This window comes from Bombus vancouverensis, chromosome 5, assembly GCF_051014615.1.
Source record: "Bombus vancouverensis nearcticus chromosome 5, iyBomVanc1_principal, whole genome shotgun sequence".
Classification (NCBI taxonomy): domain Eukaryota; kingdom Metazoa; phylum Arthropoda; class Insecta; order Hymenoptera; family Apidae; genus Bombus; species Bombus vancouverensis.
The window spans coordinates 5,609,970-5,673,150 of record NC_134915.1 but is presented as its reverse complement, the minus strand read 5'-3'; the positions used below and the strand labels follow the sequence as shown (position 1 = coordinate 5,673,150).

Below are 63,181 nucleotides of genomic sequence, written 5' to 3'. Positions count from 1 at the left end.
AACGGGCCACCAGTCTTCTCCATCTTTGCCAGTGTAGCAGACCCATCTGTCGTTCAGGCAAGCCCGTATGACACGAATGATGTACGGAGGTACCTCGAAAAATTCAAGGACCTCTAATATCCTGTCCCAGGGTATGGTGTTGAATGCATTGACTATGTCTAAAGAGACTGCCAGCGCTACCCCACCCCGGGAAACCATAGCCTGTGACATCTCTCGTATCCGGTTCACCGCATCCATCGTCGAGCGGCCTCGCCGGAAGCTGTACTGGCTTTCGTGCCAACCGAACACTTGCCCTGACATGTGGGCCTCCAGACGGGCGGCAAGAACTCTTTCGAAGAGCTTGCCCACTTCATCCAGTAGGCATACCGGGCAATATGCGGACGGCGAGTCTGTCGGTCGTCCCTCCTTGCGAAGCAGGACTAACCCCGCCATGCGCCATATCCGAGGGTATACCCCCTCCGTCAGACACCTTGTAAATAGATGACGTTGTCTGGAGGCCATGATCGTCATCGTTTCCGCCCATATCCGTCCCGGGACTCCGGCCGGGCCATTCTTCTTCGTCGCATCCAGCATCTCCTCCTCCGCAAACCCTAGTTCCTCTCTTCATTCCACTATCCAAGTCGAGGTGGTGCGCGGCTGTCCTGGGCTGTCCTCCAGTGGCGGCAACAGTGTACGAATGACCTCTTCCAACACTGCCGGATCCATCTCTGCCGTCAGTGGTGAGGCCCTTGGACGCAGCTTCTTCATCACCATCCTGTAGGGCCACCCCCACGGGTGGGATTCGACTGACTGGACTAGTGTCCATCCAGGCTTGAGCTTCAGCGCTCTTGATCCTCCGCTGTAAGATATGTGACTTTCTATATGTCGGGGCGGGCTCTCTCGCACCGCCTGCGGGCCCGAATGCACCTGGGCCGTAGTTCTGCGATCTCCGGGGTCCACCAGTACACATTTCCGTATTGTCTGGACTCAGGCATGGAGCTACGCATTGACACATCACATGCCGCTCTCATGTCTCGGCGAAGGTTCTCCACCTCCTCGTCCACGCTTGACTCTTCTGTGCGGGCGCCCCAGTTCCAGGCCAGGACAATGGCTGTTGCCTGAAGCATCTTATTGTCTCTATCCTTGAGGCGCCATCTCGATAGCTGGCGGGAGCGCTCCGTTCTCCCAATGCCGCGGGCCTCTCTCGCGGGCATTGTCTCCGGGTCGACCTCCACGAATATATAGAGGCGGTCTGAGAGAGTCTCAACCGCTTCGGCTACTCCCCAGCCTGAGACCCGCCGGAAGGCATTGGAGGTACCCCATGTAATATCGACGACGGAAGATCCTCTCCATGCCACGCATGTCGTCGAGCCTCTGTTAAGTAAGAGGAACCCGAGGCCCGCAGCCCAGTCTGACAACACCTGGGCCCGAGCATATGTCCTCGTGTTCCCCATTGCGAGGAGTGAGCGTTAAAGTCTTCCAGGACGAGGACCTGAGATGAAAGATATCGTCTCATGCAATCGCCAGTCCCGCCTAGGAACTCCTCAAACGCGACCAAACCACTGTTCATAAAGACATATACACCCACCACCACCATGCCAGCCCACTCGATCGCGGCATACACCTTGCCGTGCTCGAGCAGGTTCCTTGCGGCGGATGTGCCCGGTGCTGACGTCCACGTCATAGCGACTAATCCGTGCAGGTCTCCGACCCAATTAGGGGTGTCTGGTATACTGTAGGGCTCGGCTACCACTACCAGGGCAATCCTGCTCCCCCTTATCGTCTGGAAGAACAGGTCTTGTACCCGTTTCGATCGTCCCAAGTTGGTCCGGAGGAGCCGCACGAATCTACTTTACTAAGTCCATATCCATGGTCTCCCCCCGCCATCTGCCCTATTCGTGATTTCTTCCTCTTATTGCGGTAGACATCTCGCGTTGTCGCCCTGTCTTCTGTCTGTAGCAGGCTCCCGAATCCAGCTGGTCCCTTTAGTTTTCGGCGGAACGCATGCCGCCCCTCCCATTCTGTGTGTGGCGGGCGCATCAAGCGACTCACAGAGCGGGTACCTGGGCACGGAGGCAGAGCAATTCTTGGCCTGATGACCGATGCCTCCGCATTTGTAGCATAGCTACTACCCCCAGTCTACCGTAAATCCGCAGGTCTCTCTCACGTGTCCCAGATCTAAGCATTTATAGCGTCTTAGGGGCTTCTTCGGGATGGCTTCGACCCTAGCCATTGGTCAGCCCACAAGAACTCTCTCCACTTGGCTTCCACTTTCCGCGCTGTTGCTGTCGGGCATCTTATCCGTGCTGACACAAGACCACCTCTGGAAGTCCTGATGCCTTCTACTCGAACTTCCAATACCTTGCATCCTCCGGCCCTCGACAGGGTGCCCCGAAGTTCTTCCTTGCCAACCGAGATGTCGATCTTAGTCATCCTTAGCTCCGCCGTTTTTGTTGGGGCCGCAACTTTCACCGTGGTCGGATCCAGGGTGCTTTCTCCGTCTCTTCGTCCCCGGGAACTTCTAGGATGATGCTCCTAGTCATCCCCTTCCTGATTTTAACCTGTTCAATGCCGAATTCGGCTAGCGGGACTTTCTGTCTAGCCATCGCCAGCATTTCGACACATGTTGTTTTCGTCTCCTCGCTCAGCGTTAAAGTCACCAAAGATGGCCGCGGAGGGGGAGGGAGCACCATCTTCCTGGTCTCCTATTCGTTGTGAGGTCCTATGCGCCTTGGCAGTAGCTGGTCTCTTCGTATCCTTGCTTTTTCTCTTGCGTTCGACCACCATCCATTCACCATCCTCTTGTCCCTTCGAGGGCGATGATATTTGGGTGGCACTGCCCTCAACCGTGGTTATCTTTCCCTGTCCTTCTTCCGGGCTATGACGCCAGTCCTGTAGGCGTTCTTCCAGGGCCCTCATTAGTGAAAGCCCGAGGTCTTCGAATATCCTCTCGAGGGCAGAGAGACGATACTTCTGCCCCCCGTCATCCTTCTTAGGGTGTCCCAGCTCTGAAGTAGAGGCGTGACACCGTGCGTTCTCCTGACGGATACCCCCGACCTTACCTGCTTGCTCTTTCCGGAAGACCTCGATCTTCTTTTCTAATGCTTCTACCCGCATCTCCGCCATCCTGGCAGCTCCAGTGCCGTAGGCGGGCCCCGTTCTCATAGTCAGTTCCACCGTGCCAGCGGCAATGGTGTTTGCTGCCTCCTTTAAGGCCTTGATGTACGTATTCTTTAAATTCGACGATGTTGTGGCCACCTTTATTATCTCCTCTACTTGCCGAATTAGTTCGGCTCCTATGTCCGCTGTGGAGGATGTTCTCATCTCCAAGGTCAGTTCCATAGGTATGTCTGGAAATGTGGGCATCATTTTTCTTTTTCTTCCCTCTTTCTCCTTCTGCTGAGGATGAGGATGGGACCCCATAGGCCCTCAGCTTTTCGACGTCCGAACTCGCACTTCCCTGCGAGTTTCTTGCCGTGGTGTTTCCCGCATCTGATTCGGCGCCTGGAGCCATTACCAGATCCATGCCTAATCTCCCGTTTTATTACTCTTATTTGCAAGCCTCATGGATTTTCTGGTTACTTCTGATGCAGACTCCATTCCTTCCTCCATATGCTGCTTTCTACTGTTGGTATTCTCCTCGTCGGACGCGGGGGCTCGTCCGGTGTCCTTTAACGTGGAGGGGCCTTGCGCGCACGTGCTCTCGGGTAGATTCCGAGGTAGCCCGTGTGGCTGCTCTGCTGTTGCGCGTCGCAAAATATCTGCGTCTGCCCACGTGTGCCACGAGGCGTACCCGCAGGGCGGCGCTGCCGGCGCGCGTCCTAACCTGTCTTCCTTATTGCTTCGTCAACAGGGCTGAGTTTTATCTCTTGCTTTCCTGTCCCATCCTGTCCTCCTAATTTTCTCCAGTTCCTCGCTAATTTTCTTGCGCACTTCGCACTCACGCACTGGCACAACACTCTGGTCCACTTTTTTGTCGCCTTTCCTTGTTTTCGCTATGATTTAGTCTGCAGAGTACGGAGCGACGTAAATGCGTCCTCTCTGTATGCCGCCAGTTTTCCTTCCAAAACAGATATGACCTTAAATTCGATCAATACGACGTTAACCGATGCCCGTTGCCTTGAGGCCCCCGCTTACATCAGCCCCATCCGGAACTGTCGAGCTAGGTTAGCAGGTCGCCAACCGGCAGTAACGTGGCAGTACATTCACACGATAGTCCCACCAATGATTAAGGTTGGTACCACGGAGTTCGAGTATAACGCCCGGAGGGAGTTGCGACCCCTCAGCTCGGCTATTTTGGGTTGGACTCGTGGTGGCAGTGGCTGATGGCCAAGTGCTGGCCCGAATGGCCGTCCGCGGGTGAGCAGCGTACCACCTGCTCTGGAACCGTCCTGGAAAGACTGTAGGGCTTGAAAAGCGCCCCGTTCGACCTGAGACGAGTAACAGTCCCTGGGTACCTTGTGCGCTGGTTGGGCGCAACCGCAACTCCTATGGCTCTAGGAGCGTCCGAGGCCAGTATAGCGTCAACGCTCAGGAATGAACCCGTTACCAAAGGACACACTAGATGACTTTCTCGTTTCTCGAAAATGCTTGTATCACGTAAAAAAAGTATCGGGCATGAAAATAAGAAAAAGAATTTATTTACTAACACCTTTGTTACAACAATGATAGTTTAGTTCCGAGCTCCAGCTGTGATTTTTCAAGACTGATATTCTTACAACTCGACTTTCGATCGGATTCGATTTTTTTTGAAGAAGCGTAGGGATATCGATGACTCATTAAGCATGTCGGCCTTACGTTTCGGTGATGCTTTATGTCGCGAAGCCATCGGAAATTTTCGTCGTCGAATACCGCCACACAGCCGAGTAAACCAAGAAATGGAAAATTAAAATTAACGCAAAAATGTCGGTTTTGCAACCTATAAACTAGGTGACGATCAGTCAGGTTGCAACTGTCACGAAGTCATTGAGATCACGAACCTCAGACGATGGAGGTAGAGGCAGGTTAAGTCGGAGTAGGTTAAATTTCTAGTAAGCTTGTGTTCAGTGTGTTTATTTGGACTGCTTAGTATAAATGGAAGAATACGAGCTGTAAATGGCAGAGTTTAAACGTAGGCAAGTGCGTGATGAGTCTCTTTTCTCTTGCAGCGCTTGGTGCTTATATTCTAACTGTCCGTGTAGGGCGTATACTTTCGTCAACGTTTCCTGTGAAGTGGGAATCTGTTTCTGCCCAGTCCTATGACTGTCGAACTGTCGTGGTCGTCCCATATGTGGTGCGTCTTGTGTGTACCTGGTTGAAGGTCTATTGCCGAAACCCATCGGGCGTCAAGATTTATGACACGTGGTTTATTGTGGAGCAGACCCGTCGAGCGCTTAGAATGGTATTTAACTTCTCGATGTAGTTCGAGTTATAGATCCCACAATATGCACTGTGGGAAATTCCAGCTTTCCAAAAACTAGCAGATATGTTGTCCGTATCATAAACCTTAGGACAACTTAATATCCTGAGCAGTCAGTTCACATTCCTTTCACCACGAGACACGTAATGTACTTAGAAGTACTTAGAAGAGTGAACAAATAAAATTAAATCAGAAAGATCAATGTCAAATATCTTGGTATGCATCCAGATAAAAAAACTGACATGGAAAAATCACAGATAAACAACGAGGAGACAACTGGATCTAAAATTGACAAGTTTATAGTAGGTATTAGGACACAAGTGTCCGCTTACATTACAAAATAAGACTCTTGTACATATCGCAATCACATGTACAGTTGCAATCATTCCAATATGTACCTGTGCCATATAATTATGGTCATGTGCCAAAAAAAGTAATCTGAATGTAATATCGTGGAAAAAAGGCCTGTGGTGGCACTCGATAGCAAATACCACCACTCGACACTAACTAGTGTCGGATGACGGCAGCGCAGTGGTTAGCGCCTTAGGTTGCGAACGTTCGGAACCCGGGTTCGAATCCCGGCGACCGGAGTCCGATTTTTCTTCCACGATACAAAAAATGAGAAGAAGAGCTGCTGTACCCAGCAGCGACATCTGCAGCACTAAGCCCAGCTTACGATACTACAATTTGGGGGCTCGCCCGGGATTTAGAGTGCCAAGTGACAAGTGAAGGGTTTAAATGACTGTATTCGTGAAAGTGATATTTTAGAACAATTGCTGACTACAGTACACGATAATCAGGATTGCCCAACGAGCAGGTGGCTCAGATGCAAATACCTGAGCTGAAAGACGAACTGAGAAGACAGCAGCTGAGACTAGCGGGCAGAAAACGCGAGCTGGTGGCACGATTGCTTGCTGCGTTACGCGTAGAGCGGGAACACGGTGTGCGAGAAGATGATCCAGAGGATGACAACGACGACGATTTAGAAGAAGACGACGACGATGAGATTGGCGTTGTCGGGGACCGTTTAGACGTCAACGGTCCAGAAAATCGCGATCTCAATCATCAAGACGGCGGAGTTGGGATAACTCCTCCAGTGATAAGACGAGCGAGGCAAGACGAGCCTAGGTGCACGGTATTAACGCTCAGAGACGTAGAGGACTCGTTAGAGAAATTCAGCGGGGATGATCTGATGAGTATAAATCGGTGGATCGAGGACTTTGAAGAAATGGCAGGAGTGTGTGGTTCCACATCCACAGTTTTCGTGAAGAAACTGCTCACAGGCTCCGCTCAATCTTTCGTACGACATGAACAAATAAAAGGAACAAATAGAAAGATTTGCGGTAAAGCATAAAAGCATGAAAAAATGGTTCGAACGAATTGACTAACAATTTAAGGCATATACATATATACCGACAATTAGAAGACTAAAGAGATCAAAACCAACCAACTTACAGAATATAAAATAAAATACAATGAATACGTTACTGAGTGTTATTTACTCTCACAACACAATTTCATTGTTCGACCGTTTCGCGGGGAGACGCAATCGCGAAGAAGCGAGCCAACGAGAGTCGTAAATTCTCGTTACGATTTGATAATCGACGTCACGAGTCGATCGATCCCCTATTTCGGTTAGGATAATAGAGGTGGTTGAACAACTTTGTAGCAACAAATTAAGTTAATGTCTGGTCAATAAACAGAGAACCAGTCAAGAGGTAGTGACTGATCTAAGGATGAAAAACCAGTGAAGTTCGGTGACGACGCTGTCGCAGAGGAAACTCGATATCTTGTGATGAAACCGACCGTAAGACTTTGTCGATAACCAGAAATGTTAGTTCTGCGGTATAGTCACTAATTCGTGACTGAACCTTCGCTCGAGTCAGTTGACTGATTTGAAATTTCATTTGATTGGCGCCACATAATGGTATGTCTACACATTGTCAGGTTAGCCCTAGAGGCTCACGTTTTCTCGGTTAAAAGATGTGCTGGAACTCCTTTCGTATATGCTTGCGTGTCATGCATGCATCCTCCGTGCAATCACAAACATATCTGGCTACGTTAGTGTTGAGATATGTATAATTTTCTGTGCTGGACTAGGTTAAATACGTAGTAGAGATACTTGTATGTGAATATCAGTGTGTGAAAGTATGTGTGTCCGAAGCGTCTCGAACACAAATGAATGTAAACTCTTCAGTCGGTTAAGATCCGTCGAAGAGTCGGTTAAGAGTCGTCGAAGAGTGGGTTTACAGTCGGATATAGAAGAAAGTGCTGAGACGCGTGCAAGTGTGTATCGATGAATATATAAGGAATCGTTCACGAATTAAATATATCATTGTTTTAATATTAATCCTCAGTATAAATTTAGTGTTCCTATAACATTATTTCGGCCTCAAAGATCCACAATTCTCAACAGTTAGAAATGACGATAATCGCAAAGCACTACACATCCTCTATATCCTTGACGAAATCAAACGATTTTCTAACAAATACAAAAGCAGAGTAAAAAATCTCATGTAACTCCGGTAGTGATAAATTGTTACCCCTGTACAATTACAAAAATGAAACGAAAACATTCTTTAGATTTCATACACTTTCTACAATATAATTTTACTCTCATCATATAAACAATACTACTGTAAGTATCAACATTCATATGACTTTTGGAGTACTTGTCGCTTAAGGTACCTAAAACACACGACACTATAACTATTTGTAAATATTATGTAAATAATAAATACATATAAATATTAAATTAGTAAAAAAATTAAATAGCATATTGGATATATTGCAATCTTTTTGAAGGCAAAGCAAAATTTAAAATTCGACACTGACATGAAAAATAACGCCGCTTATGATTTGATATCAGTAAAGTAAACCTGGCTATCAATGGGTTGTAAGGAAAAATATGAAACTTTAAAGTTATCACACTCTATGTTTACTTACAATTGCATCACACCCGTAATTGCAACGACTGTATCAGGAGTTAGCCACAAAATTGACGTGTCACATACGTAACTGCACGAATCTGTACATTATTAATACTTAAGCACTAATAGAAGAATTAAAAGAATTAGACCTTTTAACAGAAGAAAATTTTTATTTTTTCATCGCCTCGGAAAAGGTTGCAATATGCTTAATATGCTATTTAATAAAGAAATATGTTTTCTTAAGCGTTGTTACGTATTTGTATAAATGAAATGCACAGTCTTTTGCACAGTGGAAATGCGATGACTAAGAGCAGTTTCAAAGTAATGCCGAATAGGATTTATGCCTACTCGCAAATTCTATAAGGTTAACGGTTTGATCGAAAGAGAACTTAAATATATCTTACTATACGAGTTCTTAATGAATGCGACCTGAGGTTACAAAGTTACACATTCAGTGTTCAGTTGAAATAAAATCCCAAAATTTTACGATAAGGATAGATTAAGAATTTATTTTATGTATATGGAAAAATTCATCCTTCAAGATTTCCGAGGAGGAGATGTCTATCACGAGCAATCGCAGATATGCCACTTTATTGCTTAGATAAATGTTTAGAATAAAGATGTTTCTATTTCTTATATGCTCTTCAAGGAATGTAAAGGGTGTAGGTGAAGACCGGATGTTCTCAGTTCACTTCCAAAATTTTTATATACCTTGCCGATACAATCTTCGTTTTCATCAATATTAATGCGTGTAACCCATCTTACGATTTAGTGTTAGAAATTCTTCCCTTAAGTGCATCCTTACCCTGTGGAAAGGCCACAGTATAAAAGGGTTCTCATATGTGACCTAAAACACAATTAGTTCCTCATTTTTTGCGTATACACGGACTGTTATGTAAAATCGACTTAGTAAACTCTCTAACGCTGTCAAAATCCAGTATAATTTTAACTGACTGTTTTAATAAAATATTATGAAAGAAAATGTCAGTGTTATCTCAATGACAAGATAAATAAAGCATGGCGATTATTTTAAAGAACGAACCTTGATTTGCGATCTGTTTATCTCATTAATTCTTTTCAACAGCGTGAAATCATTACCGTACAGCGACCTCCATAAAACTATTTAACTTTCATGGATCGTTTTTCTTTTTTTAATTTTAGGTAATCAAAAATGTTGAAGTTAAGTAAAGCGATAATACATAATTTAATCTCACTTGTGGTGACTATAGTGTTGCAATGTTTTAGTGCTTGTTTTAAAGTTGTTGACTAATTCTTCAACATATGCTGTAAATAAAAATTTCCAAATATAATATATTAACATTTTAGTCTTTTGGATAGATTTTTTCTCATTATAAATGTATTTCCAACACGATTTGCACGTGATGATTTCAATGATCTGTATGAATACGATTGCAATACCCTTTTTGGAAAATTTAATCATTTGTGGGTTCGATGTACTAATATTTAAATGATGACACTAATTTGTTCGGTACAATGTATGTAGTTCATAATGTGTAAAGCAAATGCACATTATTACACATAAAATATTATATCGCGCACTTTTGAAAGGACTTTAAATAGGTGTTTTATATTTCATTTAATTTATAGTAAACCGACCAAACATATTTAGAGGAAAACAGAAAAAATGATTCGTCGTTACATAATATGTGACCTTATCATATCAACCATGACTCGAGAAATCAATAAATTTTATTTGTTGTATCACTGTACTTACTTCTGATCGAGTACATATATCTCAATTTCGTCTGCAACAAGCTTTCTTTAAATGACGACATAGGAAAAGGCCGCCTCGTATCTCTTCACGTACTTAAATGACATCAATGAGACCTGCCATAAAAGAAATTTTGCTGCATTTATAAAAATTTGACGCATTTAAACTGACACATTTTTCTTATGTAACTAAATAGGTAACCTAATGTACATACGTAACATTGCAACATTCCTTTTTGAAGTTATTACGTTTATAATCTAATCCTACGGCGAGTTCTACTGACTATTGTCCATCTAACAAGACGAGGTAGCAAATAACAAAACGTTCACGTGTGGCTACCAATCGATTTTCACTTGTCGATATTCAGGGACGAACTGGTACCTTCATTCTATAGTTCTTTCTAGTAGGTAATTAACTCACATAAAAATATTTGCGAATAATTCTGATTCTGAAGGGAAAAATATTACAAAATCATCAAGTAAAGCACGTATGAAAAAAACATAAATAGCTTCAACAAAAGTACCTTCTTATTTTCTAATACACAAGGGTCTGGAACCTGTGAACCGATAGTATTCTACTCATGCGTCAACCACGTGCACTTATTTATATTTACTGCATCGTTTCGTTGGATCGACTATAGTTCTATTGCGTGATAACTTCCCTTTGCATCCGTCCAATACTATATGTCAGGTCAATATATAATGCAACCAATAATTGCTATCTGCAAGTCAGCTAACAACGCAATAATTACATCGAGGGAAGTTATTAACCGACACATTGGCACGAAGTACTACGCTGGCTAAGTATAATTTATTAAACTTCTCGTGGATACAAAACAATTGTATGCAGCTAACCTCTGTGATTATATAGATGCTTTTAAAGCAGTGTAATTGACTTCCAAGAATCTACTGTATATCGTTCTATCAGTTAAATTCCATGTATTTTATTCAATTCATAAAGCAAAGGAATGACACCAGAGAAAGTCATCTACATTACTTGGCTTAGCGTAGCCTTGTGTTTCTCTTGGCCACTTCCTGTCGGTAGCAGCAGGAATAAAGTCTTTGGTTTCAAAATTCTACAGGTAGCTACCGTTATTAGTGCCATTATGATGCTTCTACCTTTGATGTATTCGATTTATTTACATTTGGACGATATGGTCATTGTCTCTAAATCTTTCTCCGCGGTAACGAGTGTGAGTCAAATTGCTGTTCACACTTTCATATGTTTCATCAAGCACGACTCTTTTCAAGTAAGTTCTTATTCATTTTCTCTTAATATTCAATGTAAAAGAATACAACAACGCAGATACAGTTGCTCACAAGCGTATTCACACATTTGTACAAACTTTTTATGAATATATTATGTCTGTTATACAAAACATTTTGTGTATTGTGATTATATTGGTACAGTTCGAAACAAACTTAAAACAATAATATTACAATTACAAGATATTTAGTGCGGTTATTTCACAAAGATCTTAAACGCATTTAACCGTTATGTTAATAAAGTTCACTATTCAATAGGATTATATTGAATACTAACTATACTGTTATAATGAATATTCATGCTGTATATTAATTTATTGCTTAATATACATTTATGATAAATACGTTGTAATATCTATATCTATTTCCAGATTAGTTTCAAATTTTATCTATATAATCATGATAGTAGAAGCTAATAGTACCGGATGGTAGTGCTAATTAAATTACAAAATGTTTTATATAACATAGATAGTACATAAATATTATACACATACATAAAACGTGACCATAAAAAGTGAAATAACTTTTTACCTACTTCACACAAAAAAGTTATAAATAGAGTAAATTTAATTATTGAATTATTAGAAGGAAATTAATGTATTAGATCTTCTTTGACTATTTGCATTGTTTTTCCAATATTGACTTTTGTATGCATTGTTATTCGACGAACAACAATGTTTTTATAAAACAACTTTTTAATTTTTAAATTATCACCAAAAGATTTCCTTCGTAACAGCAAATAATCTCTCAAAGCAATAGCACTGGAAACCTGTTAAAAAGATATACAGATTTAAAACGCTCACTCCTTTCTGATGTATTCTGTAGGTTACGAATATACGTATTTTCATTATTTTTCTTAAGATATTAACAATTATAACTTAATCTTTATTACATTTTATTCTACATCATTATAGTCTGATTTGTCACAGTTTTTATATTTCAAAAGTATTATTCATATAACTTTTACTCCTATATTATAGACACTGATGCGCCCTAAAATCCTTCGAAACGCTCCGAACGCAAAGCGAAAAATTCGAATCACTTCGAATATGATTCGACATCAGTTTAAAACACTTTGATATCTGATAAATGTAAATCTTGAGCTTTCATAAGCCTTGAGTTTCCAAAATTTCATAAATTTTGGAAATTTCGAAGCACTTTATAAAATGTAAAACTATAAACAATAAGCGGTGCTAAACAATAATCTAACTATTAATTTTAAACAATCCAACTATTATAATATAACTATAAACAATAATCAATACTTTTATATACTATAAAGTATACAAGGTTATCCACTCAACTCGGAATCTGCGCTCGTGCAACCATTAAGAACGGCAACAGTGTAATATATACTCTTGGTATTACAATCAAATGTCGCTCTTCATTTATAAACTATTGTTCGAAATATAATTAGGTGGGATCACACAACGGCTTGATTGACGCCGAAAAACTTCAAATTTGATATCACAATAAGGAAAAAACGATCACTGAGAAAGCGAGGTCCTCGTGTTTATCCGACGAATTTTGTGCGCTCCCGAGAATCGAAGTAAGGAAGCGCACCTGATTCTATTCTCACATATAGGTCGATTTTTTCTTTTTAATTCCAATCATTTTTAAAATTTGTTATTAAAAATTGCATTCAACTGCCGGAGTTATTAACAAAGTACAATGAAATTATTCGCACTCCTACAAACATTAAGGCCCTTTTCCTATCTCGTTCAGTAATTTCCATTTTCAACGTATTAACATATTCACGCCGGCACTGCTATTTATGTTTCTCGTCGTGGAGCGGCGCTCATATTCATGCTTTACTTCCTCTGGCGGCGCTACTATTGTTTATTCAAACATTGTACTTATTTTGTTAAGATAAGACTCGCAAAATAAAACGCCGTGTTTTTTCTTCAATTAATATGCGTTAAATTTCCATTATTTAAATTTTCAACTGTATGGAAATTTTGTCTAGTTACTGAATAAACTATATTTTTCGTGGTATGCAGCGTCTGATGGAACATTCAGGTGTGAGCCACCGGTGGTATGCGCCGGCGTGATTTTTTTGTAGAAATTCGCTGTTACTACCTCATTTATTTACCAAATGTCCAGCTGGACAAATTGTAAAGTACAAATTAAATAATAAAAAAAACTACCTGATTTTGGATCGTTCTGCTGTGAATACATGGAATGAAAGAATAAGGAACGAGGAAACTAATTAAGGTACGATAAGGCACTTCACAGAATTCATATTTAGACAAATCAATTTTAAAAAGTAAAAATACACAACTCTCGCACTACAATGGTTGTTTATGTTAGAAGTGAAACTGATCGCTCGAAGCAGTTGCCGATGTAACTTGCCTGGCGGTGACGCAATTATCCATAAATCGCCAAAATAAAGAGAATAAAGTTTTTACATTGTTTATTTTATTGTTATAAGATTGTTTTAGTTAAATTGTTGAAATTCTTACAATCTAGATGATATTGAACATGGCACACCCTCGAAAGACGGACGGTTCGATCAACAGCACGGGAGACGATATTTATGTTCGTTCGGACACAATATTTTGAGATTACATTGAATACTGATGTTGATGAACTGATGAGTTCTATCATTTGCCGACAAGTCCGAACACAGTTCTGCCCGAGCAGTCGAGCTAGGCGGACGTAAAATATAGTGCCTCCGACATTGTGCGACAAAAGTAGAGCAACAGAACCAATCAAGGATGGAAAAAATACCATCAATAAGAATACTAAACAAAGGAGAAACATACACTATAAACAGGGCAGTAGACCAACAGAGCCCAATTAAAACAACAAGTGAAGTACAGGACTGCTCAAATACAAAAGAAATAGAAATGGAAATAATACAAGAAGACGACGTAAAGAGCAATACCAACAAGGATCTACCACAACATAACGAAAGCTGGAAGACTATAACTCCCAGAAAAAAAGGAAAAATAAACTCAAACACAAACGATAGGAGGACCACAGAAACAGAAAGACAACAATGGCTACAAGAAATTCCTACACAAAGCTCCTTCAGCTCACTGACAGAAGAGATGGACACAGACCCTACAGAAAAACCAAGAACACACACTCCTAAGCCACCGCCAATCCACATAGACGCAAAAATAATAGACTCCCTCATTGACCTGCTAAACAGCACGGCAGGAAAAGAAAACTACACTATCAAACAGCTCAAACTGGAACAGGTAAAAGTACAAACTAATACCCCAGAAACCTACAGAAAAGTAACTAAAGCGCTAAAGGAAAGAAACGCTGGGTATCACACTTACCAACCCAAATCCGACAAGAGCTACGAAGCAGTAATCAGAGGTCTACACCCAAAAACAAATACAAACAAAATATGCGAGGAATTGGCCAAGATCGGACACCAGGTAAGAACGATCAACAATATAACCAGATTTGACACTAAGCAACCACTACCGCTATTCCTAATAGAGCTAGAACCGAAAAGCAACAACAACGAAATATTTGAAATTAAAAAAATCTCAAACACAATAATCACAGTCGAACCACGCAGACATAAAAGAGACATACTACAATGCATGCGGTGTCAACAATACGGACACACAAAAAACTACTGCAACAGAAACCCGGCGTGCGTCAAATGCGCAGGGAAGCACCTAACAGTGAACTGCCCACACACGGGAAAAATAAACGACGTAAAATGACACAATTGCGGTGGAAATCACCCAGCCAGCTACAAAGGCTGCGTAGTCAGAAAACAACTACAAAGCAAACTTTTCCCGCCGATTCGAAACAGGACACACAACAATTTCCGCACGCAATATGACAACGCAGAATCTACGTCAACACCAAAAACGCAGCACGCAAGGAACAATAACCACACTAACACCAACACCGCTAGAAACCGAAGCTACGCGCAAGTAGTCAACCGGTCGTCACCCTTGGATAATCAAGAACAGAACAACCACAGCAACGACGCTATAGAAATCAAAGAGTTAATAAAACATTCCATAAAAAACAACGAAATACTCACAAAAATGATAAGCGACCAAAACGAACTCCTCAGACAGCAAACACAATAAATAACAGTCAAATACAATTACTTACTAACATGATGAGCAAAAAATAAAAATAGACACGCTTAAAATAGCAGCCTGAAACTCTAACGGCCTACAACAAAGGACCCTAGAAACTAAAACATTCCTGTATAGCAATAATATCGATATACTACTCGTCTCAGAAACACACCTCACAATAAAAAGCTACATAAAAATATCGCACTACACCATATATGACACCAAACATCCTTCAGGAAAAGCACACGGAGGGACCGCAGTAGTAATAAAAAACGACATTAAACATCACCTACACAGCCAGGTCAGTAAGGAACATATACAAGCAACCACCGTTACCGTACAGACTAACAGCAACCAACTGCAGTTGTCAGCAGTATACGTACCGCCGCGACACAAAATCACAACGTAAATGTGGGAAGACTACTTCCGACACTTTGGTGACAAATAGGGTATATTGCAGCGGGAGACTATAACTCAAAGCACACATTATGGGGATCAAGAATCACCACACCTCGAGGCATAACATTGGAAAAATACATTAGAAATAATAAGCTCAATATATTATCCACAGGAAGACGGACATACTGGCCGACAGACCCGAGCAAAATGCCTGACCTGCTAGACTTTGCAGTTACAAAGGGACTAAACGCAAATAAACTAAACATAGCACCCAGCCTCGAGCTTACCTCCGACCATACGCCGTTAATAACTACATACAGAAACAAACCAATACTTTACAGCAACACAGAGAAGCTACGCAATAGAACCACCAAATGGCAAATATTCAAAGAAATAGTAGAGAGCAAAATCAGCTGCAACATTCCACTGAAAACACCTGAACTGTTAGAATTTAATCTTAGAATTAGGATTAATATTCTGTGGAAGACGCAATGTTTATGTTGAAATAATATAATGTGATATTTATTAAACAATTATTTCGAGAGTTATAAATGTGCGTTCTGGAATGTAGACAGTTGGCTAGTTATTCACAGACTAACTGCCTTAGTGACCTGTGGCGCTTGTAAAGATTTTGAACCCCCGCTATCTATAATGAGTGTGACCTGAGTAGATGTCTGTGTAACGTCACGTGCCATGCAACTTTTTAGCAGCTTCTCGATACAAAGCGTTACGCTGTCAAGGCGCGACACCGACGTGCCCAATGTTCCATCCATATCCTTATGTTTCTTCCGCCGAGTTCTCGGAAGAGCATGCACGTGTCACAGACGAAATTCGAGCAACTGTATATAACAAACCGAAATTCCGAACGCCTTATCGCGTGTGACCGTCCGGTCAGCACCCGTTCTCAGCCGCCTGAGTGGCATTCGATCACTCCAGCCGTTCTCCGAATATTACACTAAGTATAAACAAAACCTTCTCCCACTCCAACGAATGGAAGAATATAAATGCTCCCTTCAAAATCATCCAGTCAGTCTAATAAAAAAATTCTTAACTAATCCAAGTATCGAAAGTGTATCATCGCGAACCGAAAAAATTGTATAAATTGAGTAAAAAATAAAAAGAACTTAATCTCCTCTTCGGAAATTAACAAGTTCCTTATTTTTACCTTAATTTTACACGACATTTTTGGCGATCCGTGCCAGGATCTATTCACTTCAGTGCAAACGAAATTACGATTTCGGCGTACGTGCATCATTGAAGATCGAAGGATCAACGGACCCAGTGCGAATCTTTGCTACTACGAGGCCCTGCAGCAACTTTCAACGTTCCATTACGGTGAAACTAGACGAGAGGACTACGGTCAGCGCAGAGCAAGCCTACGAATAAGATTCGGAATCTAAAACCAACCAGAGAGGAAACATCCCTGAGACTCCTCAACGGTCATAGCTACTACGGTAAGCTGAAAAATCTGGATTCATTTTCACGATACCGTGTGAGAAAACCCAGTTTCTCAAGCGCTTCGAGTCCAAATAGCAACAGTAGTTCAGACTCAATAAGCTCAATTAGAATCATGCCCTCATCACGAAAAGACAAAGTCGAAACTATTGAAACCGTTTCTACAAACGGAGGTACGGACAATTCGATTCGTGCCATACTCGACGTAATTCAAAAACAAATTGAAATTCTTGCGCAACGTGTAGAAGAGACACAACGGACGGCCGACAGTGAAAATAAGAAGCGTGCAGCGGAAATAGAACTATTAGGCAAAAATATCTCTAAAATAAAAATAGGACGCGACGCTACTACAGAACTAGGCTCCCTTATTACTATGGACGAATCTGTTGCCGCGAGAGATAGAACTTCCCCACCATGCGTTCCAATTCGAACAGAAGAAGACAACCATCCCTCTTACGAAGACCGTCCACCGCAATTCGCCTCTCCGAGCTTACGGGCCAAAGACGCGATAGTATGTATTCCGCAATTAAACGGCGAAGACAATATCGGAGTAGAAGAATTCATACGCGAAGTACGCGAATTACGAGCCATGTGTAGCGAACCCACGCTACCATTAAAAATGATCAAAATCGGGAAAATCACGGGTAAAGCCGCAATGGCCATCTGCAATATACCGATATACGAATACGGACACCTGTACGATGCCCTAAGACGAAACGTAGCCACCCAAGACTCTGTTAGAGAACATCAAGACCAGCTACGCGAAACGAGACAGCGTCACGACGAAAGTGTGCAAAGTTATATCATCAGGTTCCGCAGAGGGCTCAATAAGTTACAATACAGTATAACGAACGAATACCGTGACGAAATTACTAGACGAGCTATGAACGACAGGATTTTAAAAGATTCCGTGATCGATTTTATCCGAGGCCTGAAAGGCGAAATAGGACAATTACTACTCGCCAATCCACCATACAATATCCTTGAAGCCGAAAAGAAAGCCACTGACATCGAGCGATTCTTCAGGGAAGATCGAAATCGACGACTAAAACCAATAGAACGATTACGACTTCCTGAGCAGCAAAGACTAACAACCAATAATCCTAATCCGATCACTAAAAAACCAACTCCAACACCCTATCCAATGCCAAGAAGCTTCCGACAAACCGAACAAATACCACCTGCCCAAAGGACACAATTAAAATGCTTCAAATGCAACCAAATCGGACATGTCTCCAGTCAATGTAAAAATTTTCGAACACCAGCCAATTTCCGAGACCACCAGCAGTCCACAATCTCGAGACACACAAGGAAGAAATAGAGGAACCAATAGACCAGACCTACGAATTAACGCCACAACAGGAAGACTACCCACAGTACTTTTACGATCCGACGGACAGCGACATAAATTCCTCATTGACAGCGGAGCAGGAATTAATATACTCAAGCGAAGATGCGTATTACGACCAAGAATAACAAAAGAACGGAAATTCTCGATGGGACACTCTAAATTTAAAACCAACGAACACGCTTTGATAAAACTATTTGGCAAAATTCTAGAATTTTTTGTGGTAGAAGACAACTTTCCAATTATAGAAGACGGCATACTCGGTTTGCCAGCCCTATCTAAATTCAAATTTGAACTCTCGAATCAACAATTAAAACTTGACAATAATATACTTTTATTGCAACAGGAAAACGACGTACCTCCAAAACAAGCAGTGTCAAAAACAGTCTACCTGGAAGGAAAACCGACAACGATATGCTTTATCAATGGTGGTGAGTGCCCAGCCAAAATGACTAATTTTATCGAAAATTCAAATACGTATGATCAAGTCTCCACGTTTAAAGATTTAGTTAGACTTTCGCATATAGAGAAAACCCTCCGTGAACCAATCGAAAAGATATTGCTGTTCTACCTTGACGTATTCAATCTAGAGACCGACTTATTACCATGCACTAATCTTGCTAAACACACAATAACGTTAAAAGAAAATAAAATCATTAACACAAAATCTTACCGACCGCCTGAATGCCATAAAGAAGAAATCAAACGACAAATGGACGAAATGCTACAAAAGAACGTTATAGAACCATCTGATTCTCCTTACAATTCACCAGTCTGGGTAGTACCAAAAAAGGCAGACGCCTCAGGGAAACAGAAATGGCGAATTGTAATAGACTTCAGAAAAATAAACGAACTAACTGACCAGGACGCATATCCATTACCTGACATAGACGACATACTATCCCAACTAGGCAACGCAAAATTCTTCTCAGCCCTCGATTTATCCTCCGGATTCCACCAAATCCCATTGGACATAGACTCTAAAAAGTACACAGCATTCTCCACACCACAAGGACACTATCATTACAATAGGATGCCATTCGGTTTAAAGAATGCACCTGCAACATTTCAACGCATGATGGATACCGCGCTAAGAGGACTCATAAATAAACGTTGCTTCGTATATTTAGACGACATTATAATATTCGGACAGTCGATTGAAGAGCACAATAGCAACCTTGCGATAGTATTGCAACGCCTACGCGAACTCGGACTCAAAATACAGCCGGACAAATGCGAATTTCTCAAACCAGAATTAGAATATCTTGGACATATAGTAACCGCCGAAGGTGTAAAGCCAAATCCCAAAAAATTAGAAGCCGTTAGCAATTTCAAACAGCCACGTAATCCCACAGACATCAAATCGTTCTTAGGACTAGCAGGTTATTACCGTAAGTTCATCAGAAACTTTTCTAAGATCGCGAAACCATTGACCGAACTTACAAAAAAGGAGACACCATTTCATTGGACAGATAAAACCCAGGAAGCATTCCAGACATTAAAAAACAAACTCTGTTCATCACCCGTACTAAAATTCCCAGACTTTGCGAAACCATTCACATTAACGACTGACGCCAGTAACGAAGGTATAGGTGCAATCTTATCACAGGACGGACATTCATGTTGTTATATCTCGCGAACTCTAAACCCACCGGAACGAAATTATTCCACTACAGAAAAAGAACTTTTAGCAATAGTATGGGCCGTGAAACGCCTCCGACAATATCTGTTAGGACGGAAATTCCTCATCCGAACCGATCACCAAGCACTAAAATGGTTAGAGAATTGCAAAGACCCCTCATCACGCTTGATGAGATGGCGATTAAAACTAGAAGAATACGAACACGACATAGAATACACGAAAGGAAAAGATAATACTGCAGCCGACGCACTATCTAGAATACATGTTCTGACCAGACGACGCGAAAATTTGAACATAGAACTCGATAAAAAATATCACGATTGGGAAAAATCTACCGACGCGTTACCCAAAATTCTCAAAATGACTCCGAACCGTAAATCTTTCTATCAATTATCCAAAACAGAGCTAGGAAATTACGACAGAATCGAATGGTTAACCAAACTAAACGAAATTATTCATACAACGAGAAGATAGGTATAGGCGACGACAGTTTCACAGAAACCGAGAAGAACGCGATCAAACAAATTTTACTATTCCTGAACGACACCGTAAAAGAATTAAATTTTGCATGGGAACCAATTCAAACATATAGCGACGAAGAAATAGACGAATTATTGAAAGAAAATCACGATTTAGTAGGACACCCCGGTATACAAAAGACATACGATCGCATTCGTGAACGGCACGGAGTACCAGATTTGATGAAACGTATACAACAACATATAGAATCATGCGACACCTGTCAAACATCTAAAACTACACGTATCAGACCGCGCGAAGAACCTTGTATCACCGACACACCCCTCGAACCAAACGATAAAATTGCTATGGACTTATTAGGCCCACTGAAAAAGACGAAAAAAGGCGATCAGTACATTCTATCCATACATGACGAATTGACAAAATACTTAATACTCGTACCACTAAAAACTCAGCAAACGGAAACAATTTGGAACGCACTCTTGAATCATTACATTTACATCTTTTCCGCTCCAAAAAAGATATTAACTGACCGCGGACAGAATTTTATATCTAGTTTAATGCAACAGTACGAAGACGCGTTCAAAATCAAACATATCAAAACGACATCCTTCCACCCACAAAGTAACGGATCGTTAGAACGGACACACGCAGTAATAACAGACATGTTAAAATCGATACAGCGAAATTCGGATGAAGAATGGGACGATCAACTTAACTTTGTATGCCTTGCATATAACACAATGATACACGACTCTACTGGTTACACGCCATTCGAACTCACATTCGGACACCAAGCCAATCTTCCCTCCACAATATCCAAGAATCCCCAACGCACATACGCAGACGAAGTCACGTTCCGCAAAAAGGAATGGGACTCTAGACTCCGACACGCTCGCGAAACATTGATCAAAAGTAAACAGCGATATCAGCGCGATCAAAAACGTAAAATTATAAAACCTCAATCAGTTTTCAAAGAAGGAGACTCTGTTTTAATACATAACGATCATAAAAGGCATAAACTTGATGTGGAATGGTTAGGACCGTACACGATTGATAAAGTATGTACTCCATACTATCTGATTCAAGACAAAAAGATACACGGTAATCGTTTAAAACCTTACTTTCCAGGTCGACGCTCCTCTTTGCCGGAATAGTATCCGCGCAAATAAATATTACACCATTAGAAGGAAACTCTGTATTCGTAGAAAACGTAGGAAAAGGATATTTATACAGCGACACTGCCAATGTAATAGTAGGATTAGACACTAGCGACATATACGAACAGATAAGCGCAATAGAATCATATAAATTAACGATAGACTCACGTGCAATCAGCAAACAATACGTCGAAGAGTTAGGCGGATTACAAAATCGCATCAATAACCTAAAACAACTCGCAAAACACTTGAAAGCGTTAACACATACCCGGAGCACACGAGGTTTGCTTAACATCATAGGTTCCGTATCGAAAAGTCTGTTCGGGACTCTCGACGATGATGATCTTACGCTCATAAACAAAAATATGGACAAACTATTCGATGATAATAATAAAATCAAGACCATAATAGCTAATCAAACAGCACTTATTAGAAAAATTGTAAACTCAGAAAACCTAAACCACTTAGAGAGATCATATAGTGATATATTAAAATTACAACAGCAGGCAAATATCGATAGATCTATGCTTAAGATGATCATGAAAGTCGACACCGCGATGCAAACTTTACACTTCTAATTAGATGAAATACTTAACGTCATGATATTAGGCAAACAAGGAATAATTAGTCCACAAATACTTGACCCCAATGAATTCATAGAAAATTACGCCAAGGCAATAGGTAGCCAGATGTACAACACCGCGATTTCTGCCAAAACCGAACATTTTCAATTCATACTCGACATCAGTGATCTTAAAATCTTCACAATAGATGACAAAATATTTTTCAAAATCATAGTACCTTTAGTCTCTAACACAGAATGGAACATATTACAAGTATATCCTATCCCGAGTAAAAGAAATGGAGTATTTTTGGCTCCAGTAGTCGAACATCAGATATATTTAACTTCAGGTCTTTCATTTATAAACGCTGATATCGAGTATTTCAACAAACTTTGTAAGAATCGAGCCGGAACCACTATATGCAAACAAACACTACCAATCCATGACAGAAATTCAAAAACCGATTGTCGCAGCGAAATAATAAATTTCAAACCACACATTGAACATTGTCGAATAACTGTACTTAAGATTGAAGACATTAGCTTTATACCGCTCAAAACTAGCAACTGTTACATTGCGATACCAGCAAATCCGATAGAAATAGACACAATTTGCCAAACGAAACATACCTTACAAAAACTTGACAAGCCTTCCATCATAAGAGCTAACACTTCTTGCGATATATTGTACAAAGACGAACACATGCGTATAGGCGAAACAAAAAACGAAGTCATATACGAAATCAAAACAAAAACCCTAGCGCTCAAAACAAACGATAGTTTCACTCATCTATTAGATAAACTCGAGCAAGCACCGAAAATAATAGATAATTTACAAGGCTATAAAACAACGATCGATAAAATAGGCGACGAGATAGAAACTCTTAATTTCGAACACAGAATTAAAAATATACAGTATTGGGGACTGACCACGCTCCAGATATTAGGGTACATAGCATTAGGCATACTAGGTATATATGGATTAAACAAAATAGGGGTATTCAAATGCATCAGGAAATGTATACCGAACAAATTATGTATCAATTTATTTTGCTGCCGAAATGAAACTGTAATCAACAGCCACAATGCGACAGCCCCACCAGTACCACTCACCCTGGGCTCAACACCCAACATCTATATTCCAACCAACACATACCACTCAGATGGAGAGGAGGAATCAGCTGTAATTTTCAAGCCACGTCAAGTCCGATTCCACAAAAGTCTTCTGAAGAAAACTTGAGGGATCAAGTTCAATCTAAGAAGGGGGGAATGTCACAGACGAAATTCGAGCAACTGTATATAACAAACCGAAATTCCGAACGCCTTATCGCGTGTGACCGTCCGGTCAGCACCCGTTCTCAGCCGCCTGAGTGGCATTCGATCACTCCAGCCGTTCTCCGAATTTTACACTAAGTATAAACAAAACCTTCTCCCACTCCAACGAATGGAAGAATATAAATGCTCCCTTCAAAATCATCCAGTCAGTCTAATAAAAAAATTCTTAACTAATCCAAGTATCGAAAGTGTATCATCGCGAACCGAAAAAATTGTATAAATTGAGTAAAAAATAAAAAGAACTTAATCTCCTTTTCGGAAATTAACAAGTTCCTTATTTTTACCTTAATTTTACACGACACACGCGCCAGCCGCCGCGGTACATCTAACGAACGTACGCTAGTGGGGATGGCGCTGGGCAACGAATGGAAGAATCTGTACGATCAAACACTCTATCCGCATGCGACTGATATCGTTGTATTCCAACACCCTTCCTCAACGATATTAGTCGCTTGATCATTGATTCTGCAAATTGCACTTCTGTAACAGAAAATTCAATTTAGTTGCACTTAGAGGTTTAGTTAGTAAATCAGCTATCATTTGATCAGTAGGACAATATTTTAACTCAATAATTTTCTTCTGCCGTAATTGTCTCACGAAATGATATCTAGTCTCTATATGCTTTGTTCTGTTGCTAAACCTATTATTTGTGGCTATTTGGATGCAGCTTTGATTATCATCGTAAAGAATTAAATTTAGTGAATCTTTGCCCAGAAGATCCCTTAAGATATAACTTATCCACATTCCTTCTTGACAGGCTTCACTCAGTGCGATGTATTCTGCCTCAGTTGATGATAATGCAACACATGATTGTTTGCGGCACGTCCAGCTTATGCATCCTCCATATAGTAGGTAGACGTAGCCGCTGTGAGATTTCCTCTCGACGCTGTATCCAGCCCAATCAGCATCAGCGTATCCTTCGATTGATTCGTTGTTGAATTCTCCACCGAGCTTTAACTTGAGATCCTTAGTACCCATCAAGTATCTCTTAGCTTCTGTCCAGTCAGATTGCGTTGGGTTCTTATTAAACTGACTAAGTATCGTGACACTAGCCGATATATCGGGTCGTGAGATAGTTGCTATGTACAGCAAGGCTCCGATAAGTTGCTGATACTGTTCCATTTTTTCCATTGGTTCGTCGTCACGTCGAGCTTTCATATAACCCGGGTCCAGTGGTATTTTAGAAAAACGCGCGTTATCAAGTCCTACACTAGATGCAACCTTTTCTATGTAGTTTGACTGATGGATGTAGTAAATACCTTCATTTCTCTCTACTTGAACCCCTAAGTAATGGTGTAGAGCTCCTAGATCTGTTATCGGGAAGCGATTCTTAAGACTCTTGGCTATTTCTCCTATCTTCTCATTTGTTTTCGCCGCAATGAGAATGACGTCAACGTACACAATGAGGTAAATTGAGCCTTCGCCTCTAACTAGAATGTACAGACACGGATCCACCTCGCTTTGATTAAAACCAAGTTCGACTAATGTCTCCTGTAGCTGCTCATTCCACACTCGAGCAGCTTGCTTCAGCCCATATATACTTTTGTTCAGTTTACATGCATATCTGCGGTCTTCGATCTCGTATCCTTCATGTAAACCGTTTCCTTTAGATAACCGTTTAAGAATGCCGTCTTTGCGTCATAGTGCTTAACCATAAGGAGTTTCTTACCTGCTATTGCCAGTAGGATTCTGAATGTAGTGTGCCTTACCACTGGCGCGAACACCTCGTCGTAGTCCTTACCGAATTTTTGTGAAAAACCTTTTGCTACCAACCTTGCCTTATATTTCACAATTTTCCCTTCGGTGTTTCTCTTTATCTTGTAGACCCATTTGCATCCAATAATCTTTCGCTCTTTAGGTGGAATCATGAGGTCCCAAGTCTTGTTATTCTTCAGCGAATCCATTTCCTCATCCATCGCCTTTATCCACAGTTCTGCATCTGGCCTTGATAGTGCCTCCTTTCGATCCTTTGGCTCTTCTAGGCTAACTGTCATGTTTAGTGCTCCCATGTACCTATCAGGAGGAATTCCTTTATTTAGTCTTTTTGATCGTCTTGGCTCTGAACCTTGAATATCTTCGGATTCATCTTTGGGTCCTTTTTCTTCAATAATTTCCTTATTGTTATCTCCTGTTTTATTTGCTGTACCTTCAGTAACGGTCTGTTCTTCAAAAATAATTTCTTCTGTCCCGGGTTCCTTATGAGTTTCAAGAAAGATCACATTACGGCTTATCTTTACTCTATCTGTAGCTGTATCGAGTAGTCTGTATGCCTTCGATTCTTCCGAATATCCGACAAACCTTAATTCTTCTGCTTTCTCGTCTAATTTTCTTCGACACTCTTGAGGTATATGTGCATATGCCATAGTACCAAAAGGACGAAGATTTTTGACGTCAGGTAGCTTAGAATACCATAATTCATACGGCGTCTTACCTGTGTGTTTTGTGGATAGGACATTTTGCAGGCAGTTGGCTGTGTGTATTGCCTCACCCCAGTACTTCTTGTCCATGTCGGCGTCAATAAGCATACATTTAGCCATTTCTATTAGAGAGCGATTCTTCCTTTCAGCGACTCCATTTTGCTGCGGTGAGTATCCTGCTGTATATTGAATCTTTATACCTTCATTATGCAGGTAATTCCTCAGGTTGTTGTTGACGTATTCCCTTCCTCGATCTGATCTTATTGCTTTAGGTACCTTATTTAATTGATTTTTCATCGATTGCACAAATTCTTTAATATATTTCGTGGTTTCATGTTTTGTTTCCATCAGATATATTTTTGTGAATCTACTGAAATCGTCAATTATGGTTAAAGCATACCGTTTCTTACCTGGAGTTGCAGTCTGCATTGGGCCACAAACATCTGTATGTATGAGATCCAGAATACTATTCGTCCTTGTCGTTGATTCTTTAGGGAAAGGTTTTTTCGTCATTCTCCCTTTTATACAGCACTTGCAAATTTCACTTATTCCGCAGTCCTTTATCTTTATCCCGGTCGCAAGGCCATTTTCTAATTGCTTTATCGCGTTTATGTTTCTATGCCCGAAACGCTTATGCCAGGTATGTTGACAGTTTTCGTTGTGTTCCTTTTCTTTCGTTGTACATGCGCTTTCGATGGTCGGCAGTAGATATGAATTGCTTGAGGCTTTAGCGAATATTTCCACTACTCCATCTTTTACAATACGACAACCGTCATTCTCGAAGCTTACTTTATAGCCGTCACCCGTTAGTTTTTTCACCGAGAGTAGGTTTGAGCTTAGCTCAGGTATGTACAACACATTGTCAATATGCATGTTTGTTGTCTTACCGTTACTTGGGTGCTTTATTATACCTGATCCTTTGCCCTTTATTTGGACTGCCCTAACTTCGTCTGCTAGTAGTACAAAACCCTTTTCATCTGGATTGAAGCTGCTGAAAAAGTTTCTGTCTGCCGTCATGTGGCTCGTGGCCCCTGAGTCAATAATCCATGCATGCGTACGTCTTGTATCTTTATCACTCATTCCGAGGCAAAGTTCTTGGGAAATTTTCTCAGATGCTCTATGTTCTGTACTCACGAAAGCTTGCTGTTCTTCATCGGATCTATATTCCATTACCTTATTCACTTTATCCTTCTTTGTTTTCCATGTGGCGTATTTACGGCAATCCTTCTTCATGCGCCCGGGTTTTTTACAAAAGAAACATTTCATATTATTACTTCTACCATCACTTACTTTCATTACCGTCTCATTTTGGTCTGTTGTCCATCCTGAACCCCTGCGCCGCTCATATTCGTCGATGAGCTTTCCTTTGATGAATTCCATAGTGAGATCTGATTCCGGTCTACTTTCCAGGCTGCTAATTAGGGGACTGTATGACTCTGGTAGACTACGTAGAATCATTGCTACCGATATCTCCTCATCCAAGGGTTTTCCTAATGCTGTTAGCCGATCGAACATGTTCAACATTTCTGTTAAGTGATCTTCCAAATTTCCGCCGTCAGCTAAGTTCATTCGACATATATCCTTGAGCAGAAATACTTTATTCGATAATGATGCTTTTTGATGATAGTTCTTCAGGGCCTCCCATGCTTGCTTCGCCGATCTTGCGCCCCGAATGTGAATAAGCTGACTATCCTCGACAAGTAACCCTATTGTCGCACGAGCCTGATCGTCTTTATCTAGCCAATTTTGATCCATCTTGTCGGGCGCTGGAGTTGGATCTCTGATCACTGTCCAAACTTTATCTACAATACAATACAATAACAATTCGAGTTTATCTCTCCACGTCTCGTAATTGCTGCCGTTAAGTCTTTGAATCTCGAAACGTGCACTACTTGCCATTGTTATTTTGCTTTAATCCGCACTTATACACTTATACACTTATATCTCACTGTAATGCTTTATGTTAATTGTTTAATATTAACTTTAGTCACGAACTTATTTCAACACTAGCACATTGGGTCTGGGCCCATAACCTGTTAGAATTTAATCTTGGAATCAGGATTAATATTCTGTGGAAGACACAATGTTTATGTTGAAATAATATAATGTGATATTTATTAAACAATTATTTCGAGAGTTATAAATGTGCGTTCTGGAATGTAGACAGTTGGCTAGTTATTCACAGACTAACTGCCTTAGTGACCTGTGGCGCTTGTAAAGATTTTGAACCCCCACTCTCTATAATGAGTGTGACCTGAGTAGATGTCTGTGTAACGTCACGTGCCATGGAACTTTTTAGCAGCTTCTCGATACAAAGCGCTACGCTGTCAAGGCGCGACACCGACGTGCCCAATGTTCCATCCATATCCTTATGTTTCTTCCGCCGAGTTCTCGGAAGAGCATGCACGCGCCAGCCGCCGCGGTACATCTAACGAACGTACGCTAGTGGGGATGGCGCTGGGCAACGAATGGAAGAATCTGTACGATCAAACACTCTATCCGCATGCGACTGATATCGTTGTATTCCAACATGAACACATCGATCAAGCAATAACAACATTCACAGAAACTATCCACGAAGCCGCAAGGGCAACCACTATACCTGGAACAACCAACAGACAAACAAAAACAGTACCACTAGACATCCTCGAAAAAATTAGAGAAAAAAGAAAAGCAAAAGCAAAATGGCAAAAACACAGAACGAAAGAAAACAAAAAACAGCTAAACAAACTCGCAAAAGAAATAAAAAACAAAATAAAAGAGCACAACAACAACGAGTTCACAAAGTTCATCGAGTCACTATCTGCTCACGAGAACTACAACTACTCCCCATGGAAAGCACCAAAAAAAAAAAAAGTAAAGAAGATAATAAAAATGGTACCAGCAATCAGAAGAGCAGATAACAAATGGGCAAGAAGCAACGAAGAGTAAGCTGAAGAATTTTCCAACCACCTATGCGACACATTCACCCCACATAACATCAACAACAGCAACCACAATAGTCATACGGACGAGGATGCGCTAACTACTAGTACGCCAACTGACAATCACTACACCATACCCAAAGCAACAGCACAAGAAATCAGAAACATAATTAAGAAAACAAAAAATAATAAAGCACCAGGAATCGACCTAATTAACGGCAAAATCTTGAAAAACGTTCCGCCAAAAGCGATAAGACAAATCACAATAATAGTTAACGCAAGACTAAGAATACAATACTTCCCAAAAACTTGGAAACTGGCACAAATCATAATGATACCCAAACCAGGCCAGGACCCACACGAAACCAAATCCTACCGACCAATCTCACTACTTCCGATGTTCTCTAAGATACTAGAGAAAATAATTTACGACCGAATAAAACCCATAATAGAGAAGAATCAACTAATACCGGATCACCAATTCGGATTCAGAAACAAACACTCCACAATAGAACAAACGCACACACTCGCCAATGAAATCTTACAGGCGCTGGAAACAAAACAATACTGCACGGCACTCTTCATGGACATCGAAAAAGCATTCGATAAAATAAACCACACTAGCCTACTTCAATCAATCAGGAAACAGTTCCCGGGGCAGATATACCAATTAATTAAATCATACTTAAGCAGCAGAACCTTCATAGTAAAAATCAAAGACACATACTCTGAAGTTAAAGAAATCAAGGCAGGAGTTCCGCAAGGAAGCTTCCTAGGACCAATTTTATACACATTATACACGGCCAACATACCAACAACTAACAATAGCAAAATACTGACATTCGCGGATGACACAGCTGTACTAGTCAGGCACGCTAACCCTGCAACAGCAGTTACATTACTACAAGAACATATCACAAAAATAGAAAAGTGGCTTCAAGCAAAACAAATTAAAGCAAATCCCGATAAATGCAAACACATTACATTCACACTGCGAAAACAGAAACCACCAAACATTGTACTAAACGGCACACACATAATACAAACAAGGCAAGTCAAATACCTAGGACTCCACTTAGATACACGACTCACATGGAAACAGCATATTAAAGCAACAATAGACAAAATACAGATGGCAGGGAGACAAATGTACTGGCTAACAAGTCGAAAATCCAAACTAAGCATAGAAAACAAACTAAAAATATATAAAATGGTCATAAAACCAATCTGGACGTATGGAATAGCACTATGGGGAACAGCAGCAATGAGCCATATAATCAAAATAGAGGCAACGCAATCTAAAATACTCCGAACAATAGTAAACGCGCCATGGTACGTTAGAAACGAGGACATTCGGAAAGACCTGAGAATACCAACGGTCCAGGAGGAGATTAGCAAATGTGCAAGAAGGTACAGAGAAAGAATAGCAACGCACCCAAATCGGCTGGCAGCGGAAACGGTCGACACATCAAGCATAAAAAGAAGATTAAAAAGGAAACACCCAACAGATCTCACAAAGGACATTACCTAACAAACACGATGATGGTACTACCCGGCTGGGGGTAGCCACCCACATGCTATACTAGGATACCGCTATAATATTTTACCAAATGTCCTACTGGACAAATTATAAAATTTAAATAAAAAAAAAAAAAGAAAAAAAAATCCGAACAGACCCTGAGCACTGCCGTGCGAAAGTTACACTAATTTCTATTTTTTTTACTGGTATTCCTAAATATGAATTCTGCGAAGTGTCGGGTATCTTAATTGCTTTCTTTATTTCCCATCCTTACACTCGACTTATTTACGGCAAAGCGATATAAAATTAGGTAACAGTGATCAATTTGTAGAAAATGAATGTGAATAAGTTTTTATGTACGATGTACGATGTACGAACGAAATATTATAGAAGAAGGACCTCGATATTTGTAAGAATATAAACAATTTCATTGTAATTAACAAAGAACTCTGGCAGTTTAATGCGATTTTAAATAAAACAAATTACATTGTAATTACATTTTAGGTAATCATAATCCAAAATATCATTTACTTAAAAAATAAAATTGAGCTACATGTGGTACCAGAATCGAGTGTGCTTGCTTGCTTCGAAGCTTCGGTAGCGTGCAGTAACATGAAATTGTCGGGCGAAACCGCGAGGATCGCTTTCTTAGCTTTTTGTCTCCTCCTTATTTTGGCGTAAAATTTGAAGTTCTTCGGCGAAACCAAACTGCTCTGTGTTCTCGCCTAATTATACTTCTAGCAATAGCTCGTAGCTCGCGACATTTGATTCTAGTACTAAGCGTACATGTAACAAGTTCTGACTTAAATGGATAATTCTACATATGTAACTTTGCCAGGTTTAAGTCTTTAAAGTTTCAATAAATTTCGAAAGCCCTGATAGATTTCAAAGTCTTGAATGTTAGATGAGTATCTAATATTGTATACTAATGTATATACAGGCAGTTCGACTACAGTTACAAAGATATTTGAGGGACGAAAAGCTAAAATAAAACAAAAATCAAGAATAAAAGAGTTGCGTTTTCGGTATTGCTTTTCAATTATTAACAATTCAAAATCGACTGAAATGTCTCTGTGCGTTGGCAAACCTCCGCACACGAACGAAAATAGGTCAACTCGAACAGTAAGGTGCACAGCAATCCTCAAATTGAACGATACATGGGCAGCAGCTCAGTACAAGTCGTAGAGAAGAAGACTATCATGCAGTGATGTAAACCAGCCTGCGCGACGTTTCATAAAGGCAATCGAAGATTAAACATAAAACATATTTATGCATAGAAATCCATAGTGGCATAACGGAAACCACTCTATCGAATTTCCGAATAGAGGGTATTAATGTTTCCTCTAATCCTATACCTTCATAAATAATTAATAAATGAAGCACATATTAATAATGTTTATACTATGTTCATACATGCACCACAGAAGAATTAGAGTGTCCAGACTGTTCACAGAGAAATCGTAACGAAAATATCAATCTACGGAAAGATAGGAGAAGTTTTTTTCTCATGTACGATGTTTTACACTAGCAACTTTCTCTCGCGGCGGTTAACACCCTTCCTCCATTCTTCCACACCAATCCAGAAAATTAACCTATTACCAGAGAAGTCCTTCCCTCACTCTCCCGACAAGAACTTGGTCTTAACAAATCAGCTTTTCTCGCATCATTAGACCCACCCATCGCAAGTGTCCTCCGCTGCATCATCGTTACAGAAAGTCAGTCTTTATACGTTTTTTGAACCTTCAACATCTATCAATCGAATTAATTGTACATTTCTAGTTAAGAATTTGTTGGAATAAACATTAATTGTATTCGTTAAGTCAGTGTAAAATCAATTTAACCACCCCTATTATCGCAAACGAAATCAGGGGATCGATCACTTCGTGGCGTCGATTATCCAATCGTAACGAGAATTTACGACTACCGTTGACGTGCTTCCCCGCGATCGTGTCTCCCCTCGAATGGTCGAAACAACAGTAAATACTCAATATAACTTCTGTTTCTTTGTAAACATTGTACACAATAAGTACGACATATACAACGCGCACTGTACACACTACACTCTGCACTGCCAAATCACTCGCGTTGGAACCAAGCAAAAGACATTAAAAAAATAACAAAGAATAGAAAAGTAACGGAAATAAAAAAGGTCAAAATACTAAAAATAGGTAGGCCCCAAAAAATCTACAACAGAATGACTTAAAACTATATTAAAACTATAATTAACTCCAACTTTATATTTATACAGTTCTCCTAACGTTTCTCTTTGGTTATCGAAATAATTCTGTCCTTCCAGAATTGTTTTACCTTCTTACCAAATTTCTGAAATCCATGAAACATAACAAACTAGTAAAACATCGTGATGAATCGTAGAAACATAATAAGTAGTGGTGAATGCATTCAGGAAGAAAAAATTACGATACTTTTCGCCAACGCTGTCATTTTCTTTGTATAATTTTCTCGAAATTAGCCAAGGACAATCACGATATCTGAGGTATTTCCTTTAAAAGCATGGTTGGGTATACCTATTGAGAAAACGAACGACTTTCAAGGATAGTATCATTTGGACAACAAAAACGAAAACTTGCAAGAGCTATTCAATGCGATAAATATAATTTTTCATGTTATTGTACATTAATGTATATTATTACACATTAGTCCATAAAACGATGCCTTAATTAATCCTTCGAACATATGTTTAAATAACATTTTTGGTTTTGTTTACTTCATATTTTAATTCATATGTATGTATGTGAATTTCGTAATATGTAATGACCAATAATTTGTGTTGGAAAATGTGCGTGGTTCATGCAAGACAACATACAACCACATTCAATAGCACCCCAAGAATATTTAATACGTATGTGATTTTTCTGTGAACATTTACCGACAGGAAAGTTGTAGTGCATATGTAAACTTTGTGTAAACATTGTTTATATGTACTCTTGTTCATTAAGTATCTATGAAATAAAAACTTAGAGGAAAGATTATCTTCTCTAGTTAAAAATTCCATCAGACAGTTTTCGATATGCTGTTATGGATTTCAATGAGTAATTATAATTACTCGCCATACTTACTACATCATATAATGAGTAATTGGTTATTTCGGCCAATCTTAAGTTGTCAATAACTAAAAAATAGCCGTAGGCGCAATTTTTCACCTTCAAATCAACCCTAAAAAATCACCCCTTATAATTTTTAGTACCTATAGCCGAACACTCTGTTAGTATACAGTTAGTGTAATACATACAAGGTGTTCGGCTACAGATGCAACAAAACTTACAGGGCGATTGTTGAAATCAAAATAAGATAAAAATCTAGGATAAAAAATTGTGTTATGGCTTTGTTTTTTTAGTCATTAATAATTAAAACTCGACAAAAATATGCCTTTGCATGAATAAACTTCCTTAACCTAGATCGCAGCTGTATGTCGCGCAACCGATAAATCATGCGATCTATCACGACACGAAACAAACACACTATTCTCAATAACCGCATTCTAGGAGATACCTGTGCGATCCAAGAACGTCGTACTTATCGCTCAGATTTTCTGAAATTTGATCTTTGTTGCATCACACGCATACCCCGTATACTACCACGCAAGACATTGAACAGATCCCCGGCCGTTTGAGAAGAATGGAGAAAATATCTGTTTCGACCACTCGCGGAGAGACGCGATCGCGAGGAAGCACGCCAACGGGAGTCGTAAATTCCCGTCACGATTAGATAATGGACGCCATGACATGATCGATCCCCTATTTCGATTAGGATAATAGAGGTGGTTAATTGAATATGACACTGATGTAACAAGGTATGAATGACAGTTTATTCCAACAACTTTGTGAGGAAGATAGTTACGCTGGTGCGTATGTATAAGATAAGTGAGTGACTGATCTTCGGGTGTAGACCCGGTCGAAGGATGTTGTATATTTGACGGTTGAAGAATCAGTGATGTTCGGTGACGATGCTGTAGCGGAGGAAAACTAAGGATGGGTGTGTCTAGCGCACGGAACCATCGGATTTGTTGTTAATTAGTTAAACGAATGTTGGTGGACTAGGAAGGGTCTTAGCTGCCCTTGATAAAAAGTTGCTATTAGGAAGCATCGTACGTGGGAAAACCCAACTTTCCCTTGTCCAGCCGTGGTAGACAATAGTCCTTAGAAAGTGTTTTAGCAAAAGATATTTGTTCGGTCTGAAGGGCCTTAGCAAGCAAATTATTGGGATTTATGACGGGTACTTAAGGCTCTTGAGGGTACGCCGTAAGGATGCGCGGCCATCTGGGGTCTGTCTAGCCCGCGGTGTATGGCCGGGTCCAGGTAGAGTGTTGTACGACGCAACAATATCCGTTTTCTCCATTGTACTTTTATTCATCCATTGCTATCGGCAAAATATAAAGAACATGTAAAATATGTTCTCTAAATATTCACGACATTATTAAATAATTTTTTGTTTAACTTTTGATAAACCTATAGAAACGTTATGCCCTCTCCGATTTTGATGATTTTTGAGTGTGTTATGAAGCTCAATACCTTGGACAATTTTTTTCTATATAGTTTCTCTATATAGTCAAAATCATTACAGTGTATTTTTGTCTTCTCCGTCAGTATTTTTTGACGGTCGCAGGCTGCTTATCTTCTGTTTATAAACGAACTGTATATGCGAGGCTGTAAAAAATATCTGTTATTTACACAGGGGATATATACAGTTATGTATATAGGGAAAAGCCGTGCAATACCGCCAAAAGTAGTTCTGACTGTTTTCACTAGATATTAGCATTTTGTTTGAATAAATAAATAAATATAATAATTTTGTGTGACATATTTCGGTACCATATTGTTTATTCCACTGTTTTCGTTGTTCTGATACGTTAAGCGTTACGTTGATATTCTGAGTATTAAAAGTTATTTTCTCAAAATTAATTTCTCTCCTTTTATTAAATTTCATTTATATTAGAACTCATTTTTGAAATTTTTCTTTTTACCGACTCTAGCCCAAGGGATAACAAAAAGAATTTTGAATGGTCGCTACTACATAACTCTCCCCTATATAGTATAATGCAAAAGCGACTGATTGACTGATCGTCAATACCCAGCTGAAACTACTGTAAAACCCGTGAAAATTAGAGAGTGTACGTCTTTTAAGACGTAGGCATGGAATAAGAAATGATTTTTGGAAATACGGACCTTACAAGGGGAGATTGCCACTAGCGACTAAAAGAGATGTAAACACTGCCAGAGATGCTCAATTCAATGTAGAATTATTTGCAGTGGTTGTGTTTATTCGATCGTTTACAGAGAAACGCGATCTCAAGAAGCGCGTTAACGGGAGTCGTAAATTCCCGTTACGATACACAATCGACGCCACGAAACTGATCGATTCCCCATTTCGTTTAGGATAATAGAGATAGTTGAATTAATTATAACGCTGAGGTAACAGGTTATAATGTACTCTTTATTCCAACAACTTGTAGACAAAATGCTTACGCTCGTTACGTATATATATGTCGGGTTAAGATCGGAATTTTGGGCGCGTAACAACTCTTCGCGTGGATTAGCCATCGTTTCACAAAGCCGAGATTATATTTACACGTATATACAAAACTATCATAAAGCTTAACAAATAATAAGTCTAATGAATAATAAGTTTGATGAACAATGAAGTTAGTGAATAATAAATTGTACGAATAATTAAGTTTAACAGATAATAAGTCTAATGAATAATAAGCTTAACGAATAGTAAGTTTAATGAATAACATGATTTACGAATAATAAATTTAATGAACACTATTAACAATGTTTTCGGGTTCAAACGAATCCACGGTCAACGAGATAACTCTTTACTAAGCGTAAAATAATCTTAGGCGCAAAATACGATTGACGAAAGTGCTCGATATGTCACTCTCCAAGGCAATCGCACAAATGCCAGCCTCGTGGAGATTTTTCTCGCTGTACGATTGCATTTTGTTTTCTATACTCGTTTGGAAACATTAAGAAGGTTCCAAACGCCCGTTGCTAGGCAGCCTCTGCCTGGAGTTCGATACACACTCGTTGGAAGTGTAACGTCAATCCACATCAGAGACCAGGCCGCTGTCACGACCGGCTCACTTTAAAATCGGAGATAGAGATGTGGCGACACTCGGTGACAATGTATATCGCCGAAGTGCCTAATGAGCCATCAATATCCCAACGATCCTTCCGCCGAATATTCGAGGAGAAGGCGTGCGTGGCGGCGATCGCGGATGCCTAACAAACTCAAGGATAGTGGGGATATTGAGGGTGACAAAAGACAAATAACCGAATCTGATCGGAAGTCGAGTTGTAAGAATCAGTGTTAAAAAGTTACGCCTAGAGCTCGGAAGAAAAATTGTGAATTGTGTTGGAAGAAAAATAAAGTTTTTTTTCTATTTTTTTTTTTTTTTGTAGTTGTTCTCTTGTGTTATTTTACGTGACAGGAGCATCGAGAAAGTTCCAAACGCCGTTGCTAGGCAGTTTCTGCCTGGAGTTTGATTATTGATACAATGTCCCATTGTATCGGCACCTCCGAGGCAACCTCACACGTGGCTAGGCCCGCTCTTGAGGCCGCATGCCGCCACAACCACACTTCTTGGAAAACCCATACAACCACTCCAGACCTCCGTTAGGCAAAACGTCTATCCCGTGACCGTTGCTACGTTCGGCGGCCAATTGTCATCTCAAACCCAATCTCGCTATCACAAGTCTTGAACAATTACAGCTATGATAAAATCTAGGCTAAAGTACTAGAGGATGTTCCCAAAATTTCCAAGGAAAGGCTTCGGCTTTCCTTTCATCTCCGAGATATATATGTCGGAGATGAAAAGACCACCGGAGCCTTTGGAATTTTGGATATTCGCCACACGCAGACCCTATTCTTCGAGTAAGATGATTGCCAGATGTTGATGCGTCTCCGCAGTACATGTTCAGCTAGCCTGAGGGCCCGTTATAAATCTTAAGATTTAGGATAGATAGGAGAGACCTATTTTTCAACGAACGGCGTCTCCCACTAGCAACTTTCCCTCGAGGGCGACTAGCATCTTTTTCTAACCACCGATACGGAGATTCACCAATTAGCAGCAACACCAATTTCCTCCACCTTCTGAACGAAGGCTGTCCTCGACGAACCCGATGATCTCGTGTCCTTAGACACACCCCATCATAGTTTTCCTCTGCAGCATCATCGGAGACGGAGAGTTCGTATTAACGTCTCTCTCGTCATTCTCTCGTGAGGTCGTATTAGCGAGTTACTTAGTGTCTGTACGCTCGGTGGATATACCAAGTTTTAACAAAGAGTCCGACTTAGATTTTGTGCACACGTACATCTATCAACCCGTTGACCGCGGATTCGTTATTGAACCTAGAATCATTGTCATTAGTTTCTATATCTTCGAGTATCTATAATAATTACCACAGTTACTTGTCCAATTCTATAATAATCGTATTTGCACTAGTCAATGTCTTCTCTATTGCATAACGACAATGTGTAATCTAAACGAAGATTCGATTCACGCCCCTAACCATAATTCTAATGTAAACCCGACATATATGTTAATTATATGAATGATGAAAGTAGTTAATAGTTAATGAATATATGTTGACTGAGTTAAAGTAGTGAACCCAGTGTAGAGACGTTGACTGATCGTTGACTGTAATCGTAGAAATAGTGAACTTCGGTGACGATGCTGTCATCACGTAAAATTCGTGATAAAAAAGGAGTAGCTGAGCAATAGCTTAACTTTTTTTTATTTAGTTTTTTACATTCACAATTTGTCTCATTTGGACATTTGGTAGAATTTTTTGGCTGTTTGATTATTATGTGGGTGGCTACCCCCAGTGGGATACCATCTTCGCGTTCGTTAGGTTATATCCTTTGCGAGATCTGTTGGGTGTTTCCTTTTTAATCTTCTTTCTATGCTTCATGTGTTGATCGTTTCCGCTGCCAGCCGGTTCGGGTGCATTGCTATTCTTTCTCTGTACCTTTTGCACATTTGCTAATCTCCTCCTGGACCGTTGGTATTCTCAGGTCTTTCCGAATGTCCTCGTTTCTAACGTACCATGGCGCGTTTACTATTGTTCGGAGTATTTTAGATTGCGTTGCCTCTATTTTGATTATACGGCTCATTGCTGCTGTTCCCCATAGTGCTATTCCATACGTCAAGATTGGTTTTATGACCATTTTATATATTTTTTAGTTTGTTTTCTATGCTTAGTTTGGATTTTCGACTTGTTAGCCAGTACATTTGTCTCCCTGCCATCTGTATTTTGTCTATTGTTGCTTTAATATGCTGTTTCCATGTGAGTCGTGTATCTAAGTGGAGTCCTAGGTATTTGACTTGCCTTGTTTGTATTATGTGTGTGCCGTTTAGTACAATGTTTGGTGGTTTCTGTTTTCGCAGTGTGAATGTAATGTGTTTGCATTTATCGGGGTTTGCTTTAATTTGTTTTGCTTGAAGCCACTTTTCTATTTTTGTGATATGTTCTTGTAGTAATGTAACTGCTGTTGCAGGGTTAGCGTGCCTGACTAGTACAGCTGTGTCATCCGCGAATGTCAGTATTTTGCTATTGTTAGTTGTTGGTATGTTGGCCGTGTATAATGTGTATAAAATTGGTCCTAGGAAGCTTCCTTGCGGAACTCCTGCCTTGATTTCTTTAACTTCAGAGTATGTGTCTTTGATTTTTACTATGATGGTTCTGCTGCTTAAGTATGATTTGATTAATTGGTATATCTGCCCCGGGAACTGTTTCCTGATTGATTGAAGTAGGCTAGTGTGGTTTATTTTATCGAATGCTTTTTCGATGTCCATGAAGAGTACCGTGCAGTATTGTTTTGTTTCCAGCGCCTGTAAGATTTCATTGGCGAGTCTGTGCGTTTGTTCTATTGTGGAGTGTTTGTTTCTGAATCCGAATTGGTGATCCGGTATTAGTTGATTCTTCTCTATTATAGGTTTTATTCGGTCGTAAATTATTTTCTCTAGTATCTTAGAGAACACCGAAAGTACTGAGATTGGTCGGTAGGATTTGGTTTCGCGTGGGTCCTCGCCTAATTTGGGTATCATTATGATTTGTGCCAGTTTCCAAGTTTTCGGGAAGTATTGTATTCTTAGTCTTGCGTTAACTATTATTGTGATTTGTCTTATCGCTTTTGGCGGAACGTTTTTCAAGATTTTGCCGTTAATTAGGTCGATTCCTGGTGCTTTATTATTTTTTGTTTTCTTAATTATGTTTCTGATTTCTTGTGCTGTTGCTTTGGGTATGGTGTAGTGATTGTCAGTTGGTGTACTAGTAGTTAGCGCATCCTCGTCCGTATGACTATTGTAGTTGCTGTTGTTGATGTTATGTGGGGTGAATGTGTCGCATATGTGGTTGGAAAATTCTTCAGCTTACTCTTCGTTGCTTCTTGCCTATTTGTTATCTGCTCTTCTGATTGCTGGTACCATTTTTATTATCTTCTTTACTTTTTTTTTTTTTTGGTGCTTTCCATGGGGAGTAGTTGTAGTTCTCGTGAGCAGATAGTGACTCGATGAACTTTGTGAACTCGTTGTTGTTGTGCTCTTTTATTTTGTTTTTTATTTCTTTTGCGAGTTTGTTTAGCTGTTTTTTGTTTTCTTTCGTTCTGTGTTTTTGCCATTTTGCTTTTGCTTTTCTTTTTTCTCTAATTTTTTCGAGGATGTCTAGTGGTACTGTTTTTGTTTGTCTGTTGGTTGTTCCAGGTATAGTGGTTGCCCTTGCGGCTTCGTGGATAGTTTCTGTGAGTATTGTTACTGCTTGATCGATGTGTTCAGATGTTTTCAGTGGGATTTTGCAGCTGATTTTGCTCTCTATTATTTCTTTGAATATTTACCATTTGGTGGTTCTATTGCGTAGCTTCTCTGTGTTGCTGTAAAGTATTGGTTTGTTTCTGTATGTTATTATTAAGGGCGTACGGTCGAAGCTAAGCTCGAGGCTGGGTGCTATGTTTAGTTTATTTGCGTTTAGTCCCTTTGTAACTGCAAAGTCTAGCAGGTCAGGTATTTTGCTCGGGTCTGTCGGCCAGTATGTCGGTCTTCCTGTGGATGATATATTGAGCTTATTATTTCTAATGTATTTCTCCGAGGTTATGCCTCGAGGTGTGGTGATTCTTGATCCCGATAGTGTGTGCTTTGAGTTATAGTCTGCCGCTGCAATATACTTGTCACCTAAGTGTCGGAAGTAGTCTTCCCACATTTGCGTTGTGATTTTGTGTCGCGGCGGTACGTATACTGCTGACAACTGCAGTTGGTTGCTGTTAGTCTGTACGGTAACGGTGGTTGCTTGTATATGTTCTTTACTGACCTGGCTGTGTAGGTGATGTTTAATGTCGTTTTTTATTACTACTGCCGTCCCTCCGTGTGCTTTCCCTGAGGGATGCTTGGTGTCGTATATGGTGTAGTGCGGTATTTTTATGTAGCTTTTTATTGTGAGGTGTGTTTCTGAGACGAGTAGTATATCGATGTTATTGCTATACAGGAATGTTTTAGTTTCTAGGGCCCTTTGTTGTAGGCCGTTAGAGTTCCAGGCTGCTATTTTAAGCGTGTCTATTTTTATTTTTTGCTCATCATGTTAGTAAGTAATTGTAACATGATCTGTTATCTGTGTTTGCTGTCTGGGGAGTTCGTTTTAGTCGCTTATCATTTTTGTGAGTATTTCGGTGTCTTTATGGAGTGTTTTATTAACTCTTTGATTTCTGTAGCGTCGTTGCTGTGGATGTTCTGTTCTTGATTATCCAAGGGTGACGACCGGTTGACTACTTGCGCGTAGCTTCGGTTTCTAGCGGTGTTGGTGTTAGTGTGGTTATTGTTCCTTGCGTGCTGCGTTTTTGGTGTTGACGTAGATTCTGTGTTGTCCTGTTGCGTGTGAAGATTGCTATGTGTCCTGTTACGAAGCGGCGGAAAACGTTTGCCTTGAAGTTGCTTTCTTACTAGACAGCCTTTGTAACTCGCTGGGTGATTTCCACCGCAATTGTAGCATTTTACGTCGTTTATTTTTTCCGTGTGTGGGCAGCTCGCTGTTAGGTGCTTTTCTGCGCATTTGACACACGCCGGGTTCCTGTTGCAGTAATTTTTAGTGTATCCATATTGTTAACACTTGTCTTTTTTGTGCCTGGGTGGCTCGACTGAGATTAGTGTGTTTAAGATTTTTTTAATATCGTAAATTTCCTTGTTGTTTTTAGATTCTAATTCTATTAGGAATAGCGGTAGTGGTTGCTACGTATCGTACCTTGTAATATTGTTTATAGTTCTTGTTTGGTGGCCCTTCTTTGCTAATTCGTCACTTAGTTTTATTGTGTTAATTTTTGGGTGCAGTCCTCTTATAACTACTTTGTAGCTCCTTTCCGTTTTGAACAGGTGCGTGTGGTATATGCCATTTTTTCTCCTTAATTCTTTTATAACTTTTCTGTAATTTTCTGGTGTGTTTGTTTGGATTTTTATTTGTTCTAGTTTTGTTTGTTTTAGTGTGTAACTATCCTTTCCAACAATATTGTTAAGTTGATCGATAAGCGGATCTATTATTTGCGCCTCAACATATATTGGTGGTGGTTTTGTGATGTGTGTTGATTGGGTTGTGGTGTTGCTTGTTGGGTCGACGTCTGATTCTTCTGTTACCGAGCTGAAGGAGTTTCTTAGCGGTAATTCTTGCAGCCATCGCTGCTTTTCCATTTCTAGGTTGGCTGTTGTTTTTTTTTTTTTTTTGTTATAGCTGGCTACCTTCCAGCTTTCGTCCTGTTGAGTTGTTGCTTTGTTGTTTTCCATGTCAACTTCTATTGTGGCTGAGCAGTCCTGTCCTTGGTTTGTTGGTTGACTTGTTTTTAATGTATCTGTTGTTTCGTGTATGTAATATTGTTCTTGTTTGTTTATAATTCTTATCGATGGAATATTTTCCATAGTTGGTTTGCTAGTCTTCTTGATATAGGACACGGGTTTCCACCGTTTGGCTATAGGCGTAACCGTTCGTAGTTTTCTCTTCCCCACTTGCCGCACTTTCTCCGGAGCACTGTTTCACACGCCCGTTAAGCTCGGCTGCTCGGGCAGAACTGTGGAATGACGTGGATTTGGGTATGGTCGTCGTCACACTATCGCAGAGGAAAACCCTTGCTGGGTGTTAGTCGTCCCACCACCGGTCGCTTACGAGTAAAAATCCCGGTAAACATGGGAAAATCCACATTTCTCCACTTTTTACCTGATGGAGCAATAACCATAAGGAAGATTTTGACTCGAAGGTGTTTTATACTACTAAACGATCTTAACGGTCAAATCGAAATACTTGGTTCTACGACAGCTCCTTATGATTATTACTGTCCAACTGATCATATTGACATAGCGAGCGACCGCCTCGACCGGACGAAAAAGGTAGCGGTAGTTTTTTTGCAAATATTTCGGAAACTAAGGCAGACCACCGGTTATATGTATAGAAAAAGTTGTTCAAAATATTGGTTTCTATATCATATTTCAGAATCATCGAAATCGGGGAGGACGTGACGTTTCTCTAAATTCACCTTATTACATTATGTAACTATCTTACATTATTTCGAATGTGATGTAGTTTCTTACTAAATACCTAAATCTCATCAAATTACATTGTTAATTTTTGTTGTAAACTCCATTTTCATGTACATTCATGAACTTCAAGCAATTCTAGAAAATACAGATAAACTGAAATTTTTATTTTCGACATTATAATACAACTTTTGTTATTATCGTTTATTTTATATAAATGAAGTCGTTAAACACGTTTTACCATAAAAATTGTAAAAATGGTTTGTGATCTCTGCGATCTGACATAATTATAGTACGTTATGTCTCTGTAGTTTTTCTGTAACTGAACAAAATTAATCAGTAAATACAGCTTATCACTGCTATTTACGAGGTTTGTTCACGAGTATTTGGAAGAACTGATTTTCTTTTAAAAAGTTCTCTTCGCTAATATAAACATTCGGAAGATTTTTTTATGGACTTAAATGTTATTTACAATATCGTCCTCTTTACATATAGGAAATTTTTAGGATGGAAGAAACGTAATTTTCATAATAATAAAAGATATTATCTTTTAATGCATCATTTTCCGACGAACACTTCAATAATTATAAGAAGAACATTGTTTCCAATTCGGACATTATGGTGTACTGCAACAATAAAGGCATAATGATAATATCGTCATTTGTAAGAGAGTTCGCTGTTGAGTGCCGAAGCGTGCAGACGTGTCTCTAGTGCCCAGTGAGGTTCGAAAAAACACGTGCCGCCCAACCGTCGAAGGTGAACACAGCCAAGTGTTTCCTACCCTTTAGAGAGAAGAAAATCCCACGCACCTAACCCAAACCCGAATAATAGCCTCATAGCCTCACGACTAGTTAGTCATTTTGAATTAACTAGCTCGATGATGGCCCAGCAATCACGATCAGGCTCTCCTGAGAAAATTCGCAACTACCCCGCGCTACCTCCTCCGTGGCAAAAGTGCAGCAGATCCCCCCGTACCAATGACGCCAATAATACAAAAAAACGAAAAATAGAAACACCAAAATCAAACACGATCGACACCCAGAATGAACAATCAACAATACAAATAAACACCCACAACAGGTTCGCCGTATTGGAATCCACAAACGACGCCATGGAAATCGCAGACCCGCCGCCAAACCAACACGCACAGAGAATCCCCCCTCCCCCACCAATATTTGTTGATGATGTCATCGACATCCAAACAATGATCAAGTCCTTAGAGAGAGATATCTCCAAGGAGGACTACAACTTAAAGATAAACAACAACAAAGTAAAAATACTGCCGACGAACCCAGAAGCTTACAGAAAACTCACCAAGATACTTAGGACACTGAACGCCAACTTCCACACCTACCAACTCAAACAAGAAAGGCCTTTCCGGGTGGTCCTACGGAACATCCACCACTCAGTAAACATTGACGAGCTAAAATTCGAACTATTAAACTTGGCCATGAGTGGGCCAAGTCATCAACGTCAGCAACATAAGGCATAGAGTCTCGAAAGACCTGCTATCCTTATTCTTCTTAGATCTAAAACCAAAACCTAACAACAAAGAAATCTACAAAATCAGTCGGCTATTGAACGCAATAGTTAAATTCGAGCCACCGCTTGTCAAAAAAGAGGTAGGGTGCAAAGGGTGCCAAAGATACGGCCACACGCAAAAATACTGCAACCATACATTCCGCTGCGTTAAATGTGCAAGTACACACCCCACTGACAAATGCAGTAAACCACCGGAAACCCCAGCGAACTCCATCCACTGTCAAGGTGACCATCCTGCCAACTACAAGGGCTGCTCAGCTTACAAAACCCTGTACACAAACAAATACCCTAAACTCAGAGCAAAAGAGGTAACCAACCAAATACCCAGCCCGCCGAAATTCACGACTACCCCAATCCCCTCAACCAACCAAATACCCAGTCCTACTAAATTCACCACTACCTCAACCTCCTATGCCCAAGCAGTACAAGGCATCCAAAATAATCCGAATAGCCAAAGGAATCTATCTCAAAATAGTGTCTCCAATTCACCTAACACAGACAACGTCTCTAGGCTTGAAAAGCTAATAGAGAAACAATCGGAGCAAATAAATAATTTGCTCCGCTAATAGCGATAGCTATTATAATAAGCAAATAATTATAATAAATAGCAAATAATTTGTTATCGCTACTACCACTCATCGTGGATAAATTAATACGCCCCGACGCAAAATAAAACCAAGACGCATAGCTCTTTGGAATGCCAACGGTCTAGCGCAACACAAATTTGATCTAGAACTCTTCCTAAAACACCAGCAAATCGACGTAATGCTCGTATCGGAAACCCACTTCACCGACAAAAACTATCTGAAAATAAATGGTTACAAATTCTACCATACCCAACACCCCAGCGGAAAGACCCACGGCGGCACCGGAATCATAATCAAATCAAGCATTAAGCACTACGAACTTCCATCATTCCAGAACGACTACCTCCAAGCAACAAACGTAGCAATAGAAGACTGTCATGGTAAAATCACCACTTCAGCAGTATACTGCCTCCCCCCCCCCCCCAGACACTCCATCGACAAAGAAGACTTTGATAACTTCCTGGACACCCTGGGCAATAGATTCATAACTGGAGGAGACTATAACGCCAAACACGCCCAATGGGGCAGCAGACTGGTTATAGTAAGAAGCCAAAAGCAGTTAAACAGCATAATAACCAACAACCTCAATTACCTTACCACATACCAACCCACATACTGGCCCACTGACACTAACAAAATACCCGACCTTCTGGACTTCTTCGTAACTAAAAATATCTCATTAAGACACGTCCAAATCAACTCCTCTGCTGACCCCTCCTCTGATCATTCTCCCGTGATAGCAACAGTCAGTTCAACAATCATCGAGAATACACCTGATGGCTCCATTCACAACCAACACACCAACTGGCAGCTCTTCAGAGAAGTCTTTACTCACTCAACTCCAGCCCTAACCTCACTAAAAACCAAAGAACAAATTGAAGCAGCCACGGAATACTTAAATACGAGCATAATAAACGCAATCCGCCTCTCCACACCGACAAAGACGTCCAACAGCAAACAAGAATATCCCCAATACATATTAAAAAAAATAGCAGAAAAACATACACTAAGAAGCGTATGGCAGACCCATAGAACACCGGATGACAAACGCAAACTAAACAACGCAACCAGAAAGCTATCCGAAACCATAAAAAATTACAAAAACGACTGTTTCCAAAAATATCTCGCCAGTTTATCACCCACAGCCGACTCCAACTACTCACTATGGAAGGCCTCCAGGAAACTCACACGCCCCCCACAAATAATTCCACCTATCCGCCGTCCGCAAGGTGGATGGGCGCGAAGCCCTATAGAAAAAGCCGACCTGTTTGCTAAACACTTGTCAAAAGTATTCAAACCCCATTCCCCCAAAGCCGCCGCGGACGTTACTGAATACCTGCACACCCCCTTCCAAATGTCCCCTCCTATCGAAACCTTTTCCTCTGCAGAGACTATAGGAACAATCAGTCGCCTAAACCCCAAGAAAGCAGCAGGACACGACCTAATAGGCAATCAAGAAACTTCCCACAAAGGGATCGCAATCATCACATCGATTTTTCATGCTATCCTTCGCCTTGAACACTATCCTAAGGCCTGGAAAATCACACTGATTACCCTCATCCCTAAACCCGGTAAACCGATATATGAAACCAGCTCCTATCGTCCAATCAGTCTTTTACCTACCCTGTCTAAACTATTCGAGAAGATGCTCACGAATCGACTCCTTCCACTCCTAGAGGACTTGAAAACACTCCCAGATCACCAATTCGGCTTCCGAAAACAACATTCAACAGTAGAGCAAATCCATCGCATAACCCATACGATCAGCTAAACCCTCGAAAAGAAAAAATATTGCTCAGCGGTTTTCCTAGACATCCAACAGGCATTCGAGAAAGTATGGCATGAAGGGCTACTTTACAAGCTTAAAAAGATCTTACTTGACTCCTACTACTCCATCCTAAAATCCTACCTAACCAATAGACAATTCGTGGTTAAATGCCTCGACGCCACTTCCGCAACATTCCCAATAGAATCGGGCATACCCCAAGGTAGTGTCCTCGGACCCCTACTGTACTCCATCTACACTGCCGACTAACCTATATCAAACGAGATAACAATATCAACATTTGCTGACGACACAGCGCTATTAGCTACCCAGGCGGACCCGGTAATAGCCTCATCCATTCTCCAGCGAAGTCTCAACTCCATGGAAAAGTGGTTTCATAAATGGGGCTTCAAAATCAACGAAAAAAATCCACACATGTAACCTTCACGCTCCGAAAGCAAACCAGCCCCCAGATCACCACCAGCAACAGTTCCTAGCAGAGACTCAGTCAGATACCTGGGCATGACCCTGGACAAGAGACTAACGTGGAAAAAACACATCTCAGATAAAACGAAGCAACTAAAGGACAGACTAAAAAAATTCTATTGGCTCACGGGCCGACGCTCCAAACCAAACATACAGAATAAAATTACCCTCTACAAGACCGTAATAAAACCTGTCTGGACCTACGGAATCCAACTATGGGGAACAGCAAGTAACTCCAACATTGAAATACTTCAACGCTTCCAATCGAAAACGCTAAGATCCTTAATAGACGCACCTTGGTACGTTACCAACGAAACAATTCATCGCAACCTCAAGATACCCACAGTCAAAGAGGAAATAGCAAAATATAGCGACAGATATAGCAAAAGAGTCAACAAACACCGAAACCCCCTAATCACTGGACTACTTGATACGACGGATCAGATTCGCAGGCTGAAGAGGCACTACCCGCTAGACCGAAACGCTAGATTCAATTAGTTATCTAAATTAAGTAATATTTACTTATTTATAATACTTACTTATAAATTATACTTATCTATAATAAGTATTAACTTATTATAAATAATCAGGCATGTCACTGCGCCACGCCAGAAGAATTACTGAAAATTCTCAACGCGAGAATTGATTGTAATTTTAATAAATAGATAAAAAAAATTCTGTGTCCTTAGAATAGTCAACGTATCTTTACCGGTCTCTACCATCTATAACAGTCGCGTACTTAACGTATCATTGTAACTAAGTTTTACATAACGTGGTTGGAGTGAATTGTGATTTATGTTAATTCAGTGTGTATTCCAGTTTGATTGCTGAATTTTTAATAAAGTGTAATTAAAACAAAATTAATAATTATGTTAGGACTCGGTTATTTTATTTTATCATCCAACCCTCAAGTTTACATTGTTGCGACGTACAACTTACTAACGACCAGTCAGGTGGCAACTGATCGGTTGTTTATCGCGAGCCTTGAACGTTATTAGCGCCCAAGGTGGAGGATTATAATAAATGTAAAGAGCGAGGTTTAGTTCACCTTACTTATTCCACTCAATACTCTGATTACAACTGTCTTTAAGTTACTAAATTCCACTTACTACTCTGAATACACTGTCCGTAAGTTTACTGATTATCCTGTTAAATATACTGTTCACTGACTGAATACTGGTAAGTGTTGACTCTTCGAATACTGCTGTAAGAGTGAGTCTTGGGGATGTTGCTGTTGTAGCGGAAGGTTCGTCGTGGGTGTGTCCCAGGTCTGTTCCTACTTGGTCATTGAGTAAAGCCGTATGTTTTAGGATGGACTGGCTGCCTTCGTGAAGGTTCACGCGCGGGTGACCTTACACTTGGGGAAAACCCGCGTGTCCGGTCTTCCTGAGATGTAGCATAAAAATAAAGCAATTTCGTATTTTATGGGTTTTCTTCCGGGAGGTCCTAAAGTACCTGGACTGTACAATAGGCCCACTGTTTATGATGGGTCCGCATTACGGTACCCTTGACGGTCGTCCTACCCGAGGCTCGCGTCTGGTGGTCATGTCGTCGCGGCAATTACCAGGCGACCACTCCAAATCTTGAACATACATGACACTGTTGCTACTTTTACGAGACGGCCTGCAATCATCCGTTTGCTCACGCACAGAAATATTTAAACGCACAGATATATAATTGTCAATAACTAAAAAACAATACCGAAAACGCAATTCTTCTATTCTCGATTATCATCTTATTTTGGCTTTGAGAATCGTTCCTTAAATATTTTTGCATCTGTAGCCGAACTGCCTGTATGTAAAAATTAATTTGACTTAAGCTCTATCAAAATTCAAAATTTCAAATTTTCCAATACTTTCCTGAGTTTCAATACATTCGAGACCGGAATATTTTGACAAGTTTATACTCAACAAAACGCAATTGCAATTATAATTTATTTTTAGATAAATTGATGTCCACGGATGTGGAATGTTCATTTATTATTTGGTTTTATAATCAACGACTATTTCGTGCTTTAGACATCTTTGTGTGCAATTTATTAATCTAACGGAGTGAATTTCTTGATTACAATCTGAGACATCGAATCGTCGGTAACTATATAGAGAAGGCTATAATTCACAATCTGTGTCAGCGGTCTCAAATGAGTTAAGTATTGAATAATGTTCGAAGTGATGACCGATAATCGCAGTATTAAAAATATTCGAATCGCTTCGAAGGTGTCCTGTTTCAATTTTGCTCAATTTTCCAGGACACATACTTACGAACGCTATTAATAAATACCGTTCTCCTATAATTGTTCCGCTGTATAATTTCTTCCTGATTCGTATGTTCAGATCAACATCTGATATTGTTCAGATTCAATCTTGATAATTATAAGTAGAAGAAAAAATACAATGAATCCCATTGTTCTGATTTGTCAGTGAAAAAGCTTCGTATGAACTCTTTTATAATAGCATGTGTTCTGTCGAGAGCACCGTGACTTTGGAAATGGAAAGCAATAGTCTGTATTGCAATGCAATGTATGTGTTTATATTAAAAGCATCTTCAAATGCATAAATTAATTGTGAAATTAGGCTCGCGCTTTGATTAGTAAGTTATAGAGATTAATAAGTAGTAATGTTTTGAGGATCTAAAAGTATAAATGTTATGCTCGAGTAATCAATAATCGAATCCGTTTTGGATAAAAGTAGAATTAAAGAAAAAAATTAGAGAAAAAGACTTAAATATATTAGAAGGCAGTCCTGAATGTAGAGAATATATTTATTTCCATTTATTCTTTTGTTGAAGGAGATTACTCGTTTGATTCACTCGGTATTTCGGTAACAATAGCTTGTTCCTTTGCGCGTATTTTGATCAGTTAGTATCGTTGATATAAATCTCATTTCCTTAAGTAATTAAGAACATCCTTCTCTAAGTTTTTTCGTCGAGCCAATATCTTTACTTTCTCAATTGTTTTATTCTCAGATGTCGCATTATGACAGTCCTGTATAATTTCTTTTTTTCATCTATGCTAAAGTCTGTTGTCTACAGGTTTTCTGTGTATACTTGAGCGTGGATTCGTACGCAGACATGTCACATATGTATATGTGGTATTTCGAATCGTACGAATGAATCAGGGGCTAGTGAAATCGGATATAATATATGTCGGAGACGAAAGGACACCGGAACCTTCCCTTTGGAATTTTGGGAAAATCCCTTAACACTGTAATCTAGATTCTACCATAGCCGTAATTAAGCAATTGTCGTCATTCAATCCGATTGTATTTGTTCGAGATTTGTGATATTGAGCTTGGGTTCGAGGCGACAACCAGTCGCCGAACGTAGCCGCGGTCACGGGATAAGTGCTTTGTCTGACGAAGGTATGAAGTAATTCTATAGCTCTCCTTAAAAGAAATATTTGTAGCGGCACGCGACAGTAAACATTCCAACGGTTTCCATCCCGTGACTAGCCATACGCAGACCCTATTCTTCGGGTATGATGGTTACCAGATGCCGACGCGTCTCCACAGTACGTGATCAGCTAGCCCGAGGGCCGTTATAAACACTAAGATCCAGTTACCTAAAGTCCTTCAAACAGACAAACAGTCTTTGTCCCAACTACGGGAAGATAGGGGAGATCTATTTTTCAACGAATGATGCTTCCCACTGGCAACCTTCCTTCAAGGACGGCTAGCATCCTTTTGTAGCCACTAACATGGAAATTGACCAATTAACAGCAACGTCAATTTCCCTCACTTTCTGAACGAAGGCTATCCTCGACGAATCCGATGATCTCGTGTCCTTACACACACCTCATCATTGTTTCCCTCTGCAGCATCATCGCGACGGAAAGTCATTCTCTCGTGAGGTCGTACTAGCGAGTTACTTAGCGTCCTTACGCTCGGTGGATATTCCACGTTTTAACAAGGAGTCTGACTTAGATTTTGTGCGCACGTACATCTATCATCCCGTTGACCGCGGATTCGTTATTGAACCTGGGATCATTGTCATTAGCTTCTCGAGTATCTAACTACCACGGTTACTTGTCAAATTCTGTAATAATCGTATTTACACTAGTCAATGTCTTCTCTGTTGCATAACGACAATGTGTAATCCAAATGAAGATTCGTTTCACGCCTCTAATCTTAATCATAACATGAATATAAAATACAAAATACAAAATACAAAAGTTTCTGATTCACTCATGAAAGTCCAGTCCAAATCGTTGTAACTAAAAAAGCGAGATTTGAAGAGCATACTTCTTCTATAACGTAGACATAAAATGAGACAGGACTTTTGGAAATATTTGTCCTAAAAAGGTAAAACGGGGTAGGTTTTTTTAAAGCATACCCATATCCCATGAATTTCTAAAGTTAGGACGTAAAATTCAACATATGAACTCCTCATCAGAGATAGATAAATATGTATTCCGAAATTCAATTTCTAAATGCTGTTCAAACAGAAGGTAATAAACATATATTACCATAAAAATAAATACTGTGCGGGCGAGTAGCTAGTGTAACATAAAATGAACAATCCAAAAATTGCATTTGAGGATTCGTTTATTGGTTATTGCCATTTAAAAATTTACCACAATATCCTTGATTTGAGGATTACTGTGTTCTTCATCGCTTATATTCTATTAAATTTTGCCATATAGACTTGTTTTTCCTGGCCTTAAGACCATTTTAGAAGATTTTCAAAAGTAAATAAGTAATTATTCGTAAGTTTGTGTCCCTAAAAAATGACATTAAAGTTATTTGCTGTTGTATTATTAATATTTAAGTTAATTGAAAGATACTGATTGAAAATTCTAAATCTATAGTTTCGTTAATATACAGGATCCGTCAGAATGACATGTAGAAGCTTATGACATGTCAGAAGAAAACATAGAATAAATTTGTTTTATTCTCAATTTAGTTTTCAAGAAAATCAAGTTTAGAAGTTCGCGGCGTTTCCACGCTGTTATGGCAAAATTACGATCCGTCGAGTGACATATAATTCGTAACCTATGCCGATCAGTTTTCGTTCAAATACACGATGATGAGTTACAAGACTAGATAAATTGCGTCAACGTGATCTGTTCTTTAAGAACTTGTAACTGTTCTAACTCGTACTGTTCACTACTATAGAGAGCGATATCCTAATCGGCGTGTTCCAGGTATAGGAACTATTCAAGGAATATGGCAAAGTCGTCTAGAACTTGAATCTTTCGTATCTTAGCGTCGAAATTGCGGTCGTGTCTGTCGACGAACACTTATCGAAGACAATGTTTTGGAAAATATTGACAACAGTTCTGCAATTAGTGTAACTTCATTGTGTCATAATTATGACGTCATTGAAAAGACCATCCGTTGCATATTACATGATGATAGAATGTACCTGTATCATGCAACACGAGTGTATGCATTGTGCATGCATGAGTGATGACGTACCACGAATGGCATTTTCGCATTGGTTTATTTGAACAACATAATAGTAATCCACAATTTATGTCGTACATTTTATGGACAAATGACATATGCATATGTCCACAATTCTATAGAGATGGTGCTTTTAAGGTCCATAATACAAATCTATAGTCCTTCACAATTTCTTATGAAACACGAGAAACTCATTTCCAGGAAAGTTGAGTGTTAACATTTGGATTGGAATAGTCAGTAATCGCATAATCGGACCGTACATTTTGCTATATTCTCTAACGGAATAGATTTACTGAAATTTTCTTCGTGAGGACTTGTCAACATTGTTAGACAATGTGCCTTATCGTATTCGACAACGACTGATCTTCCACCATGATAGTGCTGATAGTGCGTGATAGTGCAATGTACTAAGAGGACTTCTGAACGATAATTATCGTTGTTGAATAGGCGATGAAGGAACAATCGTCTGACCTTCAAAGTTTCCACATCTAATACGCCTTCTAATACATCTAAGACTTTTATTTGTAAAGACACATTACAGAAGAAGTGCATAGTGCAGATATCAGAAGTCGGAATCAGTTAGTATGAGTAATTAATCACGCATTTGAGGAATTGTAAATGAAATACGTTGTCTAAGGTTCATGCTGCGACAATTAGACAGGCACAGCTATGTATCCGACAACAAGGATAACATTTTCAACGATTTTGTACTTAATAAAATAGAATCTTTTTCATTTATAAATTTTATTTATTTCATTTATAAAAACACGACACGCGTTATACGCCAGTCGAAGGAACGTAACGTTACAAAAATTTTATTCTATATCTTTTTCTTATATTTTCATAAGGAATTATGTCGTATCCGCTTTTATATGTTATTCCTTTTATCGGACCGATCCTTGTTATGTCCTATCTTGTACAGACCCTGTATGTTCGTCACTACACGAGTATATATTTTCACTATGGGTTACAGCGTGTAATCGGAGAAATGGTGACCTATGTCAAAGAGGCGCAACAATACGAAAGAGAAATTTTCTGCAAGTATATTGCAAAATGTAGCATCCTTTACGGAAGTTGCATGTTATTCGCATACGTGACTGTGACTACCTTTTTGCTAGGACCAGTAATCTTGTCAACTTCTTTTCCATTAGATGCAGAATATCCATTTAACGTTAATTATACGCCTGTAAATGCTATAATATATTTGCATCAATCTTTTGTTTGCTGTCAATGCGCTGCAAATATATGTCTATGCATATCTGGTGCGCTTTTACTTTGGTTTACGGCTGCAAGATTCGAATGTTTGGCCGTGGAATTCAAAAAAAGTTCAAATATTGATATGGTGATCACTTGCGTAAAGAAACAATTACTTTTAAGGAGGTAAGTGTTATATTTTCCACGACATATAGGCTAAACAGTATATTTTCATTTATCGTAAATGGATTTTTATTATAGATATGCAAACGAAGTGATCAATTCTTTTCGTTTCCTAATACTTTATACTACAATAGTAACAACATTTACTATAACTTTGTCTTGTATTATAGTATTCATGGTAAGTCATACTTACGATATTAAACATACAACGTAGCTAAATTATAATGCAATTTACAAGCAGAACCCACCATTAATTGTAAAAATGCAGTTCATGGCCGCATGTCTCACTGTACTCACGGAAGTTTATATGTACGCGTGGCCAGCCGATCACATGAAGGATATGGTAAATCATGTTTTATAATATCATTTATACAGTCAATCACAAAAGTTTACATACACACCTTAAATATGAAATATTATACTAAAAACGTTCTGTATGAATTTTTTAACAGATTAAAACATATTGTAAAACTGTAACACACTTTATTTGGTTTCATCTTTAATAAGAAAAAAGAAATATAAAATCCTATAAAATACAACGTTGCAGAATTACATACATCTGTTATATTTACATGTAATAATAAAAATAGGCTTAATATTATACTAATATCTTGTAGGTCCAATAGATCCCTGACATAAACATCCATAATGTACCACTGCCTTCTTTGACATTGAAAAAGTTAAAAGTTTTATAATTTCTGATGTAGATTTAACCCAAGATTTTTATGAGTTAAATGTTTTGGCATTTAAAATTCTTTTTAAAAATACGTTAATAATAGATTGTATTAATAGCTAAATACAAATAATTTTGTGACAAAGTACATTTTCAACTTTTTTAGTAAGTCAGATGTACAAAATTCGAGGTATATGTAAACTTTCGTAACTGACTGTATGTATTCTATGGGTTATATTTTCCTAAACTCAGTCAATCTTCCATGATATTTAGAGCGCAAACGTATCACAGAGTGTGTACGACATAGCTTGGTATGAACAGACTTTAGAAATGCAAAAGTATCTACTAAACGTATTGGTATATAAAAAACCAGTGATTATTTCCATCACTTATCTAGTGCCAGAACTTTCTTTGCGTTATTATTGTTCGGTAAAGCAAGTTAAAATTCGAATGTCAATAATTATACTGAATGAATTACTCAAAGATAACAAATACTAAATTCGTATTATTTCAGTACCTGTCCAATGCTTTCTCCATCTTCACCTCTTTGCGCATCTTATTGTCAGTAAATAATTCAGCACAATAAATATCATCTTCTAATAATATGGAGAAGCCTTTATTGTAATAATCATGGTTGAAAAAGAGGAACTAATTCCGCTACCAATAACATATCAACAAAGATGAACATATATCAAGATTATAATTTCTTTTTATTCAAGAGAAATCGATGTTCATATCATTATCGGTTTAAAACAAAAGGTTTTGCAATACTTCCTTTGACCCGCTTCATTATTTCTAATATTGTGAACTTACTATGTATTTTGAGATGCATTTAGGAATGTATAAAGTGTATGTTGGAATAATAATATCTTTATGAAAAAAAGCGTGTAACAACTGCCGAGGTTTGCTAATCATCTTTTAATTAAGAATCTGAGGAACAATGAAATTAAGTCACGTCGATATTTTACTGTTTATTAGCAATGTTATATTTCAAATTTCGGATGAAAAGGGTTTATTGTTAACAATTTGATTGTAGGATACTTAGTGTGGGGTGCTCTTCGCATTGTCTACTCTGCCTATATCTAAGTATACGTTACTCCTATGCCTCTGTTATGTTGGTCGGAGCCAGTCAAGCATAAGTTATGTTACGTCCCGTTACCCTCTACATAAACCAGAATCCATCCATCAAACAAGACGGCCACCAACTGTACAAATATAATTAGTCGGACAGCAATAATCCTAAAGAACGGCCATGAAATTAAACATTTTTTACTTTACCGTCAAGACCCTTAATTACTACAAAACATTTTTCAAATCGAGAAATTCCTTAGAGTTATTGCTCCATCTGGTAAAAAATGGGAAAAGCGAGTTTCTCCTATGTTCAACGGTCATCTCCACAAGCCAAGTACCGTTGGTGGGCGACCAGCACCCATCGTTAGTTGAGTATAAATACCGCCTTCGCGAACAAAACATAACTTCATACATTTCAAATTGTTAGTCATCTCTTCACCTTGTATGCTTCGAGGAAAGGTTGTTGGAATAAAGTGTATATTTAACCACTTAACTCAGTGTTATAATCATTCCAACCACTCCTATTATCTTAATCGAAATAGAAGATCGGCGGATTCGTGGCATCGTCATCGTATCGTAACGAGAATTTACGACTCTCGTTGGCGTGCTCTACCGCGTCCGCGTCTCTCTGCGAGAGGTCGAACACGGTGCGACACGCGACGTGATTTTTTAACGAGATTTCACGGCATAATAATTAATAATACTGTCATAACTTCTTTAATTTTACTTGTTTTTGTGTGAATGTTTTTTAAACATACTGGTGAGATCTTTCCGATTAATAAAACATGATATAATGTGGACCGCGCTCACTTCTTTAATGCTTATTATAAAATTTATTTTACTTCATTATCGCCTTGATTACATTAGAAAAATGGATTGTTAGTTACATTTGAAATAATAATAATAATATTATAGTATCTCTAATATAATACTATAAATTAGAGAAGTACAATAGTACACAATATTCTACATTAAATTATCTTTACAATGAGATGATATGTATATAAATATGTAATAGACTTGACACATAAAACGTTTTAAATCATTTAACGTGATCGAAAAATTTTTCAAATCTTGTATTCATTAAAAACGAATAATATGCAACAATTATTTTATGAGTAATCCATATTTAGAAGATTACAACTGTTTATTAGCATAAGAATATGTACTTACCAACTTTTTATTCAAAATTTATTACTCAAGAAACATATTGTAAGAACTTGATCATACACCGAATACAGGTTGCACTATAAAATATTAATTTTTCGAACGTTCCCTTCATGCAGAAAAAGTTAAAAAGAAAGAAATTTAAGCGTGGTATTTATTATAGCAATTAATTTTAGATTTTAAATTTAGATTTAGATTAAATGTAGATATTAAATTTAGATTTTAATCTGTATATTGAGAGATGATTTATCAGGTTCTCGGAATTCAATTATGCAATTAGGTACTACAAGTACGTTGAAAGAAACGAAGTAGTAGACAAGCTGAATAGAAATTCGGTCGAAGCAAATCAGGCAGTAGATGTTATAGTATCGTCAGTTTAGGATAGCACCCCACTAAGGTGGAAAATCAAGGAAAGGGACGACGATCTGCATCGAGCGGCCGCAATAGTGGCTGCCTGGAACTGGGAGGCCTCGACGACTCCGACGGAAACAAGCGTGGAGGAGGAGGCCGAGAACCTCCGCCGAGTCATGACGGCCATATGTGACACGTCCATGCCGCGAACCACGCTGGACACCGGGCGAAGCAGAGCCATGTGTTGGTGGACTCCCGACATCGCGGAGCTGGGGGCGAGATGTGTCCGAACCCGAAGACGGTACCTGAGGGCCCGATGCTGGTGTGACATCAATCACATCTCAACCTACATCAGTGATAAGACATCGACTGCAGACCTTCGGACACTTTTGGACACATCATCACCTTATCATCATAGCATACACCAAGGCTGTGACACACCTTAGTCCACATCAGAGATAGGATATGGACCCCCGACCTTCGGACACTTTTCCACATCATAACCTACACTTAGCCCCTCAACATCCTAAAACCAAAACGTATATAAACCGAGACTTCGCCCAGCTCGGGCAGTTCTTGTTCTTCTTCTAGTACTACTGTACTCATACAACCCCTTTTCTCCGGTTCGGTATTATTTTGTAAGTGTTAACATTTATAATAAAGTTTTATAAAGGAAAATTAGTAGCTGGGTTACGACTCAGCCTTCTTACTACAATCCAAGTACCAACTTTACGTGACACTGGCAACGACGCGACGAAGAAGAAGTCTCCGTGCGCTACCAAGCGTACCGCGTGCTACGGCGCTCGCTACAAAAGGAGATCAGGAACGCGAAGGACCGTGCCAGGTCCGAAGTAGTTGAAGCAGTCGAGTCTGACCCTTTCTTTTTTTTTTTTTTTTGTACGTGGAGAAATCCTCATGGACACTCCGCTGCTGCAATAATCGCGTAACAGCAGAGTAGTGTCGGACTCCTACCGACTAAAACTTCACGATGACCATCTTATGCGTGTGACAGGGGTGCTCCAGGAACCTCTTATGAATTAACTTCAGTTGCACTCCCTTCTCGCGTTCTCTTGTTCGAGCCGGCTATTGAGTAGGCGTTAGGGGGAGGTCGTTGCCCCTAGCGCTGTCACTTCTTCTGGTCGTAGTCCGTTGGGGTGGTGGCGGGGCGGCTCTGGGTCGTCTGACTGCCATCCTTCTCCATCGTCTTATCCTGCAGGAGTGAGAGTTTTTCTTTCTCTCCCTTTCCGCTCGCTCCTTCGCGAGCATAATTCGCTCGCAGAAGAGGCGGACGGCCTCATATTCCTGTGCCCCTCTCATTATCGCTTCCACGATAGCTAAGGGGGTCAGTATTTCGCCTATGGCGTGTCCCAGGGTGTAGCGGAGCAGCTCCCACGCCGGGCAGAGCTCCAGGCTGTGTTGGGCTGTGTCCCTGCCCTCCCCGCAGTGGTGATAGATGTCCGTTGTCTCCCGTCCGATCTTCTTCAGGAACTCGCCGAACACGCCGTGTCCGGTGAGCACTTGTGTCATCCTGAATGTGAGTGGGAGGCCGTGGCGGCTCCTCCATGCCTCCCAGTTTGGTAGGACCGCTTCCGCGCCTCGATGGTCGCTTCTCCCGTTGATCAGTTGGGATCGCCACAGGTTCCATGTATCCTCCTCGGCTGTTCCTGTGTCGTTTGGAGCCGCCTGCTCGGTAGGGTCTTCTCCCGGGTGCCATTCTCTCCAGTGGGTGTATCTCTTTTTGAGCGCCAGCGCCCGCAGCTCCCACGGGGGGGGGGGCGCGGCTAGGGTGGACGCCGGCGCGTGAAACACCGTCCGGTATCCCTTAATGATTCTGATGGCGGTCACTCTGTGCAGACTTCTCAGGAGCAGAATGCTGCGACGGCTTGCCATCAGGTCGTCGACCCATACTGGGGCCCCGTACATCACTCGTGACCGAACGACGCCCTCGTAAAGTCGGCGCACCGCGTCTCCGTCCCCGCCGATGTTCGGTAGTAGGCCGCACAGGGCATTGGCAGCCGCTGACACCTTCGGGATCAGTGAGTTGAAGTGCGGCTCGAACGTCCACTGGCTGTCGATGGTGAGTCCCAGATACTTCATCTGTGATCCCACCCGGACGGTTTCACCCGCCATGTTTATGCATAGGCCGGGCGGTGGTGTCCCTCGCCTTTTCCTGTCAAAGAACCAGGTGGCCTCCGACTTCGCAGGGGAGACTCTCAGGCCCAGTTCGTTCACGGCACGGGTCGCACGAGGTAGCTGGGAACCTAGAAGTGCTCCAGGGCCGTCACTATCCTGTCCCATGGCATGGTGTTGAACGCGTTGACGATGTCCAGGGAAACCGCCAGCGCCACGCCTTTCCGGGAGACCATGTCCTCCGCAATCGCTCGTACGCGTCTGACCGCGTTAATCGTCAAGCGCCCCTTCCGGAAGCCGTGGCTTTCGTGCAAACCTGGCACTTGGCCCGCTATGTGTCGTTCCAAGCGGGCGGCGACTACCCTCCCGAGTAGTTTGCCGACCTCGTCCAGTAGGCATATCGGCCGGATAGTTAACCATTCGATTCTGTCGTAATTTCCTAGCTCTGTTTTGGATAATTGATAGAAAGATTTACGGTTCGGAGTCATTTTGAGAATTTTGGGTAACGCGTCGGTAGATTTTTCCCAATCGTGATATTTTTTATCGAGTTCTATGTTCAAATTTTCGCGTCGTCTGGTCAGAACATGTATTCTAGATAGTGCGTCGGCTGCAGTATTATCTTTTCCTTTCGTGTATTCTATGTCGTGTTCCTATTCTTCTAGTTTTAATCGCCATCTCATCAAGCGTGATGAGGGGTCTTTGCAATTCTCTAACCATTTTAGTGCTTGGTGATCGGTTCGGATGAGGAGTTTCCGTCCTAACAGATATTGTCGGAGGCGTTTCACGGCCCATACTATTGCTAAAAGTTCTTTTTCTGTAGTGGAATAATTTCGTTCCGGTGGGTTTAGAGTTCGCGAGATATAACAACATGGATGTCCGTCCTGTGATAAGATTGCACCTATACCTTCGTTACTGGCGTCAGTCGTTAATGTGAATGGTTTCGCAAAGTCTGGGAATTTTAGTACGGGTGATGAACAGAGTTTGTCTTTTAATGTCTGGAATGCTTCCTGGGTTTTATCTGTCCAATGAAATGGTGTCTCCTTTTTTGTAAGTTCGGTCAATGGTTTCGCGATCTTAGAAAAGTTTCTGATGAACTTACGGTAATAACCTGCTAGTCCTAAGAACGATTTGATGTCTGTGGGATTACGTGGCTGTTTGAAATTGCTAACGGCTTCTAATTTTTTGGGATTTGGCTTTACACCTTCGGCGGTTACTATATGTCCATGATATTCTAATTCTGGTTTGAGAAATTCGCATTTGTCCGGCTGTATTTTGAGTCCGAGTTCGCGTAGGCGTTGCAATACTATCGCGAGGTTGCTATTGTGCTCTTCAATCGACTGTCCGAATATTATAATGTCGTCTAAATATACGAAGCAACGTTTATTTATGAGTCCTCTTAGCGCGGTATCCATCATGCGTTGAAATGTTGCAGGTGCATTCTTTAAACCGAATGGCATCCTATTGTAATGATAGTGTCCTTGTGGTGTGGAGAATGCTGTGTACTTTTTAGAGTCTATGTCCATTGGGATTTGGTGGAATCCGGAGGATAAATCGAGGGCTGAGAAGAATTTTGCGTTGCCTAGTTGGGATAGTATGTCGTCTATGTCAGGTAATGGATATGCGTCCTGGTCAGTTAGTTCGTTTATTTTTCTGAAGTCTATTACAATTCGCCATTTCTGTTTCCCTGAGGCGTCTGCCTTTTTTGGTACTACCCAGACTGGTGAATTGTAAGGAGAATCAGATGGTTCTATAATGTTCTTTTGTAGCATTTCGTCCATTTGTCGTTTGATTTCGTCTTTATGGCATTCAGGCGGTCGGTAAGATTTTGTGTTAATGATTTTATTTTCTTTTAACGTTATTGTGTGTTTAGCAAGATTAGTGCATGGTAATAAGTCGGTCTCTAGATTGAATACGTCGAGGTAGAACAGCAATATCTTTTCGATTGGTTCACGCAGGGTTTTCTCTATATGCGAAAGTCTAACTAAATCTTTAAACGTGGAGACTTGATCATACGTATTTGAATTTTCGATAAAATTAGTCATTTTGGCTGGGCACTCACCACCATTGATAAAGCATATCGTTGTCGGTTTTCCTTCCAGGTAGACTGTTTTTGACACTGCTTGTTTTGGAGGTACGTCGTTTTCCTGTTGCAATAAAAGTATATTATTGTCAAGTTTTAATTGTTGATTCGAGAGTTCAAATTTGAATTTAGATAGGGCTGGCAAACCGAGTATGCCGTCTTCTATAATTGGAAAGTTGTCTTCTACCACAAAAAATTCTAGAGTTTTGCCAAATAGTTTTATCAAAGCGTGTTCGTTGGTTTTAAATTTAGAGTGTCCCATCGAGAATTTCCGTTCTTTTGTTATTCTTGGTCGTAATACGCATCTTCGCTTGAGTATATTAATTCCTGCTCCGCTGTCAATGAGGAATTTATGTCGCTGTCCGTCGGATCGTAAAAGTACTGTGGGTAGTCTTCCTGTTGTGGCGTTAATTCGTAGGTCTGGTCTATTGGTTCCTCTATTTCTTCCTTGTGTGTCTCGAGATTGTGGACTGCTGGTGGTCTCGGAAATTGGCTGGGTGTTCGAAAATTTTTACATTGACTGGAGACATGTCCGATTTGGTTGCATTTGAAGCATTTTAATTGTGTCCTTTGGGCAAGTGGTATTTGTTCGATTTGTCGGAAGCTTCTTGGCATTGGATTGGGTGTTGGAGTTGGTTTTTTAGTGATCGGATTAGGATTATTGGTTGTTAGTCGTTGCTGCTCAGGAAGTCGTAATCGTTCTATTGGTTTTAGTCGTCGATTTCGATCTTCCCTGAAGAATCGCTCGATGTCGGTGGCTTTCTTTTCGGCTTCAAGGATATTGTATGGTGGATTGGCGAGTAGTAATTGTCCTATTTCGCCTTTCAGGCCTCGGATAAAATCGATCACGGAGTCTTTTAAAATCCTGTCGTTCATAGCTGGTCTAGTAATTTCGTCACGGTATTCGTTCGTTATACTGTATTGTAACTTATTGAGTGCTCTGCGGAACCTGATGATATAACTTTGCACACTTTCGTCGTGACGCTGTCTCGTTTCGCGTAGCTGGTCTTGATGTTCTCTAACAGAGTCTTGGGTGGCTGCGTTTCGTCTTAGGGCATCGTACAGGTGTCCGTATTCGTATATCGATATATTGCAGATGGCCATTGCGGCTTTACCCGTGATTTTCCCGATTTTGATCATTTTTAATAGTAACGTGGGTTCGCTACACATGGCTCGTAATTCGCGTACTTCGCGTATGAATTCTTCTACTCCGATATTGTCTTCGCCGTTTAATTGCGGAATACATACTATCGCGTCTTTGGTCCGTAAGCTCGGAGAGGCGAATTGCGGTGGACGGTCTTCGTAAGAGGGATGGTTGTCTTCTTCTGTTCGAATTGGAACGCATGGTGGGGAAGTTCTGTCTCTCGCGGCAACAGATTCGTCCATAGTAATAAGGGAGCCTAATTCTGTAGTAGCGT

General features: G+C 40.1%; 1 protein-coding gene across 1 annotated transcript; it reads left to right on the top strand.

The window, feature by feature from the left end:
* Positions 1-11,006: 11,006 nt before the first annotated feature.
* On the top strand, positions 11,007-55,550 carry LOC117162191 (uncharacterized). Its single transcript, XM_076618677.1, has 6 exons — positions 11,007-11,288; positions 53,888-54,294; positions 54,370-54,469; positions 54,533-54,634; positions 55,238-55,402; positions 55,479-55,550. The coding sequence occupies exons 1-6, from the start codon at positions 11,007-11,009 to the stop codon at positions 55,548-55,550; spliced, it is 1,128 nt and encodes a 375-aa protein (XP_076474792.1).
* Positions 55,551-63,181: the final 7,631 nt, after the last annotated feature.

Excerpts from the sequence above, each read along its gene's own strand:
- LOC117162191 (XM_076618677.1), top strand. The coding sequence starts at position 11,007 with ATGACACCAGAGAAAGTCATCTACATTACTTGGCTTAGCGTAGCCTTG. Across the intron at positions 54,635-55,237 it reads CCGATCACATGAAGGATATG|AGCGCAAACGTATCACAGAG; the intron begins GTAAATCATGTT and ends CATGATATTTAG. Across the intron at positions 55,403-55,478 it reads ATTATTGTTCGGTAAAGCAA|TACCTGTCCAATGCTTTCTC; the intron begins GTTAAAATTCGA and ends GTATTATTTCAG.